This window comes from Coffea arabica, chromosome 6e (assembly GCF_036785885.1).
Source record: "Coffea arabica cultivar ET-39 chromosome 6e, Coffea Arabica ET-39 HiFi, whole genome shotgun sequence".
Taxonomy (NCBI): Eukaryota; Viridiplantae; Streptophyta; class Magnoliopsida; order Gentianales; family Rubiaceae; genus Coffea; species Coffea arabica.
The window spans coordinates 41,138,981-41,211,069 of record NC_092321.1 but is presented as its reverse complement, the minus strand read 5'-3'; positions in this window follow the sequence as shown (position 1 = coordinate 41,211,069).

Genomic DNA, 72,089 nt, shown 5'->3' with positions numbered 1-72,089 from the left:
ATAATCTCATTTCATTAGCAGTCCAGTAGACTCAAGGTCATACAAGACAGATTTGAAGTGGTTTTGCGTAACGGACACAACTGAGGCTACGCTTATCGGATTGAGGTACAACTTATACCGTTTCGAAGCTAAAGCAGAGAGCTACAACTTTGGTGAAGACCACCTAGTCTAATTTCCAGTGTAACCCAGTCAAATTCCCAATTCACAGAACCAAATTCCAACTAACCAGCCAGTTAACCTTACTACCTCCCAATGGCCATATCTCAAGCTACCAAAGTCCGTTTAAGGCGTTCTTGGAGGTGTTGAAAAGCTAAGACAAAGTACTAAAACTTTCATGTTTTGGCTAAAAGCTAGTTCAGTACGTATCCAGGTGAACAAACGCAACCAACTTAGTGTACTGTCAAAACTGTCCGCAGATTTTACTCCTAGGGCAGTCAGGGTATTTTCATCTTTTCACAGGATACGTTGCTCCGATTGAGCTGAAATTTTGTAGGCAACCATAAAATTACAAAATGTCATTCTCTACAACTTTCATGTTTTGTGCTATGCCTAGTTCGGCTTCTAACATACTCAAACAGAAACGGGCAGAACTGAACCATAAGAAATCTTAATTCTGGAATTTTGTTATATGCAAGCTATAATTCATATTTTTACCTTAAAACTACCACTACTTTCTCCTTTACAAAATTATATACATCATACAACTCCTAACCCACAAGAAACCCTAACTCAAAAGTCATCCATCTAATCATCAAAATCACTTGAAACAAGCATCACAAGCACAATACTACCATTAATACCTAACTTAATCATGATTAATGGAGAAAGAAAGGTTGATAAGCCATTATAACTCAAGACAAGAGCTTGCTAGCATGATCCTTCACCTCTCCTTGAAATTTTTGGTTCCCTAGCTTCCCAAGCTTCCAAACTAGTGATTGATCGGTTTTATTTTTCTTGGTTGCACTCAAAAGGTTAGATTCAAGGTAGAAGATTGAAACTCTCTTCACTCTCTTACCTCTCCTTACTCTCAGCCAAAATAGAAAGAAATAAGGAAAATGGGCTGAAATAAGGGATAAGAAGGTGAGATAAAAGGTTGGCCAAGGATCCATAGGTAGGTGACACTTGTCACCACCAAAGCCTTCCAAGTTTTGCTTTCTTTTTCCTTGCATTTTGGCCACAATTTTCGGTTATATGGCTGAGGATGAGGGGGGGGATATTTTGCAAAAATATCAAGGGTATGTGGTGGTAAGGAAGTGGTGGTCAAGTGGTGGGTTCAATCGGTAGTGATCGATACCCATCGGTTCGAGCCGATTTTCCTCAAATCGCGTATACTAGGATTTTGACTTATAATTCACTAACTTATTATTATCACTTCTAATCACACTCTTAATATCATCTAAAACTCACTCTAAATCACCAAATTTGATCCCCATTCTGTACCGGATAGTCACACTACGGATAGACGTAAAAACCCTAATTCGCTCTAACTTGAAAACGAGAAGTGAAACCCTACTTTCTAGATTCATTTGCACTTATTGTGGGGTGATTGAGTAGTAAAGCTATTAGAAAGGAATAAACGCCAAATAAAAGGATATTTAAGAAAAATGTGAGGGATTTTACAATTCCCTTGATTCCAGTTAGGGTTTCGGATAAAATATGAGAGATTTGAGAAAACCGAGTAGTCACAAGTAAAACTAGGGTTTTTTTTATTAGAATTTAGGGTTTCTAGTCTTTAAAACAAAACAATGTCTTAAAATAAAACTAAACGAAAGGAAGCGTAATATTTTTTTTCTTTTGAAACTAAACAACAATAGTATCCTAAAAGTTGGGGTATCACAATCTCCCCTCCTTAAAAGAATTTCGTCCTCAAAATTCATTCATTTATTCGTAAATTCATATAGTTATTCGTAAATAAGTATAAGCAAAATAAAATAGCTATAAGGTTCAATAAAAGCATTTTCAAAACACATTGACAATAACATGATTTCTTTATATACATATCATAGCAATTAACACATCCTACGGTACATTAACCCTAGGTATTGCTCAGGCACTTCACTTAATCAAAACTCGAAGCTCGTGAATAATAAGGATCCCAAATCCCACGAATATCTTCAATATTTCTCAAGTCTAGACTATTCGCATCCCCCGTGTCTTTGCTTTCGCCTTCCAAACTTATCCTAATATTACGCGAGATCTCAACTTATCGTAAAGGTATCACTCTTTGGTACTCGGGGACAAGAATCCGAAAATATGATAATTCATCACTCAAGCTGGCCAGGCTCAAGGGCAAATTACCCGTATTAGAGATTCCTACCCAACATACATATCTAAGGTCCCCAACAATCGACAATTGTTCCACACTTAACAAGTCAATCCCCACAGTCCGAGAACCTTCTCCCGGCACGAGCTCAATAGGAGCTCTGATACCATCTGTGACAGCCCCACCTCCCCCTGAGCGTACCCTAGGGTTTAGCGGACCGCCTGCCCCGCTCTCGCCAGGACTCACTCACTCACATCAATTAAAATAAGGTGCAACCTCAATAATAAACGAAATAACGGTTCCCAAGTTTGGAACATACTGATACATTCATTTCTATCTCAACCATCCATACAGTCCCAAATACATCAAAAGATTTAAGTTCTCAGTACATTCAACCCTAATCGAGCGACTGGTGCGAATACAATTACAAAATTCAAAACAGCTAGACTAAGCTAGTCTGTACACGTCTCACGCCTCGCTCGTACCCCTGTAAGGAAAACAAATGACGTGGAATGAGCTAAAAGCCCAGTGAGGTTTCAAATAGCAAATTGACCATTATTTATAAGTACAAGTTTTCGATATAGCAAAGTAACGAGCATGAAGAGTTCATAAAAGTGAGCAATAACACTTCAAGTAGCAATCTCAAAAATGAGCGAGTGTAAAAGTTTTTCAGAAGAAACAATAATCCAATAAGCAATAATCATTCCAAAGTATAAGGATACGGAGGGCTCTCAGGAGCCAAATTCTCATTGCATCACCAGGAGCTTGATCACGTAATAGTTGACACTCTGTCAACTTTCAAGTAAGTAACCAATCCAGTAGAACACCACTTACACTACTCTCCGTCCACCATTGAAACCCCCTGCAGGGCCCAAAATCCTCAATAAACACGGGTGGTAATACTCGAGTATACCGATTAGTCGAGGAGATATCACTCCACTCGACATTACTAACTATCCATGGTTCGTTATCTAAACGACCAAACCCTTGCCGGCTCGACTCGATTAACTAGCCAGTGGGGTTTGGGATCCCCAAAAGTGGATGAGATAACACTCCAATCGACTGAATTAAAATAAAAGTATAGAGACGGGAATGAGAGGCACCTCCCACTCGGATAGAGTGTGGTACATACTGCCGCTCCACACTTACAAATCAAGTACAAGTATATCAAGTTCATTGCAACAATAAACAAGTAGATATCATATTAGGGCAAGTGCGATAAAGTACACCCTTGCCCGATCAACAAATCTCGTATCATGTATTTTCATGGATCAAGTATTAAAACAAGTGTCCAGTTCAACCAGATATTTGGAAGCACTCACCAAAAGATGCGGTGCCTTTACAAGTTACGTTCGGGTATTACTCCGTGTGTGTGGAGTCCAAATCTGCGATAAAACACTGTTTAAGAGCTTTTGAAAGTAACTAAGGTTCGAAACTTAAACGTTTCGTTTAACGAGAATCACATAATTGAAACTTATTTGTAGAATATTTGTAAACTCATGCTCGCTCTTATAACTTTTAAACTTGGAAGCAACTATACTTTGAAATACCATTTGGGTCGACGAAATGGCGAAAAAGTATTTCTATTAGTCATAAATTTCATTTTTCCAAGGGTACAAGGTCGGCCAAGTTCTAACTTATATACCTCGATAAAAGGAGGTGCAATATCCTAGATGGTTCATGTGGTATTCGCTCTCAAACCTTACTTAAGTCGCAAGCATATCTACCTAGTTTTCGAGCTTAAATTTGGGCAGCACGCCCTTTGTATTTACCTATTTTCCAGCCATTTATGGCTGAATTCTTTTCCTCAATCAAACCCAAAGTTACACACAACATAATCTCATTTCATTAGCCGTCCAGTAGACTCAAGGTCATACAAGACAGATTTGACGTGGTTTTGCGTAACGGACACAACTGAGGCTACGCTTATCGGATTGAGGTACAACTTATACCGTTTCGAAGCTAAAGCAGAGAGCTACAACTTTGGTGAAGACCACCTAGTCTAATTTCCAGTGTAACCCAGTCAAATTCCCAATTCACAGAACCAAATTCCAACTAACCAGCCAGTTAACCGTACTACCTCCCAATGGCCATATCTCAAGCTACCAAAGTCCGTTTAAGGCGTTCTTGGAGGTGTTGAAAAGCTAAGACAAAGTACTAAAACTTTCATGTTTTGGCTAAAAGCTAGTTCAGTACGTATCCAGGTGAACAAACGCAACCAACTTAGTGTACTGTCAAAACTGTCCGCAGATTTTACTCCTAGGGCAGTCAGGGTATTTTCATCTTTTCACAGGATACGTTGCTCCGATTGAGCTGAAATTTTGTAGGCAACCATAAAATTACAAAATGTCATTCTCTACAACTTTCATGTTTTGTGCTATGCCTAGTTCGGCTTCTAACATACTCAAACAGAAACGGGCAGAACTGAACCATAAGAAATCTTAATTCTGGAATTTTGTTATATGCAAGCTATAATTCATATTTTTACCTTAAAACTACCACTACTTTCTCCTTTACAAAATTATATACATCATACAACTCCTAACCCACAAGAAACCCTAACTCAAAAGTCATCCATCTAATCATCAAAATCACTTGAAACAAGCATCACAAGCACAATACTACCATTAATACCTAACTTAATCATGATTAATGGAGAAAGAAAGGTTGATAAGCCATTATAACTCAAGACAAGAGCTTGCTAGCATGATCCTTCACCTCTCCTTGAAATTTTTGGTTCCCTAGCTTCCCAAGCTTCCAAACTAGTGATTGATCGGTTTTATTTTTCTTGGTTGCACTCAAAAGGTTAGATTCAAGGTAGAAGATTGAAACTCTCTTCACTCTCTTACCTCTCCTTACTCTCAGCCAAAATAGAAAGAAATAAGGAAAATGGGCTGAAATAAGGGATAAGAAGGTGAGATAAAAGGTTGGCCAAGGATCCATAGGTAGGTGACACTTGTCACCACCAAAGCCTTCCAAGTTTTGCTTTCTTTTTCCTTGCATTTTGGCCACAATTTTCGGTTATATGGCTGAGGATGAGGGGGGATATTTTGCAAAAATATCAAGGGTATGTGGTGGTAAGGAAGTGGTGGTCAAGTGGTGGGTTCAATCGGTAGTGATCGATACCCGTCGGTTCGAGCCGATTTTCCTCAAATCGCGTATACTAGGATTTTGACTTATAATTCACTAACTTATTATTATCACTTCTAATCACACTCTTAATATCATCTAAAACTCACTCTAAATCACCAAATTTGATCCCCATTCTGTACCGGATAGTCACACTACGGATAGACGTAAAAACCCTAATTCGCTCTAACTTGAAAACGAGAAGTGAAACCCTACTTTCTAGATTCATTTGCACTTATTGTGGGGTGATTGAGTAGTAAAGCTATTAGAAAGGAATAAACGCCAAATAAAAGGATATTTAAGAAAAATGTGAGGGATTTTACAATTCCCTTGATTCCAGTTAGGGTTTCGGATAAAATATGAGAGATTTGAGAAAACCGAGTAGTCACAAGTAAAACTAGGGTTTTTTTTATTAGAATTTAGGGTTTCTAGTCTTTATAACAAAACAATGTCTTAAAATAAAACTAAACGAAAGGAAGCGTAATATTTTTTTTCTTTTGAAACTAAACAACAATAGTATCCTAAAAGTTGGGGTATCACAATCTCCCCTCCTTAAAAGAATTTCGTCCTCAAAATTCATTCATTTATTCGTAAATTCATATAGTTATTCGTAAATAAGTATAAGCAAAATAAAATAGCTATAAGGTTCAATAAAAGCATTTTCAAAACACATTGACAATAACATGATTTCTTTATATACATATCATAGCAATTAACACATCCTACGGTACATTAACCCTAGGTATTGCTCAGGCACTTCACTTAATCAAAACTCGAAGCTCGTGAATAATAAGGATCCCAAATCCCACGAATATCTTCAATATTTCTCAAGTCTAGACTATTCGCATCCCCCGTGTCTTTGCTTTCGCCTTCCAAACTTATCCTAATATTACGCGAGATCTCAACTTATCGTAAAGGTATCACTCTTTGGTACTCGGGGACAAGAATCCGAAAATATGATAATTCATCACTCAAGCTGGCCAGGCTCAAGGGCAAATTACCCGTATTAGAGATTCCTACCCAACATACATATCTAAGGTCCCCAACAATCGACAATTGTTCCACACTTAACAAGTCAATCCCCACAGTCCGAGAACCTTCTCCCGGCACGAGCTCAATAGGAGCTCTGATACCATCTGTGACAGCCCCACCTCCCCCTGAGCGTACCCTAGGGTTTAGCGGACCGCCTGCCCCGCTCTCGCCAGGACTCACTCACTCACATCAATTAAAATAAGGTGCAACCTCAATAATAAACGAAATAACGGTTCCCAAGTTTGGAACATACTGATACATTCATTTCTATCTCAACCATCCATACAGTCCCAAATACATCAAAAGATTTAAGTTCTCAGTACATTCAACCCTAATCGAGCGACTGGTGCGAATACAATTACAAAATTCAAAACAGCTAGACTAAGCTAGTCTGTACACGTCTCACGCCTCGCTCGTACCCCTGTAAGGAAAACAAATGACGTGGAATGAGCTAAAAGCCCAGTGAGGTTTCAAATAGCAAATTGACCATTATTTATAAGTACAAGTTTTCGATATAGCAAAGTAACGAGCATGAAGAGTTCATAAAAGTGAGCAATAACACTTCAAGTAGCAATCTCAAAAATGAGCGAGTGTAAAAGTTTTTCAGAAGAAACAATAATCCAATAAGCAATAATCATTCCAAAGTATAAGGATACGGAGGGCTCTCAGGAGCCAAATTCTCATTGCATCACCAGTAGCTTGATCACGTAATAGTTGACACTCTGTCAACTTTCAAGTAAGTAACCAATCCAGTAGAACACCACTTACACTACTCTCCGTCCACCATTGAAACCCCCTGCAGGGCCCAAAATCCTCAATAAACACGGGTGGTAATACTCGAGTATACCGATTAGTCGAGGAGATATCACTCCACTCGACATTACTAACTATCCATGGTTCGTTATCTAAACGACCAAACCCTTGCCGGCTCGACTCGATTAACTAGCCAGTGGGGTTTGGGATCCCCAAAAGTGGATGAGATAACACTCCAATCGACTGAATTAAAATAAAAGTATAGAGACGGGAATGAGAGGCACCTCCCACTCGGATAGAGTGTGGTACATACTGCCGCTCCACACTTACAAATCAAGTACAAGTATATCAAGTTCATTGCAACAATAAACAAGTAGATATCATATTAGGGCAAGTGCGATAAAGTACACCCTTGCCCGATCAACAAATCTCGTATCATGTATTTTCATGGATCAAGTATTAAAACAAGTGTCCAGTTCAACCAGATATTTGGAAGCACTCACCAAAAGATGCGGTGCCTTTACAAGTTACGTTCGGGTATTACTCCGTGTGTGTGGAGTCCAAATCTGCGATAAAACACTGTTTAAGAGCTTTTGAAAGTAACTAAGGTTCGAAACTTAAACGTTTCGTTTAACGAGAATCACATAATTGAAACTTATTTGTAGAATATTTGTAAACTCATGCTCGCTCTTATAACTTTTAAACTTGGAAGCAACTATACTTTGAAATACCATTTGGGTCGACGAAATGGCGAAAAAGTATTTCTATTAGTCATAAATTTCATTTTTCCAAGGGTACAAGGTCGGCCAAGTTCTAACTTATATACCTCGATAAAAGGAGGTGCAATATCCTAGATGGTTCATGTGGTATTCGCTCTCAAACCTTACTTAAGTCGCAAGCATATCTACCTAGTTTTCGAGCTTAAATTTGGGCAGCACGCCCTTTGTATTTACCTATTTTCCAGCCATTTATGGCTGAATTCTTTTCCTCAATCAAACCCAAAGTTACACACAACATAATCTCATTTCATTAGCCGTCCAGTAGACTCAAGGTCATACAAGACAGATTTGACGTGGTTTTGCGTAACGGACACAACTGAGGCTACGCTTATCGGATTGAGGTACAACTTATACCGTTTCGAAGCTAAAGCAGAGAGCTACAACTTTGGTGAAGACCACCTAGTCTAATTTCCAGTGTAACCCAGTCAAATTCCCAATTCACAGAACCAAATTCCAACTAACCAGCCAGTTAACCGTACTACCTCCCAATGGCCATATCTCAAGCTACCAAAGTCCGTTTAAGGCGTTCTTGGAGGTGTTGAAAAGCTAAGACAAAGTACTAAAACTTTCATGTTTTGGCTAAAAGCTAGTTCAGTACGTATCCAGGTGAACAAACGCAACCAACTTAGTGTACTGTCAAAACTGTCCGCAGATTTTACTCCTAGGGCAGTCAGGGTATTTTCATCTTTTCACAGGATACGTTGCTCCGATTGAGCTGAAATTTTGTAGGCAACCATAAAATTACAAAATGTCATTCTCTACAACTTTCATGTTTTGTGCTATGCCTAGTTCGGCTTCTAACATACTCAAACAGAAACGGGCAGAACTGAACCATAAGAAATCTTAATTCTGGAATTTTGTTATATGCAAGCTATAATTCATATTTTTACCTTAAAACTACCACTACTTTCTCCTTTACAAAATTATATACATCATACAACTCCTAACCCACAAGAAACCCTAACTCAAAAGTCATCCATCTAATCATCAAAATCACTTGAAACAAGCATCACAAGCACAATACTACCATTAATACCTAACTTAATCATGATTAATGGAGAAAGAAAGGTTGATAAGCCATTATAACTCAAGACAAGAGCTTGCTAGCATGATCCTTCACCTCTCCTTGAAATTTTTGGTTCCCTAGCTTCCCAAGCTTCCAAACTAGTGATTGATCGGTTTTATTTTTCTTGGTTGCACTCAAAAGGTTAGATTCAAGGTAGAAGATTGAAACTCTCTTCACTCTCTTACCTCTCCTTACTCTCAGCCAAAATAGAAAGAAATAAGGAAAATGGGCTGAAATAAGGGATAAGAAGGTGAGATAAAAGGTTGGCCAAGGATCCATAGGTAGGTGACACTTGTCACCACCAAAGCCTTCCAAGTTTTGCTTTCTTTTTCCTTGCATTTTGGCCACAATTTTCGGTTATATGGCTGAGGATGAGGGGGGGGATATTTTGCAAAAATATCAAGGGTATGTGGTGGTAAGGAAGTGGTGGTCAAGTGGTGGGTTCAATCGGTAGTGATCGATACCCGTCGGTTCGAGCCGATTTTCCTCAAATCGCGTATACTAGGATTTTGACTTATAATTCACTAACTTATTATTATCACTTCTAATCACACTCTTAATATCATCTAAAACTCACTCTAAATCACCAAATTTGATCCCCATTCTGTACCGGATAGTCACACTACGGATAGACGTAAAAACCCTAATTCGCTCTAACTTGAAAACGAGAAGTGAAACCCTACTTTCTAGATTCATTTGCACTTATTGTGGGGTGATTGAGTAGTAAAGCTATTAGAAAGGAATAAACGCCAAATAAAAGGATATTTAAGAAAAATGTGAGGGATTTTACAATTCCCTTGATTCCAGTTAGGGTTTCGGATAAAATATGAGAGATTTGAGAAAACCGAGTAGTCACAAGTAAAACTAGGGTTTTTTTTATTAGAATTTAGGGTTTCTAGTCTTTATAACAAAACAATGTCTTAAAATAAAACTAAACGAAAGGAAGCGTAATATTTTTTTTCTTTTGAAACTAAACAACAATAGTATCCTAAAAGTTGGGGTATCACAATCTCCCCTCCTTAAAAGAATTTCGTCCTCAAAATTCATTCATTTATTCGTAAATTCATATAGTTATTCGTAAATAAGTATAAGCAAAATAAAATAGCTATAAGGTTCAATAAAAGCATTTTCAAAACACATTGACAATAACATGATTTCTTTATATACATATCATAGCAATTAACACATCCTACGGTACATTAACCCTAGGTATTGCTCAGGCACTTCACTTAATCAAAACTCGAAGCTCGTGAATAATAAGGATCCCAAATCCCACGAATATCTTCAATATTTCTCAAGTCTAGACTATTCGCATCCCCCGTGTCTTTGCTTTCGCCTTCCAAACTTATCCTAATATTACGCGAGATCTCAACTTATCGTAAAGGTATCACTCTTTGGTACTCGGGGACAAGAATCCGAAAATATGATAATTCATCACTCAAGCTGGCCAGGCTCAAGGGCAAATTACCCGTATTAGAGATTCCTACCCAACATACATATCTAAGGTCCCCAACAATCGACAATTGTTCCACACTTAACAAGTCAATCCCCACAGTCCGAGAACCTTCTCCCGGCACGAGCTCAATAGGAGCTCTGATACCATCTGTGACAGCCCCACCTCCCCCTGAGCGTACCCTAGGGTTTAGCGGACCGCCTGCCCCGCTCTCGCCAGGACTCACTCACTCACATCAATTAAAATAAGGTGCAACCTCAATAATAAACGAAATAACGGTTCCCAAGTTTGGAACATACTGATACATTCATTTCTATCTCAACCATCCATACAGTCCCAAATACATCAAAAGATTTAAGTTCTCAGTACATTCAACCCTAATCGAGCGACTGGTGCGAATACAATTACAAAATTCAAAACAGCTAGACTAAGCTAGTCTGTACACGTCTCACGCCTCGCTCGTACCCCTGTAAGGAAAACAAATGACGTGGAATGAGCTAAAAGCCCAGTGAGGTTTCAAATAGCAAATTGACCATTATTTATAAGTACAAGTTTTCGATATAGCAAAGTAACGAGCATGAAGAGTTCATAAAAGTGAGCAATAACACTTCAAGTAGCAATCTCAAAAATGAGCGAGTGTAAAAGTTTTTCAGAAGAAACAATAATCCAATAAGCAATAATCATTCCAAAGTATAAGGATACGGAGGGCTCTCAGGAGCCAAATTCTCATTGCATCACCAGGAGCTTGATCACGTAATAGTTGACACTCTGTCAACTTTCAAGTAAGTAACCAATCCAGTAGAACACCACTTACACTACTCTCCGTCCACCATTGAAACCCCCTGCAGGGCCCAAAATCCTCAATAAACACGGGTGGTAATACTCGAGTATACCGATTAGTCGAGGAGATATCACTCCACTCGACATTACTAACTATCCATGGTTCGTTATCTAAACGACCAAACCCTTGCCGGCTCGACTCGATTAACTAGCCAGTGGGGTTTGGGATCCCCAAAAGTGGATGAGATAACACTCCAATCGACTGAATTAAAATAAAAGTATAGAGACGGGAATGAGAGGCACCTCCCACTCGGATAGAGTGTGGTACATACTGCCGCTCCACACTTACAAATCAAGTACAAGTATATCAAGTTCATTGCAACAATAAACAAGTAGATATCATATTAGGGCAAGTGCGATAAAGTACACCCTTGCCCGATCAACAAATCTCGTATCATGTATTTTCATGGATCAAGTATTAAAACAAGTGTCCAGTTCAACCAGATATTTGGAAGCACTCACCAAAAGATGCGGTGCCTTTACAAGTTACGTTCGGGTATTACTCCGTGTGTGTGGAGTCCAAATCTGCGATAAAACACTGTTTAAGAGCTTTTGAAAGTAACTAAGGTTCGAAACTTAAACGTTTCGTTTAACGAGAATCACATAATTGAAACTTATTTGTAGAATATTTGTAAACTCATGCTCGCTCTTATAACTTTTAAACTTGGAAGCAACTATACTTTGAAATACCATTTGGGTCGACGAAATGGCGAAAAAGTATTTCTATTAGTCATAAATTTCATTTTTCCAAGGGTACAAGGTCGGCCAAGTTCTAACTTATATACCTCGATAAAAGGAGGTGCAATATCCTAGATGGTTCATGTGGTATTCGCTCTCAAACCTTACTTAAGTCGCAAGCATATCTACCTAGTTTTCGAGCTTAAATTTGGGCAGCACGCCCTTTGTATTTACCTATTTTCCAGCCATTTATGGCTGAATTCTTTTCCTCAATCAAACCCAAAGTTACACACAACATAATCTCATTTCATTAGCAGTCCAGTAGACTCAAGGTCATACAAGACAGATTTGAAGTGGTTTTGCGTAACGGACACAACTGAGGCTACGCTTATCGGATTGAGGTACAACTTATACCGTTTCGAAGCTAAAGCAGAGAGCTACAACTTTGGTGAAGACCACCTAGTCTAATTTCCAGTGTAACCCAGTCAAATTCCCAATTCACAGAACCAAATTCCAACTAACCAGCCAGTTAACCTTACTACCTCCCAATGGCCATATCTCAAGCTACCAAAGTCCGTTTAAGGCGTTCTTGGAGGTGTTGAAAAGCTAAGACAAAGTACTAAAACTTTCATGTTTTGGCTAAAAGCTAGTTCAGTACGTATCCAGGTGAACAAACGCAACCAACTTAGTGTACTGTCAAAACTGTCCGCAGATTTTACTCCTAGGGCAGTCAGGGTATTTTCATCTTTTCACAGGATACGTTGCTCCGATTGAGCTGAAATTTTGTAGGCAACCATAAAATTACAAAATGTCATTCTCTACAACTTTCATGTTTTGTGCTATGCCTAGTTCGGCTTCTAACATACTCAAACAGAAACGGGCAGAACTGAACCATAAGAAATCTTAATTCTGGAATTTTGTTATATGCAAGCTATAATTCATATTTTTACCTTAAAACTACCACTACTTTCTCCTTTACAAAATTATATACATCATACAACTCCTAACCCACAAGAAACCCTAACTCAAAAGTCATCCATCTAATCATCAAAATCACTTGAAACAAGCATCACAAGCACAATACTACCATTAATACCTAACTTAATCATGATTAATGGAGAAAGAAAGGTTGATAAGCCATTATAACTCAAGACAAGAGCTTGCTAGCATGATCCTTCACCTCTCCTTGAAATTTTTGGTTCCCTAGCTTCCCAAGCTTCCAAACTAGTGATTGATCGGTTTTATTTTTCTTGGTTGCACTCAAAAGGTTAGATTCAAGGTAGAAGATTGAAACTCTCTTCACTCTCTTACCTCTCCTTACTCTCAGCCAAAATAGAAAGAAATAAGGAAAATGGGCTGAAATAAGGGATAAGAAGGTGAGATAAAAGGTTGGCCAAGGATCCATAGGTAGGTGACACTTGTCACCACCAAAGCCTTCCAAGTTTTGCTTTCTTTTTCCTTGCATTTTGGCCACAATTTTCGGTTATATGGCTGAGGATGAGGGGGGGGATATTTTGCAAAAATATCAAGGGTATGTGGTGGTAAGGAAGTGGTGGTCAAGTGGTGGGTTCAATCGGTAGTGATCGATACCCATCGGTTCGAGCCGATTTTCCTCAAATCGCGTATACTAGGATTTTGACTTATAATTCACTAACTTATTATTATCACTTCTAATCACACTCTTAATATCATCTAAAACTCACTCTAAATCACCAAATTTGATCCCCATTCTGTACCGGATAGTCACACTACGGATAGACGTAAAAACCCTAATTCGCTCTAACTTGAAAACGAGAAGTGAAACCCTACTTTCTAGATTCATTTGCACTTATTGTGGGGTGATTGAGTAGTAAAGCTATTAGAAAGGAATAAACGCCAAATAAAAGGATATTTAAGAAAAATGTGAGGGATTTTACAATTCCCTTGATTCCAGTTAGGGTTTCGGATAAAATATGAGAGATTTGAGAAAACCGAGTAGTCACAAGTAAAACTAGGGTTTTTTTTATTAGAATTTAGGGTTTCTAGTCTTTAAAACAAAACAATGTCTTAAAATAAAACTAAACGAAAGGAAGCGTAATATTTTTTTTCTTTTGAAACTAAACAACAATAGTATCCTAAAAGTTGGGGTATCACAATCTCCCCTCCTTAAAAGAATTTCGTCCTCAAAATTCATTCATTTATTCGTAAATTCATATAGTTATTCGTAAATAAGTATAAGCAAAATAAAATAGCTATAAGGTTCAATAAAAGCATTTTCAAAACACATTGACAATAACATGATTTCTTTATATACATATCATAGCAATTAACACATCCTACGGTACATTAACCCTAGGTATTGCTCAGGCACTTCACTTAATCAAAACTCGAAGCTCGTGAATAATAAGGATCCCAAATCCCACGAATATCTTCAATATTTCTCAAGTCTAGACTATTCGCATCCCCCGTGTCTTTGCTTTCGCCTTCCAAACTTATCCTAATATTACGCGAGATCTCAACTTATCGTAAAGGTATCACTCTTTGGTACTCGGGGACAAGAATCCGAAAATATGATAATTCATCACTCAAGCTGGCCAGGCTCAAGGGCAAATTACCCGTATTAGAGATTCCTACCCAACATACATATCTAAGGTCCCCAACAATCGACAATTGTTCCACACTTAACAAGTCAATCCCCACAGTCCGAGAACCTTCTCCCGGCACGAGCTCAATAGGAGCTCTGATACCATCTGTGACAGCCCCACCTCCCCCTGAGCGTACCCTAGGGTTTAGCGGACCGCCTGCCCCGCTCTCGCCAGGACTCACTCACTCACATCAATTAAAATAAGGTGCAACCTCAATAATAAACGAAATAACGGTTCCCAAGTTTGGAACATACTGATACATTCATTTCTATCTCAACCATCCATACAGTCCCAAATACATCAAAAGATTTAAGTTCTCAGTACATTCAACCCTAATCGAGCGACTGGTGCGAATACAATTACAAAATTCAAAACAGCTAGACTAAGCTAGTCTGTACACGTCTCACGCCTCGCTCGTACCCCTGTAAGGAAAACAAATGACGTGGAATGAGCTAAAAGCCCAGTGAGGTTTCAAATAGCAAATTGACCATTATTTATAAGTACAAGTTTTCGATATAGCAAAGTAACGAGCATGAAGAGTTCATAAAAGTGAGCAATAACACTTCAAGTAGCAATCTCAAAAATGAGCGAGTGTAAAAGTTTTTCAGAAGAAACAATAATCCAATAAGCAATAATCATTCCAAAGTATAAGGATACGGAGGGCTCTCAGGAGCCAAATTCTCATTGCATCACCAGGAGCTTGATCACGTAATAGTTGACACTCTGTCAACTTTCAAGTAAGTAACCAATCCAGTAGAACACCACTTACACTACTCTCCGTCCACCATTGAAACCCCCTGCAGGGCCCAAAATCCTCAATAAACACGGGTGGTAATACTCGAGTATACCGATTAGTCGAGGAGATATCACTCCACTCGACATTACTAACTATCCATGGTTCGTTATCTAAACGACCAAACCCTTGCCGGCTCGACTCGATTAACTAGCCAGTGGGGTTTGGGATCCCCAAAAGTGGATGAGATAACACTCCAATCGACTGAATTAAAATAAAAGTATAGAGACGGGAATGAGAGGCACCTCCCACTCGGATAGAGTGTGGTACATACTGCCGCTCCACACTTACAAATCAAGTACAAGTATATCAAGTTCATTGCAACAATAAACAAGTAGATATCATATTAGGGCAAGTGCGATAAAGTACACCCTTGCCCGATCAACAAATCTCGTATCATGTATTTTCATGGATCAAGTATTAAAACAAGTGTCCAGTTCAACCAGATATTTGGAAGCACTCACCAAAAGATGCGGTGCCTTTACAAGTTACGTTCGGGTATTACTCCGTGTGTGTGGAGTCCAAATCTGCGATAAAACACTGTTTAAGAGCTTTTGAAAGTAACTAAGGTTCGAAACTTAAACGTTTCGTTTAACGAGAATCACATAATTGAAACTTATTTGTAGAATATTTGTAAACTCATGCTCGCTCTTATAACTTTTAAACTTGGAAGCAACTATACTTTGAAATACCATTTGGGTCGACGAAATGGCGAAAAAGTATTTCTATTAGTCATAAATTTCATTTTTCCAAGGGTACAAGGTCGGCCAAGTTCTAACTTATATACCTCGATAAAAGGAGGTGCAATATCCTAGATGGTTCATGTGGTATTCGCTCTCAAACCTTACTTAAGTCGCAAGCATATCTACCTAGTTTTCGAGCTTAAATTTGGGCAGCACGCCCTTTGTATTTACCTATTTTCCAGCCATTTATGGCTGAATTCTTTTCCTCAATCAAACCCAAAGTTACACACAACATAATCTCATTTCATTAGCAGTCCAGTAGACTCAAGGTCATACAAGACAGATTTGAAGTGGTTTTGCGTAACGGACACAACTGAGGCTACGCTTATCGGATTGAGGTACAACTTATACCGTTTCGAAGCTAAAGCAGAGAGCTACAACTTTGGTGAAGACCACCTAGTCTAATTTCCAGTGTAACCCAGTCAAATTCCCAATTCACAGAACCAAATTCCAACTAACCAGCCAGTTAACCTTACTACCTCCCAATGGCCATATCTCAAGCTACCAAAGTCCGTTTAAGGCGTTCTTGGAGGTGTTGAAAAGCTAAGACAAAGTACTAAAACTTTCATGTTTTGGCTAAAAGCTAGTTCAGTACGTATCCAGGTGAACAAACGCAACCAACTTAGTGTACTGTCAAAACTGTCCGCAGATTTTACTCCTAGGGCAGTCAGGGTATTTTCATCTTTTCACAGGATACGTTGCTCCGATTGAGCTGAAATTTTGTAGGCAACCATAAAATTACAAAATGTCATTCTCTACAACTTTCATGTTTTGTGCTATGCCTAGTTCGGCTTCTAACATACTCAAACAGAAACGGGCAGAACTGAACCATAAGAAATCTTAATTCTGGAATTTTGTTATATGCAAGCTATAATTCATATTTTTACCTTAAAACTACCACTACTTTCTCCTTTACAAAATTATATACATCATACAACTCCTAACCCACAAGAAACCCTAACTCAAAAGTCATCCATCTAATCATCAAAATCACTTGAAACAAGCATCACAAGCACAATACTACCATTAATACCTAACTTAATCATGATTAATGGAGAAAGAAAGGTTGATAAGCCATTATAACTCAAGACAAGAGCTTGCTAGCATGATCCTTCACCTCTCCTTGAAATTTTTGGTTCCCTAGCTTCCCAAGCTTCCAAACTAGTGATTGATCGGTTTTATTTTTCTTGGTTGCACTCAAAAGGTTAGATTCAAGGTAGAAGATTGAAACTCTCTTCACTCTCTTACCTCTCCTTACTCTCAGCCAAAATAGAAAGAAATAAGGAAAATGGGCTGAAATAAGGGATAAGAAGGTGAGATAAAAGGTTGGCCAAGGATCCATAGGTAGGTGACACTTGTCACCACCAAAGCCTTCCAAGTTTTGCTTTCTTTTTCCTTGCATTTTGGCCACAATTTTCGGTTATATGGCTGAGGATGAGGGGGGATATTTTGCAAAAATATCAAGGGTATGTGGTGGTAAGGAAGTGGTGGTCAAGTGGTGGGTTCAATCGGTAGTGATCGATACCCGTCGGTTCGAGCCGATTTTCCTCAAATCGCGTATACTAGGATTTTGACTTATAATTCACTAACTTATTATTATCACTTCTAATCACACTCTTAATATCATCTAAAACTCACTCTAAATCACCAAATTTGATCCCCATTCTGTACCGGATAGTCACACTACGGATAGACGTAAAAACCCTAATTCGCTCTAACTTGAAAACGAGAAGTGAAACCCTACTTTCTAGATTCATTTGCACTTATTGTGGGGTGATTGAGTAGTAAAGCTATTAGAAAGGAATAAACGCCAAATAAAAGGATATTTAAGAAAAATGTGAGGGATTTTACAATTCCCTTGATTCCAGTTAGGGTTTCGGATAAAATATGAGAGATTTGAGAAAACCGAGTAGTCACAAGTAAAACTAGGGTTTTTTTTATTAGAATTTAGGGTTTCTAGTCTTTATAACAAAACAATGTCTTAAAATAAAACTAAACGAAAGGAAGCGTAATATTTTTTTTCTTTTGAAACTAAACAACAATAGTATCCTAAAAGTTGGGGTATCACAATCTCCCCTCCTTAAAAGAATTTCGTCCTCAAAATTCATTCATTTATTCGTAAATTCATATAGTTATTCGTAAATAAGTATAAGCAAAATAAAATAGCTATAAGGTTCAATAAAAGCATTTTCAAAACACATTGACAATAACATGATTTCTTTATATACATATCATAGCAATTAACACATCCTACGGTACATTAACCCTAGGTATTGCTCAGGCACTTCACTTAATCAAAACTCGAAGCTCGTGAATAATAAGGATCCCAAATCCCACGAATATCTTCAATATTTCTCAAGTCTAGACTATTCGCATCCCCCGTGTCTTTGCTTTCGCCTTCCAAACTTATCCTAATATTACGCGAGATCTCAACTTATCGTAAAGGTATCACTCTTTGGTACTCGGGGACAAGAATCCGAAAATATGATAATTCATCACTCAAGCTGGCCAGGCTCAAGGGCAAATTACCCGTATTAGAGATTCCTACCCAACATACATATCTAAGGTCCCCAACAATCGACAATTGTTCCACACTTAACAAGTCAATCCCCACAGTCCGAGAACCTTCTCCCGGCACGAGCTCAATAGGAGCTCTGATACCATCTGTGACAGCCCCACCTCCCCCTGAGCGTACCCTAGGGTTTAGCGGACCGCCTGCCCCGCTCTCGCCAGGACTCACTCACTCACATCAATTAAAATAAGGTGCAACCTCAATAATAAACGAAATAACGGTTCCCAAGTTTGGAACATACTGATACATTCATTTCTATCTCAACCATCCATACAGTCCCAAATACATCAAAAGATTTAAGTTCTCAGTACATTCAACCCTAATCGAGCGACTGGTGCGAATACAATTACAAAATTCAAAACAGCTAGACTAAGCTAGTCTGTACACGTCTCACGCCTCGCTCGTACCCCTGTAAGGAAAACAAATGACGTGGAATGAGCTAAAAGCCCAGTGAGGTTTCAAATAGCAAATTGACCATTATTTATAAGTACAAGTTTTCGATATAGCAAAGTAACGAGCATGAAGAGTTCATAAAAGTGAGCAATAACACTTCAAGTAGCAATCTCAAAAATGAGCGAGTGTAAAAGTTTTTCAGAAGAAACAATAATCCAATAAGCAATAATCATTCCAAAGTATAAGGATACGGAGGGCTCTCAGGAGCCAAATTCTCATTGCATCACCAGGAGCTTGATCACGTAATAGTTGACACTCTGTCAACTTTCAAGTAAGTAACCAATCCAGTAGAACACCACTTACACTACTCTCCGTCCACCATTGAAACCCCCTGCAGGGCCCAAAATCCTCAATAAACACGGGTGGTAATACTCGAGTATACCGATTAGTCGAGGAGATATCACTCCACTCGACATTACTAACTATCCATGGTTCGTTATCTAAACGACCAAACCCTTGCCGGCTCGACTCGATTAACTAGCCAGTGGGGTTTGGGATCCCCAAAAGTGGATGAGATAACACTCCAATCGACTGAATTAAAATAAAAGTATAGAGACGGGAATGAGAGGCACCTCCCACTCGGATAGAGTGTGGTACATACTGCCGCTCCACACTTACAAATCAAGTACAAGTATATCAAGTTCATTGCAACAATAAACAAGTAGATATCATATTAGGGCAAGTGCGATAAAGTACACCCTTGCCCGATCAACAAATCTCGTATCATGTATTTTCATGGATCAAGTATTAAAACAAGTGTCCAGTTCAACCAGATATTTGGAAGCACTCACCAAAAGATGCGGTGCCTTTACAAGTTACGTTCGGGTATTACTCCGTGTGTGTGGAGTCCAAATCTGCGATAAAACACTGTTTAAGAGCTTTTGAAAGTAACTAAGGTTCGAAACTTAAACGTTTCGTTTAACGAGAATCACATAATTGAAACTTATTTGTAGAATATTTGTAAACTCATGCTCGCTCTTATAACTTTTAAACTTGGAAGCAACTATACTTTGAAATACCATTTGGGTCGACGAAATGGCGAAAAAGTATTTCTATTAGTCATAAATTTCATTTTTCCAAGGGTACAAGGTCGGCCAAGTTCTAACTTATATACCTCGATAAAAGGAGGTGCAATATCCTAGATGGTTCATGTGGTATTCGCTCTCAAACCTTACTTAAGTCGCAAGCATATCTACCTAGTTTTCGAGCTTAAATTTGGGCAGCACGCCCTTTGTATTTACCTATTTTCCAGCCATTTATGGCTGAATTCTTTTCCTCAATCAAACCCAAAGTTACACACAACATAATCTCATTTCATTAGCCGTCCAGTAGACTCAAGGTCATACAAGACAGATTTGACGTGGTTTTGCGTAACGGACACAACTGAGGCTACGCTTATCGGATTGAGGTACAACTTATACCGTTTCGAAGCTAAAGCAGAGAGCTACAACTTTGGTGAAGACCACCTAGTCTAATTTCCAGTGTAACCCAGTCAAATTCCCAATTCACAGAACCAAATTCCAACTAACCAGCCAGTTAACCGTACTACCTCCCAATGGCCATATCTCAAGCTACCAAAGTCCGTTTAAGGCGTTCTTGGAGGTGTTGAAAAGCTAAGACAAAGTACTAAAACTTTCATGTTTTGGCTAAAAGCTAGTTCAGTACGTATCCAGGTGAACAAACGCAACCAACTTAGTGTACTGTCAAAACTGTCCGCAGATTTTACTCCTAGGGCAGTCAGGGTATTTTCATCTTTTCACAGGATACGTTGCTCCGATTGAGCTGAAATTTTGTAGGCAACCATAAAATTACAAAATGTCATTCTCTACAACTTTCATGTTTTGTGCTATGCCTAGTTCGGCTTCTAACATACTCAAACAGAAACGGGCAGAACTGAACCATAAGAAATCTTAATTCTGGAATTTTGTTATATGCAAGCTATAATTCATATTTTTACCTTAAAACTACCACTACTTTCTCCTTTACAAAATTATATACATCATACAACTCCTAACCCACAAGAAACCCTAACTCAAAAGTCATCCATCTAATCATCAAAATCACTTGAAACAAGCATCACAAGCACAATACTACCATTAATACCTAACTTAATCATGATTAATGGAGAAAGAAAGGTTGATAAGCCATTATAACTCAAGACAAGAGCTTGCTAGCATGATCCTTCACCTCTCCTTGAAATTTTTGGTTCCCTAGCTTCCCAAGCTTCCAAACTAGTGATTGATCGGTTTTATTTTTCTTGGTTGCACTCAAAAGGTTAGATTCAAGGTAGAAGATTGAAACTCTCTTCACTCTCTTACCTCTCCTTACTCTCAGCCAAAATAGAAAGAAATAAGGAAAATGGGCTGAAATAAGGGATAAGAAGGTGAGATAAAAGGTTGGCCAAGGATCCATAGGTAGGTGACACTTGTCACCACCAAAGCCTTCCAAGTTTTGCTTTCTTTTTCCTTGCATTTTGGCCACAATTTTCGGTTATATGGCTGAGGATGAGGGGGGGGATATTTTGCAAAAATATCAAGGGTATGTGGTGGTAAGGAAGTGGTGGTCAAGTGGTGGGTTCAATCGGTAGTGATCGATACCCGTCGGTTCGAGCCGATTTTCCTCAAATCGCGTATACTAGGATTTTGACTTATAATTCACTAACTTATTATTATCACTTCTAATCACACTCTTAATATCATCTAAAACTCACTCTAAATCACCAAATTTGATCCCCATTCTGTACCGGATAGTCACACTACGGATAGACGTAAAAACCCTAATTCGCTCTAACTTGAAAACGAGAAGTGAAACCCTACTTTCTAGATTCATTTGCACTTATTGTGGGGTGATTGAGTAGTAAAGCTATTAGAAAGGAATAAACGCCAAATAAAAGGATATTTAAGAAAAATGTGAGGGATTTTACAATTCCCTTGATTCCAGTTAGGGTTTCGGATAAAATATGAGAGATTTGAGAAAACCGAGTAGTCACAAGTAAAACTAGGGTTTTTTTTATTAGAATTTAGGGTTTCTAGTCTTTATAACAAAACAATGTCTTAAAATAAAACTAAACGAAAGGAAGCGTAATATTTTTTTTCTTTTGAAACTAAACAACAATAGTATCCTAAAAGTTGGGGTATCACAATCTCCCCTCCTTAAAAGAATTTCGTCCTCAAAATTCATTCATTTATTCGTAAATTCATATAGTTATTCGTAAATAAGTATAAGCAAAATAAAATAGCTATAAGGTTCAATAAAAGCATTTTCAAAACACATTGACAATAACATGATTTCTTTATATACATATCATAGCAATTAACACATCCTACGGTACATTAACCCTAGGTATTGCTCAGGCACTTCACTTAATCAAAACTCGAAGCTCGTGAATAATAAGGATCCCAAATCCCACGAATATCTTCAATATTTCTCAAGTCTAGACTATTCGCATCCCCCGTGTCTTTGCTTTCGCCTTCCAAACTTATCCTAATATTACGCGAGATCTCAACTTATCGTAAAGGTATCACTCTTTGGTACTCGGGGACAAGAATCCGAAAATATGATAATTCATCACTCAAGCTGGCCAGGCTCAAGGGCAAATTACCCGTATTAGAGATTCCTACCCAACATACATATCTAAGGTCCCCAACAATCGACAATTGTTCCACACTTAACAAGTCAATCCCCACAGTCCGAGAACCTTCTCCCGGCACGAGCTCAATAGGAGCTCTGATACCATCTGTGACAGCCCCACCTCCCCCTGAGCGTACCCTAGGGTTTAGCGGACCGCCTGCCCCGCTCTCGCCAGGACTCACTCACTCACATCAATTAAAATAAGGTGCAACCTCAATAATAAACGAAATAACGGTTCCCAAGTTTGGAACATACTGATACATTCATTTCTATCTCAACCATCCATACAGTCCCAAATACATCAAAAGATTTAAGTTCTCAGTACATTCAACCCTAATCGAGCGACTGGTGCGAATACAATTACAAAATTCAAAACAGCTAGACTAAGCTAGTCTGTACACGTCTCACGCCTCGCTCGTACCCCTGTAAGGAAAACAAATGACGTGGAATGAGCTAAAAGCCCAGTGAGGTTTCAAATAGCAAATTGACCATTATTTATAAGTACAAGTTTTCGATATAGCAAAGTAACGAGCATGAAGAGTTCATAAAAGTGAGCAATAACACTTCAAGTAGCAATCTCAAAAATGAGCGAGTGTAAAAGTTTTTCAGAAGAAACAATAATCCAATAAGCAATAATCATTCCAAAGTATAAGGATACGGAGGGCTCTCAGGAGCCAAATTCTCATTGCATCACCAGGAGCTTGATCACGTAATAGTTGACACTCTGTCAACTTTCAAGTAAGTAACCAATCCAGTAGAACACCACTTACACTACTCTCCGTCCACCATTGAAACCCCCTGCAGGGCCCAAAATCCTCAATAAACACGGGTGGTAATACTCGAGTATACCGATTAGTCGAGGAGATATCACTCCACTCGACATTACTAACTATCCATGGTTCGTTATCTAAACGACCAAACCCTTGCCGGCTCGACTCGATTAACTAGCCAGTGGGGTTTGGGATCCCCAAAAGTGGATGAGATAACACTCCAATCGACTGAATTAAAATAAAAGTATAGAGACGGGAATGAGAGGCACCTCCCACTCGGATAGAGTGTGGTACATACTGCCGCTCCACACTTACAAATCAAGTACAAGTATATCAAGTTCATTGCAACAATAAACAAGTAGATATCATATTAGGGCAAGTGCGATAAAGTACACCCTTGCCCGATCAACAAATCTCGTATCATGTATTTTCATGGATCAAGTATTAAAACAAGTGTCCAGTTCAACCAGATATTTGGAAGCACTCACCAAAAGATGCGGTGCCTTTACAAGTTACGTTCGGGTATTACTCCGTGTGTGTGGAGTCCAAATCTGCGATAAAACACTGTTTAAGAGCTTTTGAAAGTAACTAAGGTTCGAAACTTAAACGTTTCGTTTAACGAGAATCACATAATTGAAACTTATTTGTAGAATATTTGTAAACTCATGCTCGCTCTTATAACTTTTAAACTTGGAAGCAACTATACTTTGAAATACCATTTGGGTCGACGAAATGGCGAAAAAGTATTTCTATTAGTCATAAATTTCATTTTTCCAAGGGTACAAGGTCGGCCAAGTTCTAACTTATATACCTCGATAAAAGGAGGTGCAATATCCTAGATGGTTCATGTGGTATTCGCTCTCAAACCTTACTTAAGTCGCAAGCATATCTACCTAGTTTTCGAGCTTAAATTTGGGCAGCACGCCCTTTGTATTTACCTATTTTCCAGCCATTTATGGCTGAATTCTTTTCCTCAATCAAACCCAAAGTTACACACAACATAATCTCATTTCATTAGCCGTCCAGTAGACTCAAGGTCATACAAGACAGATTTGACGTGGTTTTGCGTAACGGACACAACTGAGGCTACGCTTATCGGATTGAGGTACAACTTATACCGTTTCGAAGCTAAAGCAGAGAGCTACAACTTTGGTGAAGACCACCTAGTCTAATTTCCAGTGTAACCCAGTCAAATTCCCAATTCACAGAACCAAATTCCAACTAACCAGCCAGTTAACCGTACTACCTCCCAATGGCCATATCTCAAGCTACCAAAGTCCGTTTAAGGCGTTCTTGGAGGTGTTGAAAAGCTAAGACAAAGTACTAAAACTTTCATGTTTTGGCTAAAAGCTAGTTCAGTACGTATCCAGGTGAACAAACGCAACCAACTTAGTGTACTGTCAAAACTGTCCGCAGATTTTACTCCTAGGGCAGTCAGGGTATTTTCATCTTTTCACAGGATACGTTGCTCCGATTGAGCTGAAATTTTGTAGGCAACCATAAAATTACAAAATGTCATTCTCTACAACTTTCATGTTTTGTGCTATGCCTAGTTCGGCTTCTAACATACTCAAACAGAAACGGGCAGAACTGAACCATAAGAAATCTTAATTCTGGAATTTTGTTATATGCAAGCTATAATTCATATTTTTACCTTAAAACTACCACTACTTTCTCCTTTACAAAATTATATACATCATACAACTCCTAACCCACAAGAAACCCTAACTCAAAAGTCATCCATCTAATCATCAAAATCACTTGAAACAAGCATCACAAGCACAATACTACCATTAATACCTAACTTAATCATGATTAATGGAGAAAGAAAGGTTGATAAGCCATTATAACTCAAGACAAGAGCTTGCTAGCATGATCCTTCACCTCTCCTTGAAATTTTTGGTTCCCTAGCTTCCCAAGCTTCCAAACTAGTGATTGATCGGTTTTATTTTTCTTGGTTGCACTCAAAAGGTTAGATTCAAGGTAGAAGATTGAAACTCTCTTCACTCTCTTACCTCTCCTTACTCTCAGCCAAAATAGAAAGAAATAAGGAAAATGGGCTGAAATAAGGGATAAGAAGGTGAGATAAAAGGTTGGCCAAGGATCCATAGGTAGGTGACACTTGTCACCACCAAAGCCTTCCAAGTTTTGCTTTCTTTTTCCTTGCATTTTGGCCACAATTTTCGGTTATATGGCTGAGGATGAGGGGGGATATTTTGCAAAAATATCAAGGGTATGTGGTGGTAAGGAAGTGGTGGTCAAGTGGTGGGTTCAATCGGTAGTGATCGATACCCGTCGGTTCGAGCCGATTTTCCTCAAATCGCGTATACTAGGATTTTGACTTATAATTCACTAACTTATTATTATCACTTCTAATCACACTCTTAATATCATCTAAAACTCACTCTAAATCACCAAATTTGATCCCCATTCTGTACCGGATAGTCACACTACGGATAGACGTAAAAACCCTAATTCGCTCTAACTTGAAAACGAGAAGTGAAACCCTACTTTCTAGATTCATTTGCACTTATTGTGGGGTGATTGAGTAGTAAAGCTATTAGAAAGGAATAAACGCCAAATAAAAGGATATTTAAGAAAAATGTGAGGGATTTTACAATTCCCTTGATTCCAGTTAGGGTTTCGGATAAAATATGAGAGATTTGAGAAAACCGAGTAGTCACAAGTAAAACTAGGGTTTTTTTATTAGAATTTAGGGTTTCTAGTCTTTAAAACAAAACAATGTCTTAAAATAAAACTAAACGAAAGGAAGCGTAATATTTTTTTTCTTTTGAAACTAAACAACAATAGTATCCTAAAAGTTGGGGTATCACAATCTCCCCTCCTTAAAAGAATTTCGTCCTCAAAATTCATTCATTTATTCGTAAATTCATATAGTTATTCGTAAATAAGTATAAGCAAAATAAAATAGCTATAAGGTTCAATAAAAGCATTTTCAAAACACATTGACAATAACATGATTTCTTTATATACATATCATAGCAATTAACACATCCTACGGTACATTAACCCTAGGTATTGCTCAGGCACTTCACTTAATCAAAACTCGAAGCTCGTGAATAATAAGGATCCCAAATCCCACGAATATCTTCAATATTTCTCAAGTCTAGACTATTCGCATCCCCCGTGTCTTTGCTTTCGCCTTCCAAACTTATCCTAATATTACGCGAGATCTCAACTTATCGTAAAGGTATCACTCTTTGGTACTCGGGGACAAGAATCCGAAAATATGATAATTCATCACTCAAGCTGGCCAGGCTCAAGGGCAAATTACCCGTATTAGAGATTCCTACCCAACATACATATCTAAGGTCCCCAACAATCGACAATTGTTCCACACTTAACAAGTCAATCCCCACAGTCCGAGAACCTTCTCCCGGCACGAGCTCAATAGGAGCTCTGATACCATCTGTGACAGCCCCACCTCCCCCTGAGCGTACCCTAGGGTTTAGCGGACCGCCTGCCCCGCTCTCGCCAGGACTCACTCACTCACATCAATTAAAATAAGGTGCAACCTCAATAATAAACGAAATAACGGTTCCCAAGTTTGGAACATACTGATACATTCATTTCTATCTCAACCATCCATACAGTCCCAAATACATCAAAAGATTTAAGTTCTCAGTACATTCAACCCTAATCGAGCGACTGGTGCGAATACAATTACAAAATTCAAAACAGCTAGACTAAGCTAGTCTGTACACGTCTCACGCCTCGCTCGTACCCCTGTAAGGAAAACAAATGACGTGGAATGAGCTAAAAGCCCAGTGAGGTTTCAAATAGCAAATTGACCATTATTTATAAGTACAAGTTTTCGATATAGCAAAGTAACGAGCATGAAGAGTTCATAAAAGTGAGCAATAACACTTCAAGTAGCAATCTCAAAAATGAGCGAGTGTAAAAGTTTTTCAGAAGAAACAATAATCCAATAAGCAATAATCATTCCAAAGTATAAGGATACGGAGGGCTCTCAGGAGCCAAATTCTCATTGCATCACCAGGAGCTTGATCACGTAATAGTTGACACTCTGTCAACTTTCAAGTAAGTAACCAATCCAGTAGAACACCACTTACACTACTCTCCGTCCACCATTGAAACCCCCTGCAGGGCCCAAAATCCTCAATAAACACGGGTGGTAATACTCGAGTATACCGATTAGTCGAGGAGATATCACTCCACTCGACATTACTAACTATCCATGGTTCGTTATCTAAACGACCAAACCCTTGCCGGCTCGACTCGATTAACTAGCCAGTGGGGTTTGGGATCCCCAAAAGTGGATGAGATAACACTCCAATCGACTGAATTAAAATAAAAGTATAGAGACGGGAATGAGAGGCACCTCCCACTCGGATAGAGTGTGGTACATACTGCCGCTCCACACTTACAAATCAAGTACAAGTATATCAAGTTCATTGCAACAATAAACAAGTAGATATCATATTAGGGCAAGTGCGATAAAGTACACCCTTGCCCGATCAACAAATCTCGTATCATGTATTTTCATGGATCAAGTATTAAAACAAGTGTCCAGTTCAACCAGATATTTGGAAGCACTCACCAAAAGATGCGGTGCCTTTACAAGTTACGTTCGGGTATTACTCCGTGTGTGTGGAGTCCAAATCTGCGATAAAACACTGTTTAAGAGCTTTTGAAAGTAACTAAGGTTCGAAACTTAAACGTTTCGTTTAACGAGAATCACATAATTGAAACTTATTTGTAGAATATTTGTAAACTCATGCTCGCTCTTATAACTTTTAAACTTGGAAGCAACTATACTTTGAAATACCATTTGGGTCGACGAAATGGCGAAAAAGTATTTCTATTAGTCATAAATTTCATTTTTCCAAGGGTACAAGGTCGGCCAAGTTCTAACTTATATACCTCGATAAAAGGAGGTGCAATATCCTAGATGGTTCATGTGGTATTCGCTCTCAAACCTTACTTAAGTCGCAAGCATATCTACCTAGTTTTCGAGCTTAAATTTGGGCAGCACGCCCTTTGTATTTACCTATTTTCCAGCCATTTATGGCTGAATTCTTTTCCTCAATCAAACCCAAAGTTACACACAACATAATCTCATTTCATTAGCCGTCCAGTAGACTCAAGGTCATACAAGACAGATTTGACGTGGTTTTGCGTAACGGACACAACTGAGGCTACGCTTATCGGATTGAGGTACAACTTATACCGTTTCGAAGCTAAAGCAGAGAGCTACAACTTTGGTGAAGACCACCTAGTCTAATTTCCAGTGTAACCCAGTCAAATTCCCAATTCACAGAACCAAATTCCAACTAACCAGCCAGTTAACCGTACTACCTCCCAATGGCCATATCTCAAGCTACCAAAGTCCGTTTAAGGCGTTCTTGGAGGTGTTGAAAAGCTAAGACAAAGTACTAAAACTTTCATGTTTTGGCTAAAAGCTAGTTCAGTACGTATCCAGGTGAACAAACGCAACCAACTTAGTGTACTGTCAAAACTGTCCGCAGATTTTACTCCTAGGGCAGTCAGGGTATTTTCATCTTTTCACAGGATACGTTGCTCCGATTGAGCTGAAATTTTGTAGGCAACCATAAAATTACAAAATGTCATTCTCTACAACTTTCATGTTTTGTGCTATGCCTAGTTCGGCTTCTAACATACTCAAACAGAAACGGGCAGAACTGAACCATAAGAAATCTTAATTCTGGAATTTTGTTATATGCAAGCTATAATTCATATTTTTACCTTAAAACTACCACTACTTTCTCCTTTACAAAATTATATACATCATACAACTCCTAACCCACAAGAAACCCTAACTCAAAAGTCATCCATCTAATCATCAAAATCACTTGAAACAAGCATCACAAGCACAATACTACCATTAATACCTAACTTAATCATGATTAATGGAGAAAGAAAGGTTGATAAGCCATTATAACTCAAGACAAGAGCTTGCTAGCATGATCCTTCACCTCTCCTTGAAATTTTTGGTTCCCTAGCTTCCCAAGCTTCCAAACTAGTGATTGATCGGTTTTATTTTTCTTGGTTGCACTCAAAAGGTTAGATTCAAGGTAGAAGATTGAAACTCTCTTCACTCTCTTACCTCTCCTTACTCTCAGCCAAAATAGAAAGAAATAAGGAAAATGGGCTGAAATAAGGGATAAGAAGGTGAGATAAAAGGTTGGCCAAGGATCCATAGGTAGGTGACACTTGTCACCACCAAAGCCTTCCAAGTTTTGCTTTCTTTTTCCTTGCATTTTGGCCACAATTTTCGGTTATATGGCTGAGGATGAGGGGGGATATTTTGCAAAAATATCAAGGGTATGTGGTGGTAAGGAAGTGGTGGTCAAGTGGTGGGTTCAATCGGTAGTGATCGATACCCGTCGGTTCGAGCCGATTTTCCTCAAATCGCGTATACTAGGATTTTGACTTATAATTCACTAACTTATTATTATCACTTCTAATCACACTCTTAATATCATCTAAAACTCACTCTAAATCACCAAATTTGATCCCCATTCTGTACCGGATAGTCACACTACGGATAGACGTAAAAACCCTAATTCGCTCTAACTTGAAAACGAGAAGTGAAACCCTACTTTCTAGATTCATTTGCACTTATTGTGGGGTGATTGAGTAGTAAAGCTATTAGAAAGGAATAAACGCCAAATAAAAGGATATTTAAGAAAAATGTGAGGGATTTTACAATTCCCTTGATTCCAGTTAGGGTTTCGGATAAAATATGAGAGATTTGAGAAAACCGAGTAGTCACAAGTAAAACTAGGGTTTTTTTATTAGAATTTAGGGTTTCTAGTCTTTATAACAAAACAATGTCTTAAAATAAAACTAAACGAAAGGAAGCGTAATATTTTTTTTCTTTTGAAACTAAACAACAATAGTATCCTAAAAGTTGGGGTATCACAATCTCCCCTCCTTAAAAGAATTTCGTCCTCAAAATTCATTCATTTATTCGTAAATTCATATAGTTATTCGTAAATAAGTATAAGCAAAATAAAATAGCTATAAGGTTCAATAAAAGCATTTTCAAAACACATTGACAATAACATGATTTCTTTATATACATATCATAGCAATTAACACATCCTACGGTACATTAACCCTAGGTATTGCTCAGGCACTTCACTTAATCAAAACTCGAAGCTCGTGAATAATAAGGATCCCAAATCCCACGAATATCTTCAATATTTCTCAAGTCTAGACTATTCGCATCCCCCGTGTCTTTGCTTTCGCCTTCCAAACTTATCCTAATATTACGCGAGATCTCAACTTATCGTAAAGGTATCACTCTTTGGTACTCGGGGACAAGAATCCGAAAATATGATAATTCATCACTCAAGCTGGCCAGGCTCAAGGGCAAATTACCCGTATTAGAGATTCCTACCCAACATACATATCTAAGGTCCCCAACAATCGACAATTGTTCCACACTTAACAAGTCAATCCCCACAGTCCGAGAACCTTCTCCCGGCACGAGCTCAATAGGAGCTCTGATACCATCTGTGACAGCCCCACCTCCCCCTGAGCGTACCCTAGGGTTTAGCGGACCGCCTGCCCCGCTCTCGCCAGGACTCACTCACTCACATCAATTAAAATAAGGTGCAACCTCAATAATAAACGAAATAACGGTTCCCAAGTTTGGAACATACTGATACATTCATTTCTATCTCAACCATCCATACAGTCCCAAATACATCAAAAGATTTAAGTTCTCAGTACATTCAACCCTAATCGAGCGACTGGTGCGAATACAATTACAAAATTCAAAACAGCTAGACTAAGCTAGTCTGTACACGTCTCACGCCTCGCTCGTACCCCTGTAAGGAAAACAAATGACGTGGAATGAGCTAAAAGCCCAGTGAGGTTTCAAATAGCAAATTGACCATTATTTATAAGTACAAGTTTTCGATATAGCAAAGTAACGAGCATGAAGAGTTCATAAAAGTGAGCAATAACACTTCAAGTAGCAATCTCAAAAATGAGCGAGTGTAAAAGTTTTTCAGAAGAAACAATAATCCAATAAGCAATAATCATTCCAAAGTATAAGGATACGGAGGGCTCTCAGGAGCCAAATTCTCATTGCATCACCAGGAGCTTGATCACGTAATAGTTGACACTCTGTCAACTTTCAAGTAAGTAACCAATCCAGTAGAACACCACTTACACTACTCTCCGTCCACCATTGAAACCCCCTGCAGGGCCCAAAATCCTCAATAAACACGGGTGGTAATACTCGAGTATACCGATTAGTCGAGGAGATATCACTCCACTCGACATTACTAACTATCCATGGTTCGTTATCTAAACGACCAAACCCTTGCCGGCTCGACTCGATTAACTAGCCAGTGGGGTTTGGGATCCCCAAAAGTGGATGAGATAACACTCCAATCGACTGAATTAAAATAAAAGTATAGAGACGGGAATGAGAGGCACCTCCCACTCGGATAGAGTGTGGTACATACTGCCGCTCCACACTTACAAATCAAGTACAAGTATATCAAGTTCATTGCAACAATAAACAAGTAGATATCATATTAGGGCAAGTGCGATAAAGTACACCCTTGCCCGATCAACAAATCTCGTATCATGTATTTTCATGGATCAAGTATTAAAACAAGTGTCCAGTTCAACCAGATATTTGGAAGCACTCACCAAAAGATGCGGTGCCTTTACAAGTTACGTTCGGGTATTACTCCGTGTGTGTGGAGTCCAAATCTGCGATAAAACACTGTTTAAGAGCTTTTGAAAGTAACTAAGGTTCGAAACTTAAACGTTTCGTTTAACGAGAATCACATAATTGAAACTTATTTGTAGAATATTTGTAAACTCATGCTCGCTCTTATAACTTTTAAACTTGGAAGCAACTATACTTTGAAATACCATTTGGGTCGACGAAATGGCGAAAAAGTATTTCTATTAGTCATAAATTTCATTTTTCCAAGGGTACAAGGTCGGCCAAGTTCTAACTTATATACCTCGATAAAAGGAGGTGCAATATCCTAGATGGTTCATGTGGTATTCGCTCTCAAACCTTACTTAAGTCGCAAGCATATCTACCTAGTTTTCGAGCTTAAATTTGGGCAGCACGCCCTTTGTATTTACCTATTTTCCAGCCATTTATGGCTGAATTCTTTTCCTCAATCAAACCCAAAGTTACACACAACATAATCTCATTTCATTAGCCGTCCAGTAGACTCAAGGTCATACAAGACAGATTTGACGTGGTTTTGCGTAACGGACACAACTGAGGCTACGCTTATCGGATTGAGGTACAACTTATACCGTTTCGAAGCTAAAGCAGAGAGCTACAACTTTGGTGAAGACCACCTAGTCTAATTTCCAGTGTAACCCAGTCAAATTCCCAATTCACAGAACCAAATTCCAACTAACCAGCCAGTTAACCGTACTACCTCCCAATGGCCATATCTCAAGCTACCAAAGTCCGTTTAAGGCGTTCTTGGAGGTGTTGAAAAGCTAAGACAAAGTACTAAAACTTTCATGTTTTGGCTAAAAGCTAGTTCAGTACGTATCCAGGTGAACAAACGCAACCAACTTAGTGTACTGTCAAAACTGTCCGCAGATTTTACTCCTAGGGCAGTCAGGGTATTTTCATCTTTTCACAGGATACGTTGCTCCGATTGAGCTGAAATTTTGTAGGCAACCATAAAATTACAAAATGTCATTCTCTACAACTTTCATGTTTTGTGCTATGCCTAGTTCGGCTTCTAACATACTCAAACAGAAACGGGCAGAACTGAACCATAAGAAATCTTAATTCTGGAATTTTGTTATATGCAAGCTATAATTCATATTTTTACCTTAAAACTACCACTACTTTCTCCTTTACAAAATTATATACATCATACAACTCCTAACCCACAAGAAACCCTAACTCAAAAGTCATCCATCTAATCATCAAAATCACTTGAAACAAGCATCACAAGCACAATACTACCATTAATACCTAACTTAATCATGATTAATGGAGAAAGAAAGGTTGATAAGCCATTATAACTCAAGACAAGAGCTTGCTAGCATGATCCTTCACCTCTCCTTGAAATTTTTGGTTCCCTAGCTTCCCAAGCTTCCAAACTAGTGATTGATCGGTTTTATTTTTCTTGGTTGCACTCAAAAGGTTAGATTCAAGGTAGAAGATTGAAACTCTCTTCACTCTCTTACCTCTCCTTACTCTCAGCCAAAATAGAAAGAAATAAGGAAAATGGGCTGAAATAAGGGATAAGAAGGTGAGATAAAAGGTTGGCCAAGGATCCATAGGTAGGTGACACTTGTCACCACCAAAGCCTTCCAAGTTTTGCTTTCTTTTTCCTTGCATTTTGGCCACAATTTTCGGTTATATGGCTGAGGATGAGGGGGGGGATATTTTGCAAAAATATCAAGGGTATGTGGTGGTAAGGAAGTGGTGGTCAAGTGGTGGGTTCAATCGGTAGTGATCGATACCCGTCGGTTCGAGCCGATTTTCCTCAAATCGCGTATACTAGGATTTTGACTTATAATTCACTAACTTATTATTATCACTTCTAATCACACTCTTAATATCATCTAAAACTCACTCTAAATCACCAAATTTGATCCCCATTCTGTACCGGATAGTCACACTACGGATAGACGTAAAAACCCTAATTCGCTCTAACTTGAAAACGAGAAGTGAAACCCTACTTTCTAGATTCATTTGCACTTATTGTGGGGTGATTGAGTAGTAAAGCTATTAGAAAGGAATAAACGCCAAATAAAAGGATATTTAAGAAAAATGTGAGGGATTTTACAATTCCCTTGATTCCAGTTAGGGTTTCGGATAAAATATGAGAGATTTGAGAAAACCGAGTAGTCACAAGTAAAACTAGGGTTTTTTTTATTAGAATTTAGGGTTTCTAGTCTTTATAACAAAACAATGTCTTAAAATAAAACTAAACGAAAGGAAGCGTAATATTTTTTTTCTTTTGAAACTAAACAACAATAGTATCCTAAAAGTTGGGGTATCACAATCTCCCCTCCTTAAAAGAATTTCGTCCTCAAAATTCATTCATTTATTCGTAAATTCATATAGTTATTCGTAAATAAGTATAAGCAAAATAAAATAGCTATAAGGTTCAATAAAAGCATTTTCAAAACACATTGACAATAACATGATTTCTTTATATACATATCATAGCAATTAACACATCCTACGGTACATTAACCCTAGGTATTGCTCAGGCACTTCACTTAATCAAAACTCGAAGCTCGTGAATAATAAGGATCCCAAATCCCACGAATATCTTCAATATTTCTCAAGTCTAGACTATTCGCATCCCCCGTGTCTTTGCTTTCGCCTTCCAAACTTATCCTAATATTACGCGAGATCTCAACTTATCGTAAAGGTATCACTCTTTGGTACTCGGGGACAAGAATCCGAAAATATGATAATTCATCACTCAAGCTGGCCAGGCTCAAGGGCAAATTACCCGTATTAGAGATTCCTACCCAACATACATATCTAAGGTCCCCAACAATCGACAATTGTTCCACACTTAACAAGTCAATCCCCACAGTCCGAGAACCTTCTCCCGGCACGAGCTCAATAGGAGCTCTGATACCATCTGTGACAGCCCCACCTCCCCCTGAGCGTACCCTAGGGTTTAGCGGACCGCCTGCCCCGCTCTCGCCAGGACTCACTCACTCACATCAATTAAAATAAGGTGCAACCTCAATAATAAACGAAATAACGGTTCCCAAGTTTGGAACATACTGATACATTCATTTCTATCTCAACCATCCATACAGTCCCAAATACATCAAAAGATTTAAGTTCTCAGTACATTCAACCCTAATCGAGCGACTGGTGCGAATACAATTACAAAATTCAAAACAGCTAGACTAAGCTAGTCTGTACACGTCTCACGCCTCGCTCGTACCCCTGTAAGGAAAACAAATGACGTGGAATGAGCTAAAAGCCCAGTGAGGTTTCAAATAGCAAATTGACCATTATTTATAAGTACAAGTTTTCGATATAGCAAAGTAACGAGCATGAAGAGTTCATAAAAGTGAGCAATAACACTTCAAGTAGCAATCTCAAAAATGAGCGAGTGTAAAAGTTTTTCAGAAGAAACAATAATCCAATAAGCAATAATCATTCCAAAGTATAAGGATACGGAGGGCTCTCAGGAGCCAAATTCTCATTGCATCACCAGGAGCTTGATCACGTAATAGTTGACACTCTGTCAACTTTCAAGTAAGTAACCAATCCAGTAGAACACCACTTACACTACTCTCCGTCCACCATTGAAACCCCCTGCAGGGCCCAAAATCCTCAATAAACACGGGTGGTAATACTCGAGTATACCGATTAGTCGAGGAGATATCACTCCACTCGACATTACTAACTATCCATGGTTCGTTATCTAAACGACCAAACCCTTGCCGGCTCGACTCGATTAACTAGCCAGTGGGGTTTGGGATCCCCAAAAGTGGATGAGATAACACTCCAATCGACTGAATTAAAATAAAAGTATAGAGACGGGAATGAGAGGCACCTCCCACTCGGATAGAGTGTGGTACATACTGCCGCTCCACACTTACAAATCAAGTACAAGTATATCAAGTTCATTGCAACAATAAACAAGTAGATATCATATTAGGGCAAGTGCGATAAAGTACACCCTTGCCCGATCAACAAATCTCGTATCATGTATTTTCATGGATCAAGTATTAAAACAAGTGTCCAGTTCAACCAGATATTTGGAAGCACTCACCAAAAGATGCGGTGCCTTTACAAGTTACGTTCGGGTATTACTCCGTGTGTGTGGAGTCCAAATCTGCGATAAAACACTGTTTAAGAGCTTTTGAAAGTAACTAAGGTTCGAAACTTAAACGTTTCGTTTAACGAGAATCACATAATTGAAACTTATTTGTAGAATATTTGTAAACTCATGCTCGCTCTTATAACTTTTAAACTTGGAAGCAACTATACTTTGAAATACCATTTGGGTCGACGAAATGGCGAAAAAGTATTTCTATTAGTCATAAATTTCATTTTTCCAAGGGTACAAGGTCGGCCAAGTTCTAACTTATATACCTCGATAAAAGGAGGTGCAATATCCTAGATGGTTCATGTGGTATTCGCTCTCAAACCTTACTTAAGTCGCAAGCATATCTACCTAGTTTTCGAGCTTAAATTTGGGCAGCACGCCCTTTGTATTTACCTATTTTCCAGCCATTTATGGCTGAATTCTTTTCCTCAATCAAACCCAAAGTTACACACAACATAATCTCATTTCATTAGCAGTCCAGTAGACTCAAGGTCATACAAGACAGATTTGACGTGGTTTTGCGTAACGGACACAACTGAGGCTACGCTTATCGGATTGAGGTACAACTTATACCGTTTCGAAGCTAAAGCAGAGAGCTACAACTTTGGTGAAGACCACCTAGTCTAATTTCCAGTGTAACCCAGTCAAATTCCCAATTCACAGAACCAAATTCCAACTAACCAGCCAGTTAACCGTACTACCTCCCAATGGCCATATCTCAAGCTACCAAAGTCCGTTTAAGGCGTTCTTGGAGGTGTTGAAAAGCTAAGACAAAGTACTAAAACTTTCATGTTTTGGCTAAAAGCTAGTTCAGTACGTATCCAGGTGAACAAACGCAACCAACTTAGTGTACTGTCAAAACTGTCCGCAGATTTTACTCCTAGGGCAGTCAGGGTATTTTCATCTTTTCACAGGATACGTTGCTCCGATTGAGCTGAAATTTTGTAGGCAACCATAAAATTACAAAATGTCATTCTCTACAACTTTCATGTTTTGTGCTATGCCTAGTTCGGCTTCTAACATACTCAAACAGAAACGGGCAGAACTGAACCATAAGAAATCTTAATTCTGGAATTTTGTTATATGCAAGCTATAATTCATATTTTTACCTTAAAACTACCACTACTTTCTCCTTTACAAAATTATATACATCATACAACTCCTAACCCACAAGAAACCCTAACTCAAAAGTCATCCATCTAATCATCAAAATCACTTGAAACAAGCATCACAAGCACAATACTACCATTAATACCTAACTTAATCATGATTAATGGAGAAAGAAAGGTTGATAAGCCATTATAACTCAAGACAAGAGCTTGCTAGCATGATCCTTCACCTCTCCTTGAAATTTTTGGTTCCCTAGCTTCCCAAGCTTCCAAACTAGTGATTGATCGGTTTTATTTTTCTTGGTTGCACTCAAAAGGTTAGATTCAAGGTAGAAGATTGAAACTCTCTTCACTCTCTTACCTCTCCTTACTCTCAGCCAAAATAGAAAGAAATAAGGAAAATGGGCTGAAATAAGGGATAAGAAGGTGAGATAAAAGGTTGGCCAAGGATCCATAGGTAGGTGACACTTGTCACCACCAAAGCCTTCCAAGTTTTGCTTTCTTTTTCCTTGCATTTTGGCCACAATTTTCGGTTATATGGCTGAGGATGAGGGGGGGGATATTTTGCAAAAATATCAAGGGTATGTGGTGGTAAGGAAGTGGTGGTCAAGTGGTGGGTTCAATCGGTAGTGATCGATACCCGTCGGTTCGAGCCGATTTTCCTCAAATCGCGTATACTAGGATTTTGACTTATAATTCACTAACTTATTATTATCACTTCTAATCACACTCTTAATATCATCTAAAACTCACTCTAAATCACCAAATTTGATCCCCATTCTGTACCGGATAGTCACACTACGGATAGACGTAAAAACCCTAATTCGCTCTAACTTGAAAACGAGAAGTGAAACCCTACTTTCTAGATTCATTTGCACTTATTGTGGGGTGATTGAGTAGTAAAGCTATTAGAAAGGAATAAACGCCAAATAAAAGGATATTTAAGAAAAATGTGAGGGATTTTACAATTCCCTTGATTCCAGTTAGGGTTTCGGATAAAATATGAGAGATTTGAGAAAACCGAGTAGTCACAAGTAAAACTAGGGTTTTTTTTATTAGAATTTAGGGTTTCTAGTCTTTAAAACAAAACAATGTCTTAAAATAAAACTAAACGAAAGGAAGCGTAATATTTTTTTTCTTTTGAAACTAAACAACAATAGTATCCTAAAAGTTGGGGTATCACAATCTCCCCTCCTTAAAAGAATTTCGTCCTCAAAATTCATTCATTTATTCGTAAATTCATATAGTTATTCGTAAATAAGTATAAGCAAAATAAAATAGCTATAAGGTTCAATAAAAGCATTTTCAAAACACATTGACAATAACATGATTTCTTTATATACATATCATAGCAATTAACACATCCTACGGTACATTAACCCTAGGTATTGCTCAGGCACTTCACTTAATCAAAACTCGAAGCTCGTGAATAATAAGGATCCCAAATCCCACGAATATCTTCAATATTTCTCAAGTCTAGACTATTCGCATCCCCCGTGTCTTTGCTTTCGCCTTCCAAACTTATCCTAATATTACGCGAGATCTCAACTTATCGTAAAGGTATCACTCTTTGGTACTCGGGGACAAGAATCCGAAAATATGATAATTCATCACTCAAGCTGGCCAGGCTCAAGGGCAAATTACCCGTATTAGAGATTCCTACCCAACATACATATCTAAGGTCCCCAACAATCGACAATTGTTCCACACTTAACAAGTCAATCCCCACAGTCCGAGAACCTTCTCCCGGCACGAGCTCAATAGGAGCTCTGATACCATCTGTGACAGCCCCACCTCCCCCTGAGCGTACCCTAGGGTTTAGCGGACCGCCTGCCCCGCTCTCGCCAGGACTCACTCACTCACATCAATTAAAATAAGGTGCAACCTCAATAATAAACGAAATAACGGTTCCCAAGTTTGGAACATACTGATACATTCATTTCTATCTCAACCATCCATACAGTCCCAAATACATCAAAAGATTTAAGTTCTCAGTACATTCAACCCTAATCGAGCGACTGGTGCGAATACAATTACAAAATTCAAAACAGCTAGACTAAGCTAGTCTGTACACGTCTCACGCCTCGCTCGTACCCCTGTAAGGAAAACAAATGACGTGGAATGAGCTAAAAGCCCAGTGAGGTTTCAAATAGCAAATTGACCATTATTTATAAGTACAAGTTTTCGATATAGCAAAGTAACGAGCATGAAGAGTTCATAAAAGTGAGCAATAACACTTCAAGTAGCAATCTCAAAAATGAGCGAGTGTAAAAGTTTTTCAGAAGAAACAATAATCCAATAAGCAATAATCATTCCAAAGTATAAGGATACGGAGGGCTCTCAGGAGCCAAATTCTCATTGCATCACCAGGAGCTTGATCACGTAATAGTTGACACTCTGTCAACTTTCAAGTAAGTAACCAATCCAGTAGAACACCACTTACACTACTCTCCGTCCACCATTGAAACCCCCTGCAGGGCCCAAAATCCTCAATAAACACGGGTGGTAATACTCGAGTATACCGATTAGTCGAGGAGATATCACTCCACTCGACATTACTAACTATCCATGGTTCGTTATCTAAACGACCAAACCCTTGCCGGCTCGACTCGATTAACTAGCCAGTGGGGTTTGGGATCCCCAAAAGTGGATGAGATAACACTCCAATCGACTGAATTAAAATAAAAGTATAGAGACGGGAATGAGAGGCACCTCCCACTCGGATAGAGTGTGGTACATACTGCCGCTCCACACTTACAAATCAAGTACAAGTATATCAAGTTCATTGCAACAATAAACAAGTAGATATCATATTAGGGCAAGTGCGATAAAGTACACCCTTGCCCGATCAACAAATCTCGTATCATGTATTTTCATGGATCAAGTATTAAAACAAGTGTCCAGTTCAACCAGATATTTGGAAGCACTCACCAAAAGATGCGGTGCCTTTACAAGTTACGTTCGGGTATTACTCCGTGTGTGTGGAGTCCAAATCTGCGATAAAACACTGTTTAAGAGCTTTTGAAAGTAACTAAGGTTCGAAACTTAAACGTTTCGTTTAACGAGAATCACATAATTGAAACTTATTTGTAGAATATTTGTAAACTCATGCTCGCTCTTATAACTTTTAAACTTGGAAGCAACTATACTTTGAAATAACATTTGGGTCGACGAAATGGCGAAAAAGTATTTCTATTAGTCATAAATTTCATTTTTCCAAGGGTACAAGGTCGGCCAAGTTCTAACTTATATACCTCGATAAAAGGAGGTGCAATATCCTAGATGGTTCATGTGGTATTCGCTCTCAAACCTTACTTAAGTCGCAAGCATATTTACCTAGTTTTCGAGCTTAAATTTGGGCAGCACGCCCTTTGTATTTACCTATTTTCCAGCCATTTATGGCTAAATTTTTTTCCTCAATCAAACCCAAAGTTACACACAACATAATCTCATTTCATTAGCCGTCCAGTAGACTCAAGGTCATACAAGTACAAAAATCAAGCTAACGACATGTGCGGAAATGAAGTATAACAAAAGACAGATTTGACGTGGTTTTGCGTAACGGACACAACTGAGGCTACGCTTATCGGATTGAGGTACAACTTATACCGTTTCGAAGCTAAAGCAGAGAGCTACAACTTTGGTGAAGACCACCTAGTCTAATTTCCAGTGTAACCCAGTCAAATTCCCAATTCACAGAACCAAATTCCAACTAACCAGCCAGTTAACCGTACTACCTCCCAATGGCCATATCTCAAGCTACCAAAATCCGTTTAAGGCGTTCTTGGAGGTGTTGAAAAGCTAAGACAAAGTACTAAAACTTTCATGTTTTGGCTAAAAACTAGTTCAGTACGTATCCAGGTGAACAAACGCAACCAACTTAGTGTACTGTCAAAACTGTCCGCAGATTTTACTCCTAGGGCAGTCAGGGTATTTTCATCTTTTCACAGGATACGTTGCTCCGATTGAGCTGAAATTTTGTAGGCAACCATAAAATTACAAAATGTCATTCTCTACAACTTTCATGTTTTGTGCTATGCCTAGTTCGGCTTCTAACATACTCAAACAGAAACGGGCAGAACTGAACCATAAGAAATCTTAATTCTGGAATTTTGTTATATGCAAGCTATAATTCATATTTTTACCTTAAAACTACCACTACTTTCTCCTTTACAAAATTATATACATCATACAACTCCTAACCCACAAGAAACCCTAACTCAAAAGTCATCCATCTAATCATCAAAATCACTTGAAACAAGCATCACAAGCACAATACTACCATTAATACCTAACTTAATCATGATTAATGGAGAAAGAAAGGTTGATAAGCCATTATAACTCAAGACAAGAGCTTGCTAGCATGATCCTTCACCTCTCCTTGAAATTTTTGGTTCCCTAGCTTCCCAAGCTTCCAAACTAGTGATTGATCGGTTTTATTTTTCTTGGTTGCACTCAAAAGGTTAGATTCAAGGTAGAAGATTGAAACTCTCTTCACTCTCTTACCTCTCCTTACTCTCAGCCAAAATAGAAAGAAATAAGGAAAATGGGCTGAAATAAGGGATAAGAAGGTGAGATAAAAGGTTGGCCAAGGATCCATAGGTAGGTGACACTTGTCACCACCAAAGCCTTCCAAGTTTTGCTTTCTTTTTCCTTGCATTTTGGCCACAATTTTCGGTTATATGGCTGAGGATGAGGGGGGGGATATTTTGCAAAAATATCAAGGGTATGTGGTGGTAAGGAAGTGGTGGTCAAGTGGTGGGTTCAATCGGTAGTGATCGATACCCGTCGGTTCGAGCCGATTTTCCTCAAATCGCGTATACTAGGATTTTGACTTATAATTCACTAACTTATTATTATCACTTCTAATCACACTCTTAATATCATCTAAAACTCACTCTAAATCACCAAATTTGATCCCCATTCTGTACCGGATAGTCACACTACGGATAGACGTAAAAACCCTAATTCGCTCTAACTTGAAAACGAGAAGTGAAACCCTACTTTCTAGATTCATTTGCACTTATTGTGGGGTGATTGAGTAGTAAAGCTATTAGAAAGGAATAAACGCCAAATAAAAGGATATTTAAGAAAAATGTGAGGGATTTTACAATTCCCTTGATTCCAGTTAGGGTTTCGGATAAAATATGAGAGATTTGAGAAAACCGAGTAGTCACAAGTAAAACTAGGGTTTTTTTTATTAGAATTTAGGGTTTCTAGTCTTTAAAACAAAACAATGTCTTAAAATAAAACTAAACGAAAGGAAGCGTAATATTTTTTTTCTTTTGAAACTAAACAACAATAGTATCCTAAAAGTTGGGGTATCACAATCTCCCCTCCTTAAAAGAATTTCGTCCTCAAAATTCATTCATTTATTCGTAAATTCATATAGTTATTCGTAAATAAGTATAAGCAAAATAAAATAGCTATAAGGTTCAATAAAAGCATTTTCAAAACACATTGACAATAACATGATTTCTTTATATACATATCATAGCAATTAACACATCCTACGGTACATTAACCCTAGGTATTGCTCAGGCACTTCACTTAATCAAAACTCGAAGCTCGTGAATAATAAGGATCCCAAATCCCACGAATATCTTCAATATTTCTCAAGTCTAGACTATTCGCATCCCCCGTGTCTTTGCTTTCGCCTTCCAAACTTATCCTAATATTACGCGAGATCTCAACTTATCGTAAAGGTATCACTCTTTGGTACTCGGGGACAAGAATCCGAAAATATGATAATTCATCACTCAAGCTGGCCAGGCTCAAGGGCAAATTACCCGTATTAGAGATTCCTACCCAACATACATATCTAAGGTCCCCAACAATCGACAATTGTTCCACACTTAACAAGTCAATCCCCACAGTCCGAGAACCTTCTCCCGGCACGAGCTCAATAGGAGCTCTGATACCATCTGTGACAGCCCCACCTCCCCCTGAGCGTACCCTAGGGTTTAGCGGACCGCCTGCCCCGCTCTCGCCAGGACTCACTCACTCACATCAATTAAAATAAGGTGCAACCTCAATAATAAACGAAATAACGGTTCCCAAGTTTGGAACATACTGATACATTCATTTCTATCTCAACCATCCATACAGTCCCAAATACATCAAAAGATTTAAGTTCTCAGTACATTCAACCCTAATCGAGCGACTGGTGCGAATACAATTACAAAATTCAAAACAGCTAGACTAAGCTAGTCTGTACACGTCTCACGCCTCGCTCGTACCCCTGTAAGGAAAACAAATGACGTGGAATGAGCTAAAAGCCCAGTGAGGTTTCAAATAGCAAATTGACCATTATTTATAAGTACAAGTTTTCGATATAGCAAAGTAACGAGCATGAAGAGTTCATAAAAGTGAGCAATAACACTTCAAGTAGCAATCTCAAAAATGAGCGAGTGTAAAAGTTTTTCAGAAGAAACAATAATCCAATAAGCAATAATCATTCCAAAGTATAAGGATACGGAGGGCTCTCAGGAGCCAAATTCTCATTGCATCACCAGGAGCTTGATCACGTAATAGTTGACACTCTGTCAACTTTCAAGTAAGTAACCAATCCAGTAGAACACCACTTACACTACTCTCCGTCCACCATTGAAACCCCCTGCAGGGCCCAAAATCCTCAATAAACACGGGTGGTAATACTCGAGTATACCGATTAGTCGAGGAGATATCACTCCACTCGACATTACTAACTATCCATGGTTCGTTATCTAAACGACCAAACCCTTGCCGGCTCGACTCGATTAACTAGCCAGTGGGGTTTGGGATCCCCAAAAGTGGATGAGATAACACTCCAATCGACTGAATTAAAATAAAAGTATAGAGACGGGAATGAGAGGCACCTCCCACTCGGATAGAGTGTGGTACATACTGCCGCTCCACACTTACAAATCAAGTACAAGTATATCAAGTTCATTGCAACAATAAACAAGTAGATATCATATTAGGGCAAGTGCGATAAAGTACACCCTTGCCCGATCAACAAATCTCGTATCATGTATTTTCATGGATCAAGTATTAAAACAAGTGTCCAGTTCAACCAGATATTTGGAAGCACTCACCAAAAGATGCGGTGCCTTTACAAGTTACGTTCGGGTATTACTCCGTGTGTGTGGAGTCCAAATCTGCGATAAAACACTGTTTAAGAGCTTTTGAAAGTAACTAAGGTTCGAAACTTAAACGTTTCGTTTAACGAGAATCACATAATTGAAACTTATTTGTAGAATATTTGTAAACTCATGCTCGCTCTTATAACTTTTAAACTTGGAAGCAACTATACTTTGAAATACCATTTGGGTCGACGAAATGGCGAAAAAGTATTTCTATTAGTCATAAATTTCATTTTTCCAAGGGTACAAGGTCGGCCAAGTTCTAACTTATATACCTCGATAAAAGGAGGTGCAATATCCTAGATGGTTCATGTGGTATTCGCTCTCAAACCTTACTTAAGTCGCAAGCATATCTACCTAGTTTTCGAGCTTAAATTTGGGCAGCACGCCCTTTGTATTTACCTATTTTCCAGCCATTTATGGCTGAATTCTTTTCCTCAATCAAACCCAAAGTTACACACAACATAATCTCATTTCATTAGCCGTCCAGTCCAGTAGACTCAAGGTCATACAAGACAGATTTGACGTGGTTTTGCGTAACGGACACAACTGAGGCTACGCTTATCGGATTGAGGTACAACTTATACCGTTTCGAAGCTAAAGCAGAGAGCTACAACTTTGGTGAAGACCACCTAGTCTAATTTCCAGTGTAACCCAGTCAAATTCCCAATTCACAGAACCAAATTCCAACTAACCAGCCAGTTAACCGTACTACCTCCCAATGGCCATATCTCAAGCTACCAAAGTCCGTTTAAGGCGTTCTTGGAGGTGTTGAAAAGCTAAGACAAAGTACTAAAACTTTCATGTTTTGGCTAAAAGCTAGTTCAGTACGTATCCAGGTGAACAAACGCAACCAACTTAGTGTACTGTCAAAACTGTCCGCAGATTTTACTCCTAGGGCAGTCAGGGTATTTTCATCTTTTCACAGGATACGTTGCTCCGATTGAGCTGAAATTTTGTAGGCAACCATAAAATTACAAAATGTCATTCTCTACAACTTTCATGTTTTGTGCTATGCCTAGTTCGGCTTCTAACATACTCAAACAGAAACGGGCAGAACTGAACCATAAGAAATCTTAATTCTGGAATTTTGTTATATGCAAGCTATAATTCATATTTTTACCTTAAAACTACCACTACTTTCTCCTTTACAAAATTATATACATCATACAACTCCTAACCCACAAGAAACCCTAACTCAAAAGTCATCCATCTAATCATCAAAATCACTTGAAACAAGCATCACAAGCACAATACTACCATTAATACCTAACTTAATCATGATTAATGGAGAAAGAAAGGTTGATAAGCCATTATAACTCAAGACAAGAGCTTGCTAGCATGATCCTTCACCTCTCCTTGAAATTTTTGGTTCCCTAGCTTCCCAAGCTTCCAAACTAGTGATTGATCGGTTTTATTTTTCTTGGTTGCACTCAAAAGGTTAGATTCAAGGTAGAAGATTGAAACTCTCTTCACTCTCTTACCTCTCCTTACTCTCAGCCAAAATAGAAAGAAATAAGGAAAATGGGCTGAAATAAGGGATAAGAAGGTGAGATAAAAGGTTGGCCAAGGATCCATAGGTAGGTGACACTTGTCACCACCAAAGCCTTCCAAGTTTTGCTTTCTTTTTCCTTGCATTTTGGCCACAATTTTCGGTTATATGGCTGAGGATGAGGGGGGGGATATTTTGCAAAAATATCAAGGGTATGTGGTGGTAAGGAAGTGGTGGTCAAGTGGTGGGTTCAATCGGTAGTGATCGATACCCGTCGGTTCGAGCCGATTTTCCTCAAATCGCGTATACTAGGATTTTGACTTATAATTCACTAACTTATTATTATCACTTCTAATCACACTCTTAATATCATCTAAAACTCACTCTAAATCACCAAATTTGATCCCCATTCTGTACCGGATAGTCACACTACGGATAGACGTAAAAACCCTAATTCGCTCTAACTTGAAAACGAGAAGTGAAACCCTACTTTCTAGATTCATTTGCACTTATTGTGGGGTGATTGAGTAGTAAAGCTATTAGAAAGGAATAAACGCCAAATAAAAGGATATTTAAGAAAAATGTGAGGGATTTTACAATTCCCTTGATTCCAGTTAGGGTTTCGGATAAAATATGAGAGATTTGAGAAAACCGAGTAGTCACAAGTAAAACTAGGGTTTTTTTTATTAGAATTTAGGGTTTCTAGTCTTTAAAACAAAACAATGTCTTAAAATAAAACTAAACGAAAGGAAGCGTAATATTTTTTTTCTTTTGAAACTAAACAACAATAGTATCCTAAAAGTTGGGGTATCACAATCTCCCCTCCTTAAAAGAATTTCGTCCTCAAAATTCATTCATTTATTCGTAAATTCATATAGTTATTCGTAAATAAGTATAAGCAAAATAAAATAGCTATAAGGTTCAATAAAAGCATTTTCAAAACACATTGACAATAACATGATTTCTTTATATACATATCATAGCAATTAACACATCCTACGGTACATTAACCCTAGGTATTGCTCAGGCACTTCACTTAATCAAAACTCGAAGCTCGTGAATAATAAGGATCCCAAATCCCACGAATATCTTCAATATTTCTCAAGTCTAGACTATTCGCATCCCCCGTGTCTTTGCTTTCGCCTTCCAAACTTATCCTAATATTACGCGAGATCTCAACTTATCGTAAAGGTATCACTCTTTGGTACTCGGGGACAAGAATCCGAAAATATGATAATTCATCACTCAAGCTGGCCAGGCTCAAGGGCAAATTACCCGTATTAGAGATTCCTACCCAACATACATATCTAAGGTCCCCAACAATCGACAATTGTTCCACACTTAACAAGTCAATCCCCACAGTCCGAGAACCTTCTCCCGGCACGAGCTCAATAGGAGCTCTGATACCATCTGTGACAGCCCCACCTCCCCCTGAGCGTACCCTAGGGTTTAGCGGACCGCCTGCCCCGCTCTCGCCAGGACTCACTCACTCACATCAATTAAAATAAGGTGCAACCTCAATAATAAACGAAATAACGGTTCCCAAGTTTGGAACATACTGATACATTCATTTCTATCTCAACCATCCATACAGTCCCAAATACATCAAAAGATTTAAGTTCTCAGTACATTCAACCCTAATCGAGCGACTGGTGCGAATACAATTGCAAAATTCAAAACAGCTAGACTAAGCTAGTCTGTACACGTCTCACGCCTCGCTCGTACCCCTGTAAGGAAAACAAATGACGTGGAATGAGCTAAAAGCCCAGTGAGGTTTCAAATAGCAAATTGACCATTATTTATAAGTACAAGTTTTCGATATAGCAAAGTAACGAGCATGAAGAGTTCATAAAAGTGAGCAATAACACTTCAAGTAGCAATCTCAAAAATGAGCGAGTGTAAAAGTTTTTCAGAAGAAACAATAATCCAATAAGCAATAATCATTCCAAAGTATAAGGATACGGAGGGCTCTCAGGAGCCAAATTCTCATTGCATCACCAGGAGCTTGATCACGTAATAGTTGACACTCTGTCAACTTTCAAGTAAGTAACCAATCCAGTAGAACACCACTTACACTACTCTCCGTCCACCATTGAAACCCCCTGCAGGGCCCAAAATCCTCAATAAACACGGGTGGTAATACTCGAGTATACCGATTAGTCGAGGAGATATCACTCCACTCGACATTACTAACTATCCATGGTTCGTTATCTAAACGACCAAACCCTTGCCGGCTCGACTCGATTAACTAGCCAGTGGGGTTTGGGATCCCCAAAAGTGGATGAGATAACACTCCAATCGACTGAATTAAAATAAAAGTATAGAGACGGGAATGAGAGGCACCTCCCACTCGGATAGAGTGTGGTACATACTGCCGCTCCACACTTACAAATCAAGTACAAGTATATCAAGTTCATTGCAACAATAAACAAGTAGATATCATATTAGGGCAAGTGCGATAAAGTACACCCTTGCCCGATCAACAAATCTCGTATCATGTATTTTCATGGATCAAGTATTAAAACAAGTGTCCAGTTCAACCAGATATTTGGAAGCACTCACCAAAAGATGCGGTGCCTTTACAAGTTACGTTCGGGTATTACTCCGTGTGTGTGGAGTCCAAATCTGCGATAAAACACTGTTTAAGAGCTTTTGAAAGTAACTAAGGTTCGAAACTTAAACGTTTCGTTTAACGAGAATCACATAATTGAAACTTATTTGTAGAATATTTGTAAACTCATGCTCGCTCTTATAACTTTTAAACTTGGAAGCAACTATACTTTGAAATAACATTTGGGTCGACGAAATGGCGAAAAAGTATTTCTATTAGTCATAAATTTCATTTTTCCAAGGGTACAAGGTCGGCCAAGTTCTAACTTATATACCTCGATAAAAGGAGGTGCAATATCCTAGATGGTTCATGTGGTATTCGCTCTCAAACCTTACTTAAGTCGCAAGCATATTTACCTAGTTTTCGAGCTTAAATTTGGGCAGCACGCCCTTTGTATTTACCTATTTTCCAGCCATTTATGGCTAAATTTTTTTCCTCAATCAAACCCAAAGTTACACACAACATAATCTCATTTCATTAGCCGTCCAGTAGACTCAAGGTCATACAAGTACAAAAATCAAGCTAACGACATGTGCGGAAATGAAGTATAACAAAAGACAGATTTGACGTGGTTTTGCGTAACGGACACAACTGAGGCTACGCTTATCGGATTGAGGTACAACTTATACCGTTTCGAAGCTAAAGCAGAGAGCTACAACTTTGGTGAAGACCACCTAGTCTAATTTCCAGTGTAACCCAGTCAAATTCCCAATTCACAGAACCAAATTCCAACTAACCAGCCAGTTAACCGTACTACCTCCCAATGGCCATATCTCAAGCTACCAAAATCCGTTTAAGGCGTTCTTGGAGGTGTTGAAAAGCTAAGACAAAGTACTAAAACTTTCATGTTTTGGCTAAAAACTAGTTCAGTACGTATCCAGGTGAACAAACGCAACCAACTTAGTGTACTGTCAAAACTGTCCGCAGATTTTACTCCTAGGGCAGTCAGGGTATTTTCATCTTTTCACAGGATACGTTGCTCCGATTGAGCTGAAATTTTGTAGGCAACCATAAAATTACAAAATGTCATTCTCTACAACTTTCATGTTTTGTGCTATGCCTAGTTCGGCTTCTAACATACTCAAACAGAAACGGGCAGAACTGAACCATAAGAAATCTTAATTCTGGAATTTTGTTATATGCAAGCTATAATTCATATTTTTACCTTAAAACTACCACTACTTTCTCCTTTACAAAATTATATACATCATACAACTCCTAACCCACAAGAAACCCTAACTCAAAAGTCATCCATCTAATCATCAAAATCACTTGAAACAAGCATCACAAGCACAATACTACCATTAATACCTAACTTAATCATGATTAATGGAGAAAGAAAGGTTGATAAGCCATTATAACTCAAGACAAGAGCTTGCTAGCATGATCCTTCACCTCTCCTTGAAATTTTTGGTTCCCTAGCTTCCCAAGCTTCCAAACTAGTGATTGATCGGTTTTATTTTTCTTGGTTGCACTCAAAAGGTTAGATTCAAGGTAGAAGATTGAAACTCTCTTCACTCTCTTACCTCTCCTTACTCTCAGCCAAAATAGAAAGAAATAAGGAAAATGGGCTGAAATAAGGGATAAGAAGGTGAGATAAAAGGTTGGCCAAGGATCCATAGGTAGGTGACACTTGTCACCACCAAAGCCTTCCAAGTTTTGCTTTCTTTTTCCTTGCATTTTGGCCACAATTTTCGGTTATATGGCTGAGGATGAGGGGGGGGATATTTTGCAAAAATATCAAGGGTATGTGGTGGTAAGGAAGTGGTGGTCAAGTGGTGGGTTCAATCGGTAGTGATCGATACCCGTCGGTTCGAGCCGATTTTCCTCAAATCGCGTATACTAGGATTTTGACTTATAATTCACTAACTTATTATTATCACTTCTAATCACACTCTTAATATCATCTAAAACTCACTCTAAATCACCAAATTTGATCCCCATTCTGTACCGGATAGTCACACTACGGATAGACGTAAAAACCCTAATTCGCTCTAACTTGAAAACGAGAAGTGAAACCCTACTTTCTAGATTCATTTGCACTTATTGTGGGGTGATTGAGTAGTAAAGCTATTAGAAAGGAATAAACGCCAAATAAAAGGATATTTAAGAAAAATGTGAGGGATTTTACAATTCCCTTGATTCCAGTTAGGGTTTCGGATAAAATATGAGAGATTTGAGAAAACCGAGTAGTCACAAGTAAAACTAGGGTTTTTTTTATTAGAATTTAGGGTTTCTAGTCTTTAAAACAAAACAATGTCTTAAAATAAAACTAAACGAAAGGAAGCGTAATATTTTTTTTCTTTTGAAACTAAACAACAATAGTATCCTAAAAGTTGGGGTATCACAATCTCCCCTCCTTAAAAGAATTTCGTCCTCAAAATTCATTCATTTATTCGTAAATTCATATAGTTATTCGTAAATAAGTATAAGCAAAATAAAATAGCTATAAGGTTCAATAAAAGCATTTTCAAAACACATTGACAATAACATGATTTCTTTATATACATATCATAGCAATTAACACATCCTACGGTACATTAACCCTAGGTATTGCTCAGGCACTTCACTTAATCAAAACTCGAAGCTCGTGAATAATAAGGATCCCAAATCCCACGAATATCTTCAATATTTCTCAAGTCTAGACTATTCGCATCCCCCGTGTCTTTGCTTTCGCCTTCCAAACTTATCCTAATATTACGCGAGATCTCAACTTATCGTAAAGGTATCACTCTTTGGTACTCGGGGACAAGAATCCGAAAATATGATAATTCATCACTCAAGCTGGCCAGGCTCAAGGGCAAATTACCCGTATTAGAGATTCCTACCCAACATACATATCTAAGGTCCCCAACAATCGACAATTGTTCCACACTTAACAAGTCAATCCCCACAGTCCGAGAACCTTCTCCCGGCACGAGCTCAATAGGAGCTCTGATACCATCTGTGACAGCCCCACCTCCCCCTGAGCGTACCCTAGGGTTTAGCGGACCGCCTGCCCCGCTCTCGCCAGGACTCACTCACTCACATCAATTAAAATAAGGTGCAACCTCAATAATAAACGAAATAACGGTTCCCAAGTTTGGAACATACTGATACATTCATTTCTATCTCAACCATCCATACAGTCCCAAATACATCAAAAGATTTAAGTTCTCAGTACATTCAACCCTAATCGAGCGACTGGTGCGAATACAATTGCAAAATTCAAAACAGCTAGACTAAGCTAGTCTGTACACGTCTCACGCCTCGCTCGTACCCCTGTAAGGAAAACAAATGACGTGGAATGAGCTAAAAGCCCAGTGAGGTTTCAAATAGCAAATTGACCATTATTTATAAGTACAAGTTTTCGATATAGCAAAGTAACGAGCATGAAGAGTTCATAAAAGTGAGCAATAACACTTCAAGTAGCAATCTCAAAAATGAGCGAGTGTAAAAGTTTTTCAGAAGAAACAATAATCCAATAAGCAATAATCATTCCAAAGTATAAGGATACGGAGGGCTCTCAGGAGCCAAATTCTCATTGCATCACCAGGAGCTTGATCACGTAATAGTTGACACTCTGTCAACTTTCAAGTAAGTAACCAATCCAGTAGAACACCACTTACACTACTCTCCGTCCACCATTGAAACCCCCTGCAGGGCCCAAAATCCTCAATAAACACGGGTGGTAATACTCGAGTATACCGATTAGTCGAGGAGATATCACTCCACTCGACATTACTAACTATCCATGGTTCGTTATCTAAACGACCAAACCCTTGCCGGCTCGACTCGATTAACTAGCCAGTGGGGTTTGGGATCCCCAAAAGTGGATGAGATAACACTCCAATCGACTGAATTAAAATAAAAGTATAGAGACGGGAATGAGAGGCACCTCCCACTCGGATAGAGTGTGGTACATACTGCCGCTCCACACTTACAAATCAAGTACAAGTATATCAAGTTCATTGCAACAATAAACAAGTAGATATCATATTAGGGCAAGTGCGATAAAGTACACCCTTGCCCGATCAACAAATCTCGTATCATGTATTTTCATGGATCAAGTATTAAAACAAGTGTCCAGTTCAACCAGATATTTGGAAGCACTCACCAAAAGATGCGGTGCCTTTACAAGTTACGTTCGGGTATTACTCCGTGTGTGTGGAGTCCAAATCTGCGATAAAACACTGTTTAAGAGCTTTTGAAAGTAACTAAGGTTCGAAACTTAAACGTTTCGTTTAACGAGAATCACATAATTGAAACTTATTTGTAGAATATTTGTAAACTCATGCTCGCTCTTATAACTTTTAAACTTGGAAGCAACTATACTTTGAAATAACATTTGGGTCGACGAAATGGCGAAAAAGTATTTCTATTAGTCATAAATTTCATTTTTCCAAGGGTACAAGGTCGGCCAAGTTCTAACTTATATACCTCGATAAAAGGAGGTGCAATATCCTAGATGGTTCATGTGGTATTCGCTCTCAAACCTTACTTAAGTCGCAAGCATATTTACCTAGTTTTCGAGCTTAAATTTGGGCAGCACGCCCTTTGTATTTACCTATTTTCCAGCCATTTATGGCTAAATTTTTTTCCTCAATCAAACCCAAAGTTACACACAACATAATCTCATTTCATTAGCCGTCCAGTAGACTCAAGGTCATACAAGTACAAAAATCAAGCTAACGACATGTGCGGAAATGAAGTATAACAAAAGACAGATTTGACGTGGTTTTGCGTAACGGACACAACTGAGGCTACGCTTATCGGATTGAGGTACAACTTATACCGTTTCGAAGCTAAAGCAGAGAGCTACAACTTTGGTGAAGACCACCTAGTCTAATTTCCAGTGTAACCCAGTCAAATTCCCAATTCACAGAACCAAATTCCAACTAACCAGCCAGTTAACCGTACTACCTCCCAATGGCCATATCTCAAGCTACCAAAATCCGTTTAAGGCGTTCTTGGAGGTGTTGAAAAGCTAAGACAAAGTACTAAAACTTTCATGTTTTGGCTAAAAACTAGTTCAGTACGTATCCAGGTGAACAAACGCAACCAACTTAGTGTACTGTCAAAACTGTCCGCAGATTTTACTCCTAGGGCAGTCAGGGTATTTTCATCTTTTCACAGGATACGTTGCTCCGATTGAGCTGAAATTTTGTAGGCAACCATAAAATTACAAAATGTCATTCTCTACAACTTTCATGTTTTGTGCTATGCCTAGTTCGGCTTCTAACATACTCAAACAGAAACGGGCAGAACTGAACCATAAGAAATCTTAATTCTGGAATTTTGTTATATGCAAGCTATAATTCATATTTTTACCTTAAAACTACCACTACTTTCTCCTTTACAAAATTATATACATCATACAACTCCTAACCCACAAGAAACCCTAACTCAAAAGTCATCCATCTAATCATCAAAATCACTTGAAACAAGCATCACAAGCACAATACTACCATTAATACCTAACTTAATCATGATTAATGGAGAAAGAAAGGTTGATAAGCCATTATAACTCAAGACAAGAGCTTGCTAGCATGATCCTTCACCTCTCCTTGAAATTTTTGGTTCCCTAGCTTCCCAAGCTTCCAAACTAGTGATTGATCGGTTTTATTTTTCTTGGTTGCACTCAAAAGGTTAGATTCAAGGTAGAAGATTGAAACTCTCTTCACTCTCTTACCTCTCCTTACTCTCAGCCAAAATAGAAAGAAATAAGGAAAATGGGCTGAAATAAGGGATAAGAAGGTGAGATAAAAGGTTGGCCAAGGATCCATAGGTAGGTGACACTTGTCACCACCAAAGCCTTCCAAGTTTTGCTTTCTTTTTCCTTGCATTTTGGCCACAATTTTCGGTTATATGGCTGAGGATGAGGGGGGGGATATTTTGCAAAAATATCAAGGGTATGTGGTGGTAAGGAAGTGGTGGTCAAGTGGTGGGTTCAATCGGTAGTGATCGATACCCGTCGGTTCGAGCCGATTTTCCTCAAATCGCGTATACTAGGATTTTGACTTATAATTCACTAACTTATTATTATCACTTCTAATCACACTCTTAATATCATCTAAAACTCACTCTAAATCACCAAATTTGATCCCCATTCTGTACCGGATAGTCACACTACGGATAGACGTAAAAACCCTAATTCGCTCTAACTTGAAAACGAGAAGTGAAACCCTACTTTCTAGATTCATTTGCACTTATTGTGGGGTGATTGAGTAGTAAAGCTATTAGAAAGGAATAAACGCCAAATAAAAGGATATTTAAGAAAAATGTGAGGGATTTTACAATTCCCTTGATTCCAGTTAGGGTTTCGGATAAAATATGAGAGATTTGAGAAAACCGAGTAGTCACAAGTAAAACTAGGGTTTTTTTTATTAGAATTTAGGGTTTCTAGTCTTTAAAACAAAACAATGTCTTAAAATAAAACTAAACGAAAGGAAGCGTAATATTTTTTTTCTTTTGAAACTAAACAACAATAGTATCCTAAAAGTTGGGGTATCACAATCTCCCCTCCTTAAAAGAATTTCGTCCTCAAAATTCATTCATTTATTCGTAAATTCATATAGTTATTCGTAAATAAGTATAAGCAAAATAAAATAGCTATAAGGTTCAATAAAAGCATTTTCAAAACACATTGACAATAACATGATTTCTTTATATACATATCATAGCAATTAACACATCCTACGGTACATTAACCCTAGGTATTGCTCAGGCACTTCACTTAATCAAAACTCGAAGCTCGTGAATAATAAGGATCCCAAATCCCACGAATATCTTCAATATTTCTCAAGTCTAGACTATTCGCATCCCCCGTGTCTTTGCTTTCGCCTTCCAAACTTATCCTAATATTACGCGAGATCTCAACTTATCGTAAAGGTATCACTCTTTGGTACTCGGGGACAAGAATCCGAAAATATGATAATTCATCACTCAAGCTGGCCAGGCTCAAGGGCAAATTACCCGTATTAGAGATTCCTACCCAACATACATATCTAAGGTCCCCAACAATCGACAATTGTTCCACACTTAACAAGTCAATCCCCACAGTCCGAGAACCTTCTCCCGGCACGAGCTCAATAGGAGCTCTGATACCATCTGTGACAGCCCCACCTCCCCCTGAGCGTACCCTAGGGTTTAGCGGACCGCCTGCCCCGCTCTCGCCAGGACTCACTCACTCACATCAATTAAAATAAGGTGCAACCTCAATAATAAACGAAATAACGGTTCCCAAGTTTGGAACATACTGATACATTCATTTCTATCTCAACCATCCATACAGTCCCAAATACATCAAAAGATTTAAGTTCTCAGTACATTCAACCCTAATCGAGCGACTGGTGCGAATACAATTGCAAAATTCAAAACAGCTAGACTAAGCTAGTCTGTACACGTCTCACGCCTCGCTCGTACCCCTGTAAGGAAAACAAATGACGTGGAATGAGCTAAAAGCCCAGTGAGGTTTCAAATAGCAAATTGACCATTATTTATAAGTACAAGTTTTCGATATAGCAAAGTAACGAGCATGAAGAGTTCATAAAAGTGAGCAATAACACTTCAAGTAGCAATCTCAAAAATGAGCGAGTGTAAAAGTTTTTCAGAAGAAACAATAATCCAATAAGCAATAATCATTCCAAAGTATAAGGATACGGAGGGCTCTCAGGAGCCAAATTCTCATTGCATCACCAGGAGCTTGATCACGTAATAGTTGACACTCTGTCAACTTTCAAGTAAGTAACCAATCCAGTAGAACACCACTTACACTACTCTCCGTCCACCATTGAAACCCCCTGCAGGGCCCAAAATCCTCAATAAACACGGGTGGTAATACTCGAGTATACCGATTAGTCGAGGAGATATCACTCCACTCGACATTACTAACTATCCATGGTTCGTTATCTAAACGACCAAACCCTTGCCGGCTCGACTCGATTAACTAGCCAGTGGGGTTTGGGATCCCCAAAAGTGGATGAGATAACACTCCAATCGACTGAATTAAAATAAAAGTATAGAGACGGGAATGAGAGGCACCTCCCACTCGGATAGAGTGTGGTACATACTGCCGCTCCACACTTACAAATCAAGTACAAGTATATCAAGTTCATTGCAACAATAAACAAGTAGATATCATATTAGGGCAAGTGCGATAAAGTACACCCTTGCCCGATCAACAAATCTCGTATCATGTATTTTCATGGATCAAGTATTAAAACAAGTGTCCAGTTCAACCAGATATTTGGAAGCACTCACCAAAAGATGCGGTGCCTTTACAAGTTACGTTCGGGTATTACTCCGTGTGTGTGGAGTCCAAATCTGCGATAAAACACTGTTTAAGAGCTTTTGAAAGTAACTAAGGTTCGAAACTTAAACGTTTCGTTTAACGAGAATCACATAATTGAAACTTATTTGTAGAATATTTGTAAACTCATGCTCGCTCTTATAACTTTTAAACTTGGAAGCAACTATACTTTGAAATAACATTTGGGTCGACGAAATGGCGAAAAAGTATTTCTATTAGTCATAAATTTCATTTTTCCAAGGGTACAAGGTCGGCCAAGTTCTAACTTATATACCTCGATAAAAGGAGGTGCAATATCCTAGATGGTTCATGTGGTATTCGCTCTCAAACCTTACTTAAGTCGCAAGCATATTTACCTAGTTTTCGAGCTTAAATTTGGGCAGCACGCCCTTTGTATTTACCTATTTTCCAGCCATTTATGGCTAAATTTTTTTCCTCAATCAAACCCAAAGTTACACACAACATAATCTCATTTCATTAGCCGTCCAGTAGACTCAAGGTCATACAAGTACAAAAATCAAGCTAACGACATGTGCGGAAATGAAGTATAACAAAAGACAGATTTGACGTGGTTTTGCGTAACGGACACAACTGAGGCTACGCTTATCGGATTGAGGTACAACTTATACCGTTTCGAAGCTAAAGCAGAGAGCTACAACTTTGGTGAAGACCACCTAGTCTAATTTCCAGTGTAACCCAGTCAAATTCCCAATTCACAGAACCAAATTCCAACTAACCAGCCAGTTAACCGTACTACCTCCCAATGGCCATATCTCAAGCTACCAAAATCCGTTTAAGGCGTTCTTGGAGGTGTTGAAAAGCTAAGACAAAGTACTAAAACTTTCATGTTTTGGCTAAAAACTAGTTCAGTACGTATCCAGGTGAACAAACGCAACCAACTTAGTGTACTGTCAAAACTGTCCGCAGATTTTACTCCTAGGGCAGTCAGGGTATTTTCATCTTTTCACAGGATACGTTGCTCCGATTGAGCTGAAATTTTGTAGGCAACCATAAAATTACAAAATGTCATTCTCTACAACTTTCATGTTTTGTGCTATGCCTAGTTCGGCTTCTAACATACTCAAACAGAAACGGGCAGAACTGAACCATAAGAAATCTTAATTCTGGAATTTTGTTATATGCAAGCTATAATTCATATTTTTACCTTAAAACTACCACTACTTTCTCCTTTACAAAATTATATACATCATACAACTCCTAACCCACAAGAAACCCTAACTCAAAAGTCATCCATCTAATCATCAAAATCACTTGAAACAAGCATCACAAGCACAATACTACCATTAATACCTAACTTAATCATGATTAATGGAGAAAGAAAGGTTGATAAGCCATTATAACTCAAGACAAGAGCTTGCTAGCATGATCCTTCACCTCTCCTTGAAATTTTTGGTTCCCTAGCTTCCCAAGCTTCCAAACTAGTGATTGATCGGTTTTATTTTTCTTGGTTGCACTCAAAAGGTTAGATTCAAGGTAGAAGATTGAAACTCTCTTCACTCTCTTACCTCTCCTTACTCTCAGCCAAAATAGAAAGAAATAAGGAAAATGGGCTGAAATAAGGGATAAGAAGGTGAGATAAAAGGTTGGCCAAGGATCCATAGGTAGGTGACACTTGTCACCACCAAAGCCTTCCAAGTTTTGCTTTCTTTTTCCTTGCATTTTGGCCACAATTTTCGGTTATATGGCTGAGGATGAGGGGGGGGATATTTTGCAAAAATATCAAGGGTATGTGGTGGTAAGGAAGTGGTGGTCAAGTGGTGGGTTCAATCGGTAGTGATCGATACCCGTCGGTTCGAGCCGATTTTCCTCAAATCGCGTATACTAGGATTTTGACTTATAATTCACTAACTTATTATTATCACTTCTAATCACACTCTTAATATCATCTAAAACTCACTCTAAATCACCAAATTTGATCCCCATTCTGTACCGGATAGTCACACTACGGATAGACGTAAAAACCCTAATTCGCTCTAACTTGAAAACGAGAAGTGAAACCCTACTTTCTAGATTCATTTGCACTTATTGTGGGGTGATTGAGTAGTAAAGCTATTAGAAAGGAATAAACGCCAAATAAAAGGATATTTAAGAAAAATGTGAGGGATTTTACAATTCCCTTGATTCCAGTTAGGGTTTCGGATAAAATATGAGAGATTTGAGAAAACCGAGTAGTCACAAGTAAAACTAGGGTTTTTTTTATTAGAATTTAGGGTTTCTAGTCTTTAAAACAAAACAATGTCTTAAAATAAAACTAAACGAAAGGAAGCGTAATATTTTTTTTCTTTTGAAACTAAACAACAATAGTATCCTAAAAGTTGGGGTATCACAATCTCCCCTCCTTAAAAGAATTTCGTCCTCAAAATTCATTCATTTATTCGTAAATTCATATAGTTATTCGTAAATAAGTATAAGCAAAATAAAATAGCTATAAGGTTCAATAAAAGCATTTTCAAAACACATTGACAATAACATGATTTCTTTATATACATATCATAGCAATTAACACATCCTACGGTACATTAACCCTAGGTATTGCTCAGGCACTTCACTTAATCAAAACTCGAAGCTCGTGAATAATAAGGATCCCAAATCCCACGAATATCTTCAATATTTCTCAAGTCTAGACTATTCGCATCCCCCGTGTCTTTGCTTTCGCCTTCCAAACTTATCCTAATATTACGCGAGATCTCAACTTATCGTAAAGGTATCACTCTTTGGTACTCGGGGACAAGAATCCGAAAATATGATAATTCATCACTCAAGCTGGCCAGGCTCAAGGGCAAATTACCCGTATTAGAGATTCCTACCCAACATACATATCTAAGGTCCCCAACAATCGACAATTGTTCCACACTTAACAAGTCAATCCCCACAGTCCGAGAACCTTCTCCCGGCACGAGCTCAATAGGAGCTCTGATACCATCTGTGACAGCCCCACCTCCCCCTGAGCGTACCCTAGGGTTTAGCGGACCGCCTGCCCCGCTCTCGCCAGGACTCACTCACTCACATCAATTAAAATAAGGTGCAACCTCAATAATAAACGAAATAACGGTTCCCAAGTTTGGAACATACTGATACATTCATTTCTATCTCAACCATCCATACAGTCCCAAATACATCAAAAGATTTAAGTTCTCAGTACATTCAACCCTAATCGAGCGACTGGTGCGAATACAATTGCAAAATTCAAAACAGCTAGACTAAGCTAGTCTGTACACGTCTCACGCCTCGCTCGTACCCCTGTAAGGAAAACAAATGACGTGGAATGAGCTAAAAGCCCAGTGAGGTTTCAAATAGCAAATTGACCATTATTTATAAGTACAAGTTTTCGATATAGCAAAGTAACGAGCATGAAGAGTTCATAAAAGTGAGCAATAACACTTCAAGTAGCAATCTCAAAAATGAGCGAGTGTAAAAGTTTTTCAGAAGAAACAATAATCCAATAAGCAATAATCATTCCAAAGTATAAGGATACGGAGGGCTCTCAGGAGCCAAATTCTCATTGCATCACCAGGAGCTTGATCACGTAATAGTTGACACTCTGTCAACTTTCAAGTAAGTAACCAATCCAGTAGAACACCACTTACACTACTCTCCGTCCACCATTGAAACCCCCTGCAGGGCCCAAAATCCTCAATAAACACGGGTGGTAATACTCGAGTATACCGATTAGTCGAGGAGATATCACTCCACTCGACATTACTAACTATCCATGGTTCGTTATCTAAACGACCAAACCCTTGCCGGCTCGACTCGATTAACTAGCCAGTGGGGTTTGGGATCCCCAAAAGTGGATGAGATAACACTCCAATCGACTGAATTAAAATAAAAGTATAGAGACGGGAATGAGAGGCACCTCCCACTCGGATAGAGTGTGGTACATACTGCCGCTCCACACTTACAAATCAAGTACAAGTATATCAAGTTCATTGCAACAATAAACAAGTAGATATCATATTAGGGCAAGTGCGATAAAGTACACCCTTGCCCGATCAACAAATCTCGTATCATGTATTTTCATGGATCAAGTATTAAAACAAGTGTCCAGTTCAACCAGATATTTGGAAGCACTCACCAAAAGATGCGGTGCCTTTACAAGTTACGTTCGGGTATTACTCCGTGTGTGTGGAGTCCAAATCTGCGATAAAACACTGTTTAAGAGCTTTTGAAAGTAACTAAGGTTCGAAACTTAAACGTTTCGTTTAACGAGAATCACATAATTGAAACTTATTTGTAGAATATTTGTAAACTCATGCTCGCTCTTATAACTTTTAAACTTGGAAGCAACTATACTTTGAAATAACATTTGGGTCGACGAAATGGCGAAAAAGTATTTCTATTAGTCATAAATTTCATTTTTCCAAGGGTACAAGGTCGGCCAAGTTCTAACTTATATACCTCGATAAAAGGAGGTGCAATATCCTAGATGGTTCATGTGGTATTCGCTCTCAAACCTTACTTAAGTCGCAAGCATATTTACCTAGTTTTCGAGCTTAAATTTGGGCAGCACGCCCTTTGTATTTACCTATTTTCCAGCCATTTATGGCTAAATTTTTTTCCTCAATCAAACCCAAAGTTACACACAACATAATCTCATTTCATTAGCCGTCCAGTAGACTCAAGGTCATACAAGTACAAAAATCAAGCTAACGACATGTGCGGAAATGAAGTATAACAAAAGACAGATTTGACGTGGTTTTGCGTAACGGACACAACTGAGGCTACGCTTATCGGATTGAGGTACAACTTATACCGTTTCGAAGCTAAAGCAGAGAGCTACAACTTTGGTGAAGACCACCTAGTCTAATTTCCAGTGTAACCCAGTCAAATTCCCAATTCACAGAACCAAATTCCAACTAACCAGCCAGTTAACCGTACTACCTCCCAATGGCCATATCTCAAGCTACCAAAATCCGTTTAAGGCGTTCTTGGAGGTGTTGAAAAGCTAAGACAAAGTACTAAAACTTTCATGTTTTGGCTAAAAACTAGTTCAGTACGTATCCAGGTGAACAAACGCAACCAACTTAGTGTACTGTCAAAACTGTCCGCAGATTTTACTCCTAGGGCAGTCAGGGTATTTTCATCTTTTCACAGGATACGTTGCTCCGATTGAGCTGAAATTTTGTAGGCAACCATAAAATTACAAAATGTCATTCTCTACAACTTTCATGTTTTGTGCTATGCCTAGTTCGGCTTCTAACATACTCAAACAGAAACGGGCAGAACTGAACCATAAGAAATCTTAATTCTGGAATTTTGTTATATGCAAGCTATAATTCATATTTTTACCTTAAAACTACCACTACTTTCTCCTTTACAAAATTATATACATCATACAACTCCTAACCCACAAGAAACCCTAACTCAAAAGTCATCCATCTAATCATCAAAATCACTTGAAACAAGCATCACAAGCACAATACTACCATTAATACCTAACTTAATCATGATTAATGGAGAAAGAAAGGTTGATAAGCCATTATAACTCAAGACAAGAGCTTGCTAGCATGATCCTTCACCTCTCCTTGAAATTTTTGGTTCCCTAGCTTCCCAAGCTTCCAAACTAGTGATTGATCGGTTTTATTTTTCTTGGTTGCACTCAAAAGGTTAGATTCAAGGTAGAAGATTGAAACTCTCTTCACTCTCTTACCTCTCCTTACTCTCAGCCAAAATAGAAAGAAATAAGGAAAATGGGCTGAAATAAGGGATAAGAAGGTGAGATAAAAGGTTGGCCAAGGATCCATAGGTAGGTGACACTTGTCACCACCAAAGCCTTCCAAGTTTTGCTTTCTTTTTCCTTGCATTTTGGCCACAATTTTCGGTTATATGGCTGAGGATGAGGGGGGGGATATTTTGCAAAAATATCAAGGGTATGTGGTGGTAAGGAAGTGGTGGTCAAGTGGTGGGTTCAATCGGTAGTGATCGATACCCGTCGGTTCGAGCCGATTTTCCTCAAATCGCGTATACTAGGATTTTGACTTATAATTCACTAACTTATTATTATCACTTCTAATCACACTCTTAATATCATCTAAAACTCACTCTAAATCACCAAATTTGATCCCCATTCTGTACCGGATAGTCACACTACGGATAGACGTAAAAACCCTAATTCGCTCTAACTTGAAAACGAGAAGTGAAACCCTACTTTCTAGATTCATTTGCACTTATTGTGGGGTGATTGAGTAGTAAAGCTATTAGAAAGGAATAAACGCCAAATAAAAGGATATTTAAGAAAAATGTGAGGGATTTTACAATTCCCTTGATTCCAGTTAGGGTTTCGGATAAAATATGAGAGATTTGAGAAAACCGAGTAGTCACAAGTAAAACTAGGGTTTTTTTTATTAGAATTTAGGGTTTCTAGTCTTTAAAACAAAACAATGTCTTAAAATAAAACTAAACGAAAGGAAGCGTAATATTTTTTTTCTTTTGAAACTAAACAACAATAGTATCCTAAAAGTTGGGGTATCACAATCTCCCCTCCTTAAAAGAATTTCGTCCTCAAAATTCATTCATTTATTCGTAAATTCATATAGTTATTCGTAAATAAGTATAAGCAAAATAAAATAGCTATAAGGTTCAATAAAAGCATTTTCAAAACACATTGACAATAACATGATTTCTTTATATACATATCATAGCAATTAACACATCCTACGGTACATTAACCCTAGGTATTGCTCAGGCACTTCACTTAATCAAAACTCGAAGCTCGTGAATAATAAGGATCCCAAATCCCACGAATATCTTCAATATTTCTCAAGTCTAGACTATTCGCATCCCCCGTGTCTTTGCTTTCGCCTTCCAAACTTATCCTAATATTACGCGAGATCTCAACTTATCGTAAAGGTATCACTCTTTGGTACTCGGGGACAAGAATCCGAAAATATGATAATTCATCACTCAAGCTGGCCAGGCTCAAGGGCAAATTACCCGTATTAGAGATTCCTACCCAACATACATATCTAAGGTCCCCAACAATCGACAATTGTTCCACACTTAACAAGTCAATCCCCACAGTCCGAGAACCTTCTCCCGGCACGAGCTCAATAGGAGCTCTGATACCATCTGTGACAGCCCCACCTCCCCCTGAGCGTACCCTAGGGTTTAGCGGACCGCCTGCCCCGCTCTCGCCAGGACTCACTCACTCACATCAATTAAAATAAGGTGCAACCTCAATAATAAACGAAATAACGGTTCCCAAGTTTGGAACATACTGATACATTCATTTCTATCTCAACCATCCATACAGTCCCAAATACATCAAAAGATTTAAGTTCTCAGTACATTCAACCCTAATCGAGCGACTGGTGCGAATACAATTGCAAAATTCAAAACAGCTAGACTAAGCTAGTCTGTACACGTCTCACGCCTCGCTCGTACCCCTGTAAGGAAAACAAATGACGTGGAATGAGCTAAAAGCCCAGTGAGGTTTCAAATAGCAAATTGACCATTATTTATAAGTACAAGTTTTCGATATAGCAAAGTAACGAGCATGAAGAGTTCATAAAAGTGAGCAATAACACTTCAAGTAGCAATCTCAAAAATGAGCGAGTGTAAAAGTTTTTCAGAAGAAACAATAATCCAATAAGCAATAATCATTCCAAAGTATAAGGATACGGAGGGCTCTCAGGAGCCAAATTCTCATTGCATCACCAGGAGCTTGATCACGTAATAGTTGACACTCTGTCAACTTTCAAGTAAGTAACCAATCCAGTAGAACACCACTTACACTACTCTCCGTCCACCATTGAAACCCCCTGCAGGGCCCAAAATCCTCAATAAACACGGGTGGTAATACTCGAGTATACCGATTAGTCGAGGAGATATCACTCCACTCGACATTACTAACTATCCATGGTTCGTTATCTAAACGACCAAACCCTTGCCGGCTCGACTCGATTAACTAGCCAGTGGGGTTTGGGATCCCCAAAAGTGGATGAGATAACACTCCAATCGACTGAATTAAAATAAAAGTATAGAGACGGGAATGAGAGGCACCTCCCACTCGGATAGAGTGTGGTACATACTGCCGCTCCACACTTACAAATCAAGTACAAGTATATCAAGTTCATTGCAACAATAAACAAGTAGATATCATATTAGGGCAAGTGCGATAAAGTACACCCTTGCCCGATCAACAAATCTCGTATCATGTATTTTCATGGATCAAGTATTAAAACAAGTGTCCAGTTCAACCAGATATTTGGAAGCACTCACCAAAAGATGCGGTGCCTTTACAAGTTACGTTCGGGTATTACTCCGTGTGTGTGGAGTCCAAATCTGCGATAAAACACTGTTTAAGAGCTTTTGAAAGTAACTAAGGTTCGAAACTTAAACGTTTCGTTTAACGAGAATCACATAATTGAAACTTATTTGTAGAATATTTGTAAACTCATGCTCGCTCTTATAACTTTTAAACTTGGAAGCAACTATACTTTGAAATACCATTTGGGTCGACGAAATGGCGAAAAAGTATTTCTATTAGTCATAAATTTCATTTTTCCAAGGGTACAAGGTCGGCCAAGTTCTAACTTATATACCTCGATAAAAGGAGGTGCAATATCCTAGATGGTTCATGTGGTATTCGCTCTCAAACCTTACTTAAGTCGCAAGCATATCTACCTAGTTTTCGAGCTTAAATTTGGGCAGCACGCCCTTTGTATTTACCTATTTTCCAGCCATTTATGGCTGAATTCTTTTCCTCAATCAAACCCAAAGTTACACACAACATAATCTCATTTCATTAACCGTCCAGTAGACTCAAGGTCATACAAGACAGATTTGACGTGGTTTTGCGTAACGGACACAACTGAGGCTACGCTTATCGGATTGAGGTACAACTTATACCGTTTCGAAGCTAAAGCAGAGAGCTACAACTTTGGTGAAGACCACCTAGTCTAATTTCCAGTGTAACCCAGTCAAATTCCCAATTCACAGAACCAAATTCCAACTAACCAGCCAGTTAACCTTACTACCTCCCAATGGCCATATCTCAAGCTACCAAAGTCCGTTTAAGGCGTTCTTGGAGGTGTTGAAAAGCTAAGACAAAGTACTAAAACTTTCATGTTTTGGCTAAAAGCTAGTTCAGTACGTATCCAGGTGAACAAACGCAACCAACTTAGTGTACTGTCAAAACTGTCCGCAGATTTTACTCCTAGGGCAGTCAGGGTATTTTCATCTTTTCACAGGATACGTTGCTCCGATTGAGCTGAAATTTTGTAGGCAACCATAAAATTACAAAATGTCATTCTCTACAACTTTCATGTTTTGTGCTATGCCTAGTTCGGCTTCTAACATACTCAAACAGAAACGGGCAGAACTGAACCATAAGAAATCTTAATTCTGGAATTTTGTTATATGCAAGCTATAATTCATATTTTTACCTTAAAACTACCACTACTTTCTCCTTTACAAAATTATATACATCATACAACTCCTAACCCACAAGAAACCCTAACTCAAAAGTCATCCATCTAATCATCAAAATCACTTGAAACAAGCATCACAAGCACAATACTACCATTAATACCTAACTTAATCATGATTAATGGAGAAAGAAAGGTTGATAAGCCATTATAACTCAAGACAAGAGCTTGCTAGCATGATCCTTCACCTCTCCTTGAAATTTTTGGTTCCCTAGCTTCCCAAGCTTCCAAACTAGTGATTGATCGGTTTTATTTTTCTTGGTTGCACTCAAAAGGTTAGATTCAAGGTAGAAGATTGAAACTCTCTTCACTCTCTTACCTCTCCTTACTCTCAGCCAAAATAGAAAGAAATAAGGAAAATGGGCTGAAATAAGGGATAAGAAGGTGAGATAAAAGGTTGGCCAAGGATCCATAGGTAGGTGACACTTGTCACCACCAAAGCCTTCCAAGTTTTGCTTTCTTTTTCCTTGCATTTTGGCCACAATTTTCGGTTATATGGCTGAGGATGAGGGGGGGGATATTTTGCAAAAATATCAAGGGTATGTGGTGGTAAGGAAGTGGTGGTCAAGTGGTGGGTTCAATCGGTAGTGATCGATACCCGTCGGTTCGAGCCGATTTTCCTCAAATCGCGTATACTAGGATTTTGACTTATAATTCACTAACTTATTATTATCACTTCTAATCACACTCTTAATATCATCTAAAACTCACTCTAAATCACCAAATTTGATCCCCATTCTGTACCGGATAGTCACACTACGGATAGACGTAAAAACCCTAATTCGCTCTAACTTGAAAACGAGAAGTGAAACCCTACTTTCTAGATTCATTTGCACTTATTGTGGGGTGATTGAGTAGTAAAGCTATTAGAAAGGAATAAACGCCAAATAAAAGGATATTTAAGAAAAATGTGAGGGATTTTACAATTCCCTTGATTCCAGTTAGGGTTTCGGATAAAATATGAGAGATTTGAGAAAACCGAGTAGTCACAAGTAAAACTAGGGTTTTTTTATTAGAATTTAGGGTTTCTAGTCTTTAAAACAAAACAATGTCTTAAAATAAAACTAAACGAAAGGAAGCGTAATATTTTTTTTCTTTTGAAACTAAACAACAATAGTATCCTAAAAGTTGGGGTATCACAATCTCCCCTCCTTAAAAGAATTTCGTCCTCAAAATTCATTCATTTATTCGTAAATTCATATAGTTATTCGTAAATAAGTATAAGCAAAATAAAATAGCTATAAGGTTCAATAAAAGCATTTTCAAAACACATTGACAATAACATGATTTCTTTATATACATATCATAGCAATTAACACATCCTACGGTACATTAACCCTAGGTATTGCTCAGGCACTTCACTTAATCAAAACTCGAAGCTCGTGAATAATAAGGATCCCAAATCCCACGAATATCTTCAATATTTCTCAAGTCTAGACTATTCGCATCCCCCGTGTCTTTGCTTTCGCCTTCCAAACTTATCCTAATATTACGCGAGATCTCAACTTATCGTAAAGGTATCACTCTTTGGTACTCGGGGACAAGAATCCGAAAATATGATAATTCATCACTCAAGCTGGCCAGGCTCAAGGGCAAATTACCCGTATTAGAGATTCCTACCCAACATACATATCTAAGGTCCCCAACAATCGACAATTGTTCCACACTTAACAAGTCAATCCCCACAGTCCGAGAACCTTCTCCCGGCACGAGCTCAATAGGAGCTCTGATACCATCTGTGACAGCCCCACCTCCCCCTGAGCGTACCCTAGGGTTTAGCGGACCGCCTGCCCCGCTCTCGCCAGGACTCACTCACTCACATCAATTAAAATAAGGTGCAACCTCAATAATAAACGAAATAACGGTTCCCAAGTTTGGAACATACTGATACATTCATTTCTATCTCAACCATCCATACAGTCCCAAATACATCAAAAGATTTAAGTTCTCAGTACATTCAACCCTAATCGAGCGACTGGTGCGAATACAATTGCAAAATTCAAAACAGCTAGACTAAGCTAGTCTGTACACGTCTCACGCCTCGCTCGTACCCCTGTAAGGAAAACAAATGACGTGGAATGAGCTAAAAGCCCAGTGAGGTTTCAAATAGCAAATTGACCATTATTTATAAGTACAAGTTTTCGATATAGCAAAGTAACGAGCATGAAGAGTTCATAAAAGTGAGCAATAACACTTCAAGTAGCAATCTCAAAAATGAGCGAGTGTAAAAGTTTTTCAGAAGAAACAATAATCCAATAACCAATAATCATTCCAAAGTATAAGGATACGGAGGGCTCTCAGGAGCCAAATTCTCATTGCATCACCAGGAGCTTGATCACGTAATAGTTGACAATCTGTCAACTTTCAAGTAAGTAACCAATCCAGTAGAACACCACTTACACTACTCTCCGTCCACCATTGAAACCCCCTGCAGGGCCCAAAATCCTCAATAAACACGGGTGGTAATACTCGAGTATACCGATTAGTCGAGGAGATATCACTCCACTCGACATTACTAACTATCCATGGTTCGTTATCTAAACGACCAAACCCTTGCCGGCTCGACTCGATTAACTAGCCAGTGGGGTTTGGGATCCCCAAAAGTGGATGAGATAACACTCCAATCGACTGAATTAAAATAAAAGTATAGAGACGGGAATGAGAGGCACCTCCCACTCGGATAGAGTGTGGTACATACTGCCGCTCCACACTTACAAATCAAGTACAAGTATATCAAGTTCATTGCAACAATAAACAAGTAGATATCATATTAGGGCAAGTGCGATAAAGTACACCCTTGCCCGATCAACAAATCTCGTATCATGTATTTTCATGGATCAAGTATTAAAACAAGTGTCCAGTTCAACCAGATATTTGGAAGCACTCACCAAAAGATGCGGTGCCTTTACAAGTTACGTTCGGGTATTACTCCGTGTGTGTGGAGTCCAAATCTGCGATAAAACACTGTTTAAGAGCTTTTGAAAGTAACTAAGGTTCGAAACTTAAACGTTTCGTTTAACGAGAATCACATAATTGAAACTTATTTGTAGAATATTTGTAAACTCATGCTCGCTCTTATAACTTTTAAACTTGGAAGCAACTATACTTTGAAATACCATTTGGGTCGACGAAATGGCGAAAAAGTATTTCTATTAGTCATAAATTTCATTTTTCCAAGGGTACAAGGTCGGCCAAGTTCTAACTTATATACCTCGATAAAAGGAGGTGCAATATCCTAGATGGTTCATGTGGTATTCGCTCTCAAACCTTACTTAAGTCGCAAGCATATCTACCTAGTTTTCGAGCTTAAATTTGGGCAGCACGCCCTTTGTATTTACCTATTTTCCAGCCATTTATGGCTGAATTCTTTTCCTCAATCAAACCCAAAGTTACACACAACATAATCTCATTTCATTAACCGTCCAGTAGACTCAAGGTCATACAAGACAGATTTGACGTGGTTTTGCGTAACGGACACAACTGAGGCTACGCTTATCGGATTGAGGTACAACTTATACCGTTTCGAAGCTAAAGCAGAGAGCTACAACTTTGGTGAAGACCACCTAGTCTAATTTCCAGTGTAACCCAGTCAAATTCCCAATTCACAGAACCAAATTCCAACTAACCAGCCAGTTAACCTTACTACCTCCCAATGGCCATATCTCAAGCTACCAAAGTCCGTTTAAGGCGTTCTTGGAGGTGTTGAAAAGCTAAGACAAAGTACTAAAACTTTCATGTTTTGGCTAAAAGCTAGTTCAGTACGTATCCAGGTGAACAAACGCAACCAACTTAGTGTACTGTCAAAACTGTCCGCAGATTTTACTCCTAGGGCAGTCAGGGTATTTTCATCTTTTCACAGGATACGTTGCTCCGATTGAGCTGAAATTTTGTAGGCAACCATAAAATTACAAAATGTCATTCTCTACAACTTTCATGTTTTGTGCTATGCCTAGTTCGGCTTCTAACATACTCAAACAGAAACGGGCAGAACTGAACCATAAGAAATCTTAATTCTGGAATTTTGTTATATGCAAGCTATAATTCATATTTTTACCTTAAAACTACCACTACTTTCTCCTTTACAAAATTATATACATCATACAACTCCTAACCCACAAGAAACCCTAACTCAAAAGTCATCCATCTAATCATCAAAATCACTTGAAACAAGCATCACAAGCACAATACTACCATTAATACCTAACTTAATCATGATTAATGGAGAAAGAAAGGTTGATCAGCCATTATAACTCAAGACAAGAGCTTGCTAGCATGATCCTTCACCTCTCCTTGAAATTTTTGGTTCCCTAGCTTCCCAAGCTTCCAAACTAGTGATTGATCGGTTTTATTTTTCTTGGTTGCACTCAAAAGGTTAGATTCAAGGTAGAAGATTGAAACTCTCTTCACTCTCTTACCTCTCCTTACTCTCAGCCAAAATAGAAAGAAATAAGGAAAATGGGCTGAAATAAGGGATAAGAAGGTGAGATAAAAGGTTGGCCAAGGATCCATAGGTAGGTGACACTTGTCACCACCAAAGCCTTCCAAGTTTTGCTTTCTTTTTCCTTGCATTTTGGCCACAATTTTCGGTTATATGGCTGAGGATGAGGGGGGATATTTTGCAAAAATATCAAGGGTATGTGGTGGTAAGGAAGTGGTGGTCAAGTGGTGGGTTCAATCGGTAGTGATCGATACCCGTCGGTTCGAGCCGATTTTCCTCAAATCGCGTATACTAGGATTTTGACTTATAATTCACTAACTTATTATTATCACTTCTAATCACACTCTTAATATCATCTAAAACTCACTCTAAATCACCAAATTTGATCCCCATTCTGTACCGGATAGTCACACTACGGATAGACGTAAAAACCCTAATTCGCTCTAACTTGAAAACGAGAAGTGAAACCCTACTTTCTAGATTCATTTGCACTTATTGTGGGGTGATTGAGTAGTAAAGCTATTAGAAAGGAATAAACGCCAAATAAAAGGATATTTAAGAAAAATGTGAGGGATTTTACAATTCCCTTGATTCCAGTTAGGGTTTCGGATAAAATATGAGAGATTTGAGAAAACCGAGTAGTCACAAGTAAAACTAGGGTTTTTTTATTAGAATTTAGGGTTTCTAGTCTTTAAAACAAAACAATGTCTTAAAATAAAACTAAACGAAAGGAAGCGTAATATTTTTTTTCTTTTGAAACTAAACAACAATAGTATCCTAAAAGTTGGGGTATCACAATCTCCCCTCCTTAAAAGAATTTCGTCCTCAAAATTCATTCATTTATTCGTAAATTCATATAGTTATTCGTAAATAAGTATAAGCAAAATAAAATAGCTATAAGGTTCAATAAAAGCATTTTCAAAACACATTGACAATAACATGATTTCTTTATATACATATCATAGCAATTAACACATCCTACGGTACATTAACCCTAGGTATTGCTCAGGCACTTCACTTAATCAAAACTCGAAGCTCGTGAATAATAAGGATCCCAAATCCCACGAATATCTTCAATATTTCTCAAGTCTAGACTATTCGCATCCCCCGTGTCTTTGCTTTCGCCTTCCAAACTTATCCTAATATTACGCGAGATCTCAACTTATCG